Consider the following 62,083-nt stretch of genomic DNA (forward strand, 5'->3'; position numbering starts at 1 on the left):
CATGAGGACATGCTTAGTTTAAGTGTGGGAGGTTTGATAAACCCCAATTTTGTGGTTTATCTTGTGCTTAATTTAGGAGATTTTATCAACTTATCTCACATTTATTCAATAAAATAGCATGGTTTTGTAATTTTCCTTAAATTTGTGATTTAGTGTAAAAACATGCTTTTTAGACCCTAAAATTTTTACTATAATTCCATTCAATGCCTTGATGTGTATGTTGAGTGATTTCATGTTCATAAGTCAAGTATTGGATTGAAGGAGTGAAAAGAAAAGCATGCAAAATGGAGAATTCATGAAGAAATGAGGAGTTGTAGAAATCTGCCAAGTAACACGTATACGTGGCCCATGCTTACGCGTGGGAGGGACATCTGCCAAATGACGCGTATACGTGGCCCACGCGTGCGCATGGGAAGGAAATTTGCCAGGCGACGTGTACGCGTGACCCATGCGTACGCGTGACAAGATGCACGTGACCTCACTAAAGGCAAAATATTGGGGGCGATTTCTGAGCTCAAGGAGGCCTAAATCCAACTCATTTCTGATGCTTTTGACCCCAAGGAGTGCAAATGAATAGGGGAGGAGTCATAGTTTAGTTTTCATCATGTTGCAGGATAGAATTCTAGAGAGAGAAGCTCTCCTTTCTCTCTAGAATTTAGAGTAGTTTAGGTTTAATTTTCTTAGATCCAACTTTAAATTCTTGTTTTGATTTAGTTTTCCCTTTGAATTTCTTGTTGTTACATCTTTACTCTTCTAGTTTTACTTGTTATTTCTTTTATTTTGTTGCTTTTATGTTCATGCACTCTTGTTTATTCCAATTTTCTTTCAATGCAACTTTATGTTTTTATGTCTCTTTATGTTATTCTTAGTTGCTATTGTTGATTTCTTGCTTATGTTAGCTATGGGTTTTGTTAATTTTCGTATTTTATGATGTTTACTTTTCTTACACTCTAGGTGTTTGATAAAATATTTTCACTAGTTTTTTAGTAGTTCTCTTTACTCTTGTCCTAGGCTAAGGGAATTGGGTGACCTTGAGTCATTGGGTCTCATTGATTTGGTGATTTGAGAATCCTTATTGGTCAACTTGATAACCATTAACACTAGCCTACTACTAAGTCAATTAGTAGCTAGGTTAGGACTTATGGATTGATGTTGATCAAGCCTATTTGACATACTTCAAGCTTAGGAGTAGACTTTTGACGTACATAAAGCTTAGAAGTAGACATAATGGAGAAGGTGATGAGTGTCACGGATCATCACCTTCTCCATAATTAAGCGCGAATGAACATCTTAGATAGGAACACGCATGTTTGAAAGGAAAACAAAAATAATTGCATTAATTCATCGAGACGCTGCAGAGCTCCTCACCCCTAACAATGGAGTTTAGAGACTCATGCTGTCAAAGAGTATATAATTCAGATCTGAAAATGTCATGAGGTACAAAATAAGTCTCTAAAAGTTGTTTAAATAGTAAACTAGTAACCTAGGTTTACAGAAAATGAGTAAACTAAGATAATTGGTGCAGAAATCCACTTCTGGGGCCCACTTGGTGTGTGCTAGGGCTGAGACTTAAGCCTCTCACGTGCTTGGGCTGTTTCTGGAGTTGAACGCCAGGTTGTAACGTGTTTTGGGCGTTGAACTCCAACTTTAACCTGTTTCTGGCGCTAGACGCCAGACTGCAACATGGAACTGGCGTTGAACGCCAGTTTACGTCGTCTATCTTTGTGCAAAGTATGGACTATTATATATTGCTGGAAATCCCTGGATGTCTACTTTCCAACCCAATTGAGAGCGTGTCAATTGGACTTCTGTAGCTCCAAAAAATCCATTCTGAGTGCAGGGAGGTCAGGATCCAATAGCATCAGCAGTCCTTTTTCAGCCTAACTCAGATTTTTGCTCAGCTCCCTCAATTTCAGCCAGAAAATACCTGAAATCACAAAAAAATACACAAACTCATAGTAAATTCCAGAAATATGATTTTTTCCCAAAAACTAATAAAATTCTATTAAAAACTAATTAAAACATACTAAAATCTACATGAAATTACCCCCAAAAAGCGTATAAAATATCCGCTCATCACAACACCAAACTTAAACCGTTGCTTGTCCCCAAGCAACTAGATAAATAAAAGAGGATAAAAAGAAGTCAAGAAGCAATAATATCTCAGAGTTTTAAGTGAAGCCCATATTCTAATTAGATGAGCGGGACTAGTAGCTTTTTGCCTCTGAATAGTTTTGGCATCTCACTTTATCCTTTGAAATTCAGAATGGTTGGCATCCATAGGAACTTAGAATTCAGATAGTGTGATTGATTCTCCTAGTTTAGCATGTTGATTCTTGAACACAGCTACTTTTATGAGTCTTGGCCGTGACCCTAAGCATTTTGTTTTCCAGTATTATCACCGGATACATAAATGCCACAGACACATGACTGGGTGAACCTTTTCAGATTGTGACTCAGCTTTGCTAAAGTCCCCAGTTAGAGGTGTCCAGAGCTCTTAAGCACACTCTTTTTGCTTTGAATCACGACTTTAACCACTCAGTCTCAAGCTTTTCACTTGGACCTGCATGCCATAAGCACATGGTTAGGGACAGCTTGATTTAGCTGCTTAGGCATGGATTTATTTCCTTGGGCCCTCCTATCCATTGATGCTCAAAGCCTTGGATCTTTTTTACCCCTGCCTTTTAGTTTTAAGGGCTATTGGCTTTTTCTACTTGCTTTTTCTTTTTCTTTCTATTTTTTTCGCACAAGCTTTTGCTTTTTCACTGCTTTTTCTTACTTCAAGAATCAATTTTTTTTATTTTTCAGATCATCAATAACATTTCTTTTTTTCATCATTCTTTCAAGAGCCAACAATTTTAACATTCATAAGCAACAAGATCAAAAATATGCACTGTTCAAGCATTCATTCAGAAGACAAAAAGCATTGCCACCACATATAAATAATTAGAATTTTTCTTATTAAGAACTCGAAAAAAATATTGCCTCTTTATTCTAAAAATATACTATTTTATTCATGTTTGATGATGATGAGAAAAAATAAATTATAACTTAATTGGAATTAAAATCAAAGTAGAGATACTAATTACTACTACTAATATATAACTTCTAAGGTAAATTCCTAATAAGAACAGTTATCACAGAGTTAAGGCAAAGATTAGAACTCAACGACCTTTATTTTGGGAAGTGGATGTTCCTCTAGTCTGTGGGGTGCTTGGTCCTTCAAGAGATAATTTTTGACGCTTCAGTTCCTTAAAGTCACATCCTTGCTCTTCCTGTTCCCTTAGGTGCCATGATCTTGATGAGTTTTAGCTCAGTGATCATGGCGAATCACACCAAACTTAGAAGTTTGCTTGTCCTCAAGCAAAAGAAAGGAAAGGAGAGGAATACTAGGAGAGGCAAATTCGAAATTCAAAAGATATGATGAGTTGAAAAAGATATGAGAAGAAATTAAAAGGATTTGAAAATAGTTCAAAAAGATAGATGAGTTTTGAAAAAGATTTGAAAATAAATTAAAGAAAAATCAAGAAATATGTTTAGGATTAAAAAATTTTTGAAATTGAAGTTGAAAGATGAGAGTTTGTAACATGTTTATGCAAGAAATCACGAATTGAAATGTGAAAATTGGAAAAAATTTGAATTGAAAACGAAATTACCTCCTCCCCACAATCCTGGCGTTAAACGCCCAAACGCTGCATGTTTTGGGCGTTTAACGCCCAATTGCTGCTTCTCCTGGGTGTTCAACGCCAAAAAGAAGTCCTTTGTCACTGGGCATTTTTCTGAACGCCCAGGACGCTGTCAATCTGGCGTTAAACGCCCAAAAGGTGCTTCTTTCTGGCGTTTAACGCCTAGAAGATGCTCCTTTCTGGCGTTTAACGCCCATATGGCTACCCTCACTGGCGTTGAACGCCCAGTGGGTGCTTTTTTTGGGCGTTCAACGCCCAAAATGTTTCTTACTGGCTTTTTCACGCCAGTGAGCTTCCAAATTCCCTTGTAACTTTGTGAATTCAAGCAATTGCTATTTTACCTTGAAGATACCTGACATATACCTGTAAAAAAATCAATTAATTAACAAATACTTTGTAAATGGTTGGGTTGCCTCTCAGCAAGCGCTTCTTTATTGTCATTAGCTGGACTATTACTGAGCTTTAATCAAGCCTCAGGTTTGAGCATTCTTGCTCAAAATTGCCTTTAAGATAATGTTTGACTCTCTATCCATTAATAATGAACTTTTTATTAGAATCATTATCCTGAAGCTCTACGTATCCATATGGTGACACGCTTGTAATCACATATGGACCTCTCCACCGGGACTTCAATTTTCCGGGGAATAATCTGAGCCTAGAATTAAATAGCAGAACTTTCTGCCCTGGCTCAAAGACTCTGGATGACAAGTTCTTATCATGCCATCTTTTTGCTTTCTCTTTGTATATTTTTGCATTCTCGAAAGCATTGAGTCTAAATTCCTCTAGCTCATTTAACTGGAGCAATCGTTTTTCTCCAGCTAACTTGGCATCAAGGTTCAGGAATCTGGTTGCCCAGTAGGCCTTATGTTCCAGTTCCACTGGCAAGTGACATGCCTTTCTATACACAAGCTGGTATGGAGAGGTCCCTATAGGGGTCTTGAATGCTGTTCTGTATGCCCACAAAGCATCATCCAAGTTTCTTGCCCAATCCCTTCTACGGTTAATTACAATCCATTCTAGGATTCTTTTGAGTTCTCTATTTGAGACTTCTGCTTGCCCATTTGTCTGTGGGTGATATGGAGTGGCCACCCTGTGGCTAACTCCATAATAAACCAAAGCAGAGTAGAGCTGTTTATTGCAGAAATGAGTACCCCCATCACTGATTAGTACTCTATGGGTGCCAAATCTGCTGAAGATGTGTTTCTGGAGGAATTTTAACATTGTCTTAGTGTCATTAGTGGGTGTAGCAATAGCTTCCACCCATTTGGATACATAATCCACAGCCACCAGAATGTAAGTGTTTGAGTATGATAGTGGGAAAGGCCCCATGAAATCAATACCCCATACATCAAACAACTCAATCAACAAAATCCCTTGTTGAGGCATGGCATAACTGTGAGGCAGATTGCCAGATCTTTGGCAACTGTCACAATTAAGTACAAACACTCGGGAATCCTTATAGAGAGTAGGCCAGTAGAAGCCACATTGGAGAACTCTTGTGGCTGTTCGCTCACTTCCAAAATGTCCTCCATACTGTGATCCATGGCAGTGCCAGAGGATCTTCTGTGCTTCTTCTTTAGACACACATCTATGGATTACTCCGTCTGTACATCTCTTGAAGAGATATGGTTCATCCCAAAGATAGTACTTTGCATCCGTGATCAACTTCTTTGATTGCTGCCTACTGTACTCTTTGGGTATGAATCTTACTGCCTTGTAGTTTGCAATGTCTGCAAACCACGGCACTTCCTGGATGGCAAAGAGTTACTCATCCGGAAAGGTCTCAGAGATCTCAGTAAGAGGGAGGGACGCCCTTTCTACTGGTTCTATTCGGGACAGGTGATCTGCTACTTGGTTCTCTGTCCCTTTTCATTCTCTTATTTCTATGTCAAACTCTTGCAGAAGCAACACCGATCTGATGAGTCTGAGTTTTGAGTCCTGCTTTGTGAGTAGATATTTAAGAGCAGCATGATCAGTGTACACAATCACTTTTGATCCTACTAAATAGGATCTGAACTTGTCAATGGCATAAACCACTACAAGTAATTCTTTTTCTGTGGTTGTGTAGTTCTTCTGTGTGTCATTTAAAACACGGCTAGCATAGTAAATAACGTGCATGAGCTTGTCATGCCTCTGTCCCAACACTGCACCAATGGCATGATCACTGGCATCACACATCAATTCAAATGGTAATGTCCAGTCTGGTGCAGAGATGACTGGTGCTGTGACCAGCTTAGCTTTCAGGGTCTCAAACGCCTCCAGACACTCCTTATCAAAGAAAAATGGCGTGTCAGCAGCTAGCAGATTACTTAGAGGTTTGGCAATTTTTGAAAAATCTTTTATAAACCTCCTATAGAATCCTGCATGCCCCAAAAAGCTTCTGATTGCCTTAACATTGGCAGGTGGTGGTAATTTTTCAATTACCTCTACCTTAGCTTGATCCACTTCTATACCCTTGTTCGAGATTTTGTGCCCAAGGACAATTCCTTCAGTCACCATAAAGTGACATTTTTCCCAGTTTAAAACCAGGTTCGTCTCTTGGCATCTCTTTAGAACAAGTGCTAGATGGTCAAGACAGGAGCTGAATGAGTCTCCGAATACTGAAAAGTCATCCATGAAGACTTCCAGAAATTTTTTCACCATATCAGAGAAAATAGAGAGCATGCACCTTTGAAAGGTTGCAGGTGCATTGCACAGACCAAATGGCATCCTTCTGTACGCAAATACTCCGGATGGACATGTGAATGCTGTTTTCTCTTGATCCTGGGGATCTACTGCAATTTGATTATAACCTGAATATCCATCTAGGAAGCAGTAGTATTCATGACCTGCCAGTCTTTCTAGCATCTGGTCTATGAATGGTAAAGGAAAATGATCTTTTCTGGTGGCTATATTAAGCCTTATGTAATCAATACATATATGCCACCATGTAACTGTTCTTGTGGGAACCAGTTCATTTTTTTCATTATGGACCACTGTCATGCCATGTTTCTTAGGGACGACTTGGACAGGGCTTACCCAGGGGCTATCAGAAATAGGATAAATAATCCCAGCCTCTAGTAATTTAGTGACCTCTTTCTGCACCACCTCCTTCATGGCTGGATTCAGCTGCCTTTGTGGTTGAACCACTGGCTTGGCGTCACCCTTTAATAAGATCTTGTGCATGCATCTGGCTGGGCTAATGCCCTTAAGATCACTGATGGACCACCCAAGAGCTGTCTTATGTGTCCTTAGCACTTGAATTAGTGCTTCCTCTTCCTGTGGCTCTAAGGTAGAGCTTATGATTACAGGAAAGGTATCACCTTCTCCTAGAAATGCATATTTCAAAGATGGTGGTAATGGTTTGAGCTCGAGTTTAGGAGGTTTCTCCTCTTCCTAAGGGATTTTTAGAGGTTCTACTATTCTCTCTGGTTCCTCCAGATCAGGCTAAACATCTTTAAAGATATCCTCTAGCTCTGATTCGAGACTCTCAGCCATATTGACCTCTTTTATCAAAGATTCAATAATATCAACGCTCATGCAATCATTTTGGGTGTCTGGATGCTGCATGGCTTTGACAACATTCAACTTGAACTCATCCTCATTGACTCTCAGGGTTACTTCCCCTTTTTGAACATCAATGAGGGTTCGGCCAGTTGCTAGGAAAGGTCTTCCCAGAATGAGAGTTGCACTCTTGTGCTCCTCCATTTCCAGCACCACAAAGTCAATGGGAAAGGCAAATGGCCCAACCTTGACAATCATGTCTTCAATCACGCCTGATGGGTATTTAATGGAGCCATCAGCAAGTTGGAGACATATCCGAGTTGGTTTAACTTCATCAGTCAACCCAAGCTTTCTGATAGTAGCTGCAGGTATTAGATTAATACTTGTCCCAAGATCACATAGAGCTTGCTTGGTACAAGTACCTTCTAATGTGCATGGTATCATAAAGCTTCCCGGATCTTTAAGCTTTTCAAGTAAGCTTTTCAGAATGACTGCACTGCATTCTTCAGTGAGGTAAACTTTCTCAGTTTCCCTCCAATCCTTCTTATGACTTAAGATCTCTTTCATAAACTTTGCATAAGAGGGTATTTGCTCAAGTGCCTCTGCAAACGGAATCTTTATTTCAAGAGTCCTGAGATAGTCTGCAAAGCAGGCAAATTGCTTATCCTGTTCCGCTTGGCGGAGTTTCTGAGGATAAGGTATTTTGGCTTTATATTCCTCAACCTTAGTTGCTGTAGGTTTATTGTCTACAGGTGTGGGCTGAGAAGCCATTTTAGAGGGCTTGTTATCAGCACTTGTATGTGTCTGATCTCCCACTGGCGTTCGAATGCCAGGGGTGGAAGCTGGAGTGGCGTTAGACGCCAGCTCCTTACCTGTTTCTAGCGTTTGAACGCCAGAACTGTGCTTCCTTTGGGCGTTCAATGCCAATTCATTGCTTGTTGCTGGCGTTGAACGCTAGGACTGAGCATGGTCTGGGCGTTCAGCGCCAGCTTTCCCCCCATTTTCTGGCGTTTGGGCGCCAGAGTCATTCCTTTCTGGGCTCTGATTGTCCTCAGATAGATTTTGGGTGGTTTGCTCATTTCTTGGCTTCCTGCTACCTTGAAGTGAGGTATTTAATGTTTTTCCACTCCTTAATTGAACTGCTTGGCATTCTTCTGTTATTTGTTTTGATAACTGCTGTTCTGTCTGCTTCAACTGTATTTCCATATTCATATTAGCCATTCTTGTTTCTAGTAGTATCTCCTTGAATTCGGCTAACTGTTTTGTTAGAAAATCTAATTGCTGATTGAATTCAGCAGCTTGATCTGCAGGAGTGAGTTCAGCAGTTACTGTTTTAGCCTCTTTGTTGATGGAAGATTCCCTGCTTAGGTACAGATGCTGATTTCTGACAACTGTATCAATGAGCTCTTGAGCTTCTTCTATTGTCTTCCTCATGTGTATAGATCCACCAGCTGAGTGGTCTAGAGAAATCTGAGCTCTTTTTGTAAGCCCATAGTAGAAGATGTCTAATTGCACCCACTCTGAAAACATTTCAGAGGGGCATTTTCTTAGCATCTATCTGTATCTCTCCCAGGCATCATAAAGGGATTCATTATCTCCTTGTTTGAAGCCTTGGATGCTTAGCCTTAGCTGTGTCATCCGTTTTGGAGGAAAATAGTGATTCAGAAATTTTTCTGATAGCTGTTTCAATGTCTTTATGCTGTCCTTAGGTTGGTTATTTAACCACCTCTTAGTTTGGTCCTTTACAGCAAATGAAAATAGTAATAATCTGTAGACATCCTGATGTACTTCCTTATCATATACTGTGTCAACAATTTGTAAAAATTGTGCCAGAAACTCTGTAGGTTCTTCCTGTGGAAGACCAGAATACTGGCAACTTTGCTGCACCATGATAATGAGCTGAGGATTCAACTCAAAGCTACTGACTCCGATGGAGGGTATACAGATACTATTCCCATATGAAGCAGTAGTGGGATTAGCATATGACCCCAGAGTCCTTTTGGACTGTTCATTTCCACTTAGTTCCATGATGGAGCAAGGGAGATGATATGGATGTTGATATTATTTATTTTATTAAAAAAAATTTTTATATATATTTTCGAAATAATAAAATAAAATAAAATAAAATAAAATAAAATGAAATAAATAAAAAAACAAAATAAAAATAAAAATAAAAATAAAAATAAAAATTTGAAAATATTTTATGAAGATATTTGAAAAGAAATGAGGAGAGAGAAATTGGTTAGGATATTTTCGAAAATTTTGAGAAAAGATAAGATAGAAGATATGATTTGTAGAAGATAAATATGATAGGAAACAGATGTAATTGAAGATTGAAAAGATATAAAAGGTATTTGAAAAAGATAAATTTGTTTTGAAAAAGATATTGTGAAGATTTGAAAAAGATATTTATGAGTTGAAAAGATTTTAAGAAGGAAAATATAAATTTTTTTTAAATCTTAAAAGGATAAGATTTGAAAAATTTTGAAATTGAAATCTGAATTTTTATAAAAAAATTCGAAAATATGGCTTAAAAATAGTTAGAAAAGATATTTTTTTGAATTTTGAATTTTATGATGAAAGAGAAAAACACATAAAAGACATAAGACTTAAAATTTTTAGATCTAATGCTCCTTGTTTTCAAAAATTTTGGAGAAAAAATACCAAGGAACACCAAACTTAAAAATTTTAAGATTAAAACACAAAGAAGACTCAAGAACACTTTGAAGATTCACAAGAACACCAAGAACAAAAGAAAGAACACCAAACTTAAAATTTTTAGAAAACCACAACGAAATTTTTGAAAATTAAAGAGAGATTAAAAAGAAAACACCAAACTTAAAGTTTGGTATAAGATTTAATCAAAGAAAAAATTTTTTAAAAAAGGTTTTAAAAAGGGAAGATACCCAATTGCCAAGAACATAAGCCAACGCTCTAGCCAACTGATTTACAAATGTAACGTGTTTTAATATTGTATATAAAAAGATTTATTTTTGAAAACTAATAATTTGAAATTGCACCATAAAAACACGAAAAATACACAAAACAAAACAAACCAAAGATCAAACAAGAGAAATTGACAAGAACAATTTGAAGATCAAGGAAGAACAAGAACATGCAATTCGAAAAATTAAGAGACAAGGAAAAACTTGCAATTGATACCAAACTTAGAACAAGACACTAAACTCAAGAAAAAAAATTAGAAATTGATAAAGAAAAATAATATTTTTGAAAAATTTTTGAAAAGGGAATAAAGGACTCAGAATTTAATGACTCTATAGTAACAAAAATAAATTATTCCTAATCTAAGCAACAAAATAAACCTTTAGTTGTTCAAACTCGAATAATCCCCGGCAACGGCGCCAAAAACTTGGTGCACAAAATTCTAATCCTAATATCAAAATCAAGATTTCTTATGATCTCGTACCACTAACCAGCAAGTACACTGGGTCGTCCAAGTAATACCTTACGTGAGTAAGGATCGATCCCACGGGGATTATTGGTTTGAAGCAAGCTATGTCTATTTTATTTTTCTTAGTCAGGATATCAATTAAAATTATCAGTTTGAATTATTAGAAAAATAAAAGAGTGTGAAATAATTACTTGTTGTGCAGTAATGGAAAATATGTTGGAGTTTTGGAGATGCTTTGTCCTCTGAATTTGTGTAACATAATGCTTCCTCACTTTCAAAAGTGCAAAGTTCCTTCCATGGCAAGCTGTGTGTAGGGGGATCACCGTTGTCAATGGCTACCGTCCATCCTCTTAGTGAAAATGTTCCAAATACTCTGTCACAGCACGGCTAATCATCTGTCGGTTCTCAATCAGGTTGGAATAGAATCCAGTGATTCTTTTGCGTCTGTCACTAACGCCCAGCCTTCAGGAGTTTGAAGCTCGTCACAGTCATTCAATCCTCGAATCCTACTCGGAATACCACAGACAAGGTTTAGACTTTCCGGATTCTCTTGAATGCCGCCATCAGTCTAGCTTATACCACGAAGATTCTGATTAAGGAATCTAAGAGATACTCATTCAATCTAATGTAGAACGGAGGTGGTTTTCAGGCACACGTTCATGGATTGAGGAAGGTGATGAGTGTCACGGATCATCACCTTCTCCATAATTAAGCGCGAATGAACATCTTAGATAGGAACACACATGTTTGAAAGGAAAACAGAAATAATTGCATTAATTCATCGAGACGCTGCAGAGCTCCTCACCCCCAACAATGGAGTTTAGAGACTCATGCCATCAAAGAGTATATAATTCAGATCTGAAAATGTCATGAGGTACAAAATAAGTCTCTAAAAGTTGTTTAAATAGTAAACTAGTAACCTAGGTTTACAGAAAATGAGTAAACTAAGATAATTGGTGCAGAAATCCACTTCTGGGGCCCACTTGGTGTGTGCTGGGGCTGAAACTTAAGCCTCTCACGTGCTTGGGCTGTTTCTGGAGTTGAACGCCAGGTTGTAACGTGTTTTGGGCGTTGAACTCCAACTTGAAACCTATTTCTAGCGCTGGACGCCAGACTGCAACATGGAACTGGCGTTGAATGCCAGTTTACGTCGTCTATCTTTGCGCAAAGTATGGACTATTATATATTGCTGGAAAGCCCTGGATGTCTACTTTCCAACCCAATTAAGAGCGCGTCAATTGGACTCCTGTTGCTCCAAAAAATCCATTCCGAGTGCAGGGAGTTCAGGATCCAACAGCATCAGCAGTCCTTTTTCAGCCTAACTCAAATTTTTGCTCAGCTTCCTCAATTTCAGCCAGAAAATACCTGAAATCATAGAAAAATACACAAACTCATAGTAAAGTCTAGAAATATAATTTTTTCCTAAAAACTAATAAAATTCTATTAAAAACTAATTAAAACATACTAAAATCTACATGAAATTACCCCCAAAAAGCGTATAAAATATCCGCTCATCAACTTTCCACACGATCCTCCACAAATTGTCGCTGAGATCACTGCCACTGTCGTCGGATCAAAATCTCGCCATCACCGTCGCCACCCCAAGGACGCCATCGAACCCTTCCTTCTCGAGCCAGAACATTAGTGTAGCCCTAGTGCTCCTTTTCTTCCTATTGCGTTCATCTCACAACCACCACTCCTCCAGCCACCGCCACTGCCGCTTAAGGTTGCTGCAACTTCACCCTAACTCCATCCCACCACCACTCCCACCATGACCTCGTCACTTTCGAGCCCCTCATCACCAAGATTGAGCGCCATCGCGAGGACAAACAGTGGGAGATTTGGCACCTCTGTCACAACCACCCCGAACTTGTTCACGAAGACGACGATGATTCTGTCCCCAGCCACGAGTGCCAGCCAGGGTGGAAGGACTTCATGAATGCCAAGAACTACCTCAATGATGAGGACAAGTTCAATGTCACCAACAGGCTCCTCCTCCTCTTCTCCAAGATTGATGTGGACCACCGACGGGTTCGTTAGCAAGCACGAGCTGACTTAGTGAAACGTTCCCCAATCCAACAGAGAGGTTCTATAATACTCCCAGAGAGAGATGGATCTCAACGACAAAAACCACCGACGGTTTCGTCTTCTTCGCTGGGTATGATCCTCCCATACATGGGTTCACACTTTAGGTTCACCTTCTCTTTTCAATCTATGACCTTTTTGTTAGTTCACTATGAATAAATGCTCGTAAATTAAATGTAGCAATAATGCTTGTAGCAAATTTATGGTAGAAGCTAGTTTTTTATTCTGATTGGTTTGTTATTATTATTAGAGTGAAGCTTGCAATGCTTGGAGCATTCTCCAACCCAGTGTCGTCGCCGTACCTTCACTTTTTCCAGTTCAAGTCCTAAAAATTTACTATCTTACTATCTTGGTCTTTTTCTACATTCAAATTTTTGTTCGATCTGAAACTATTTTTGATTTTATTGGTGTTCTTGTTATTAAATCTGCTTTTAAATTTGAATATAGAACTATTTTTGTTTTTATTGTTGTTCTGAATTTGATGTTATATTTGATGGTGGTGGTGATAGTTTAGACTTAACGTAGTGAGTGAGAATAGAGAGAGGGGGAGAATGATGGTAGTAGTAGTGGAAAGAAGAGTAATTTGGAGTTTTTGAATAATTTTTAGAATTTCAAACGACGCCATTGAGATCTGTCACGTATCATGTCTACAAAGAGACTGTTTACATGTAGATCTCATTTGACCACCTCATGGATGATCTTCTTAGGTCTTCTTTACCCCTTGTCCATCTTCCATCTCATCCACCCTCCTGATTGGTGTTTTGTCGGTCTTCTTCTCACATGTCCAAAATCTTTTATGGGTACAATGTTAATTTTATTTTTTTTATGGGTAGATTTGTCAGAGCCCACATTTTTTATATTTAGAAATGACTATTTACTCAAAAGAAATAAATTGTTCTACTTTTTGTTCAATTTCTTGATGTAATAAATTTTTTTTGCTCAACTTAACATGAAGTCGATTTAATTGTGGTTATGAATTATGATTGATTTGATTTGGTTATTGGAATTTTAGATTACGTTGATTTTCTTGACTTAGTGTTGTTGTGATAATGGTTTAATGAAATAGTTTGATATTGAAAATTGATTGGTATTGGCAATGGTTAAGAAGAGTTGAGAGATATTGGTTTGGATGGAACCTTGATGAGTGAAAAAGTTTGAATTTTAAGAGAGATTCTGTCAAAATTTTTATGAGAATTAACTTATTTTAGTTTGAATAATTATGAAAAAGAGTTATATTTTTGGGACAGTTTAGCAAAATTTAAAGTAATGAAAATGATTATTTAGGAATAAATGATGTTTGTTTCAATTAAAACTATGATTAAAAAATTTGGATTGAAGAATTATGCTTTGAGAAGTTTTAGTGAATTTAAAAGCAATTGAATTTGATTGGTGAAACAAAATGACTTTTGAGCCTTTTAGAAAATATTTTCAATTTGAAAATGAAGTTAGAGTTAGTTTTAGGAAATTAGTTAAAAAAATTTTATTTGATTACTTCTAATTGAAGGATTATGTTTTTTAAAAGTTTTAGTAAAACTAAAGTATTTAGATTCGATTGGCGAAATGTAAAGATTTGTGAGACTTTGGGAAAGTCTTAAATTCAAAATTGAAGTTAAAATTATTTTGAAAACTTGGTTAAATAAAAAGAGGTTTATTTGATTGAATAACCATGGAAAGAATTACGATTTTGGAGCGTTCTAGCAATTTTAAAGTAATTGTTTAAGAACAAAATGATTATATTTTTAATTAAGATTTTGATTTGGAAAAATAAGGTGATTAATTAGTTTATATCTTTTGATTTGTATTGATGGTATGATTAATGATGATTATGAATGAAATGAGATAAAGACTTATTATGTTGGGGCAGATATGATGAATTTAATGAATCATTCTTCAATAGAAACTTGTTATGGTGGGGTAGATATAATGAATTGAATTGACTAATTCTTGGATAAATCCTTGGTTAGCCAGATAAAATTGTTGTGGGGATGGTGGTTCATCCTGCGCACAGTGAGAATGGTTGTAAGACCCAGAACTTTTGAAATATTTATTATAAACTAATTTTAAATTCAATTATTTATTTGTAGCTTTAGTTTCAAAATTACTTTATTAAAGAATATTTAAAGCAAGTTTTAATTAATTGAATTTGAAATAAATTAAGATTAATTCTATTTTACAATTATTGAATTATTTTCTATATTTAAATTATAAAGTTGGTAGTTATGAAATAATAAAAATTTTATATGATTTGGATTATATAATTAATATTTTAAAAATTTAATACTTATATTTTAGAAAATAAAGAAAATTAATTATATTATCTCTAACTCTCGGATTTGAGCTTTTAAATGAAGATAATTTGTAAAATTGATAAACAAATAATATTTTTATACATAATTATTGTTGAATTAAAATTTATTTCTAATTACTATATTTTTCCTATTTTTATTTGAAGTTACCAAAAATATCCTTATACCTAATTTCTATCCAAAACCCTAACTTTGGAACATACACATGCTTCCCTCACTATCCCCCACTCTCGCCGTCACTCACCCTACCTATTCCCCCTCATCTCACTTGCGCACGTTGAAGCAAAAGAAAAATAAAGAAAGAAAGAAAGGGAGAAGAGAGGACGGGGAAGAGCAGAGGGAAGAGAAGGAGAACGGGAAGGAAGGTGGAAGAAGAGAAGGGAGGGAACCACGCAGCTACCACTGCCCAGCCACGTCGCCACCGTCCCGTAGAGCTATTGTCGAACTGTCGCATGTGAGGATCCTGTGTCGTTGTTGCCATTCTCATCGCAGAGGAGAGAGCCTAGAGGAGAGAGAGAGAGATCGCGTGACGCTGAGTGTGGAGGATGCGGGCCAGTGACGCGAGGAGGAGTACGACCTGCTACGTGAAGCTGCACCACCGTGTGTTGTCGTCGTCGCCTCAAGCTGCTACCACTGTCAAGCTTCGAGGAGAGAGAAGGAGCTTGTGGAGAAGGTAAGATGCGATGGTGGTGGGTTGTTCCACCACCCCTGCTGCCGTCGCCGTCAGAACCTGCTGCCATGGCCGCCGCCCTCCTAGCTGCTGCAATGGTTATGGTCCACTGTGTATGGTCGCCGGGGAAGTCATGGTAGCCGCTGAAACCACCACCAAAGCTTCTGCAGTTTGGTTCAGTCATTACTCCTTGAGTAGGGTAAGCGTTTTCGTTTTGAAAAGTCCTTTAATCACTGTTCTGTTATCTTACGCTGAGGTTTTGCCGTTAATTGCTATAAGTTTGAGTTTCAGTTATTGTATGTTACGATTAGAGTTACTGTGGTTGCTGCGAAAGTGGTTTGGAGCTAAGGTTGCGGTTGCTGTTGATTTTGGGTTGAGAGAAAAGGTTCTGTTGGCGTGTTTGGGTTATAGTTTTGACATTCGAGGTAGGGTTTTTTCTAAAAAGCTATTTTATATTTTGGAATTGTTATAAATAGATATTGATGTGAGAATTATATACTTTTTAGTGATTGTATTAAGTCTTATGTATTGTTTGTCTGTTTTGAATGAATATAATTATATGTTTGATTGGATTACTATTTGGTTTCGATAAATGGACTGTTGCTGAATTGTTTCATTAAAGTTTTGAAAATGAGTTTGATCAGTTGATAATGATTTGATTTTGAATCGGTTTCCTTGAGATATGAAAATGAGATATGAATGGTTGAATTTAGCTTGCTTTTGAATTGATTTTGATTTTGGACCTGTTGAAAAGGGTTGCGAAATGGTTTGGTTGGGACTCGAAAAGGGTGGCAAAGTCTAAGTTTTAAGGGAGATACTGTCGAAATTTCTATAAAATCTGAGACTTCATTTGAAATGTTATCTAGAAAATTAAGAATTTAAGAATTATATTATTTTACTGAAATTTTTTAAGAACAAAATTAATTATGTTTTGAATTGAATTATTTAAAGTAAAATTGGACTTTGATTGAATAATTGCGTTTGTGACGTTTTGGAAGATGTGAGAATTAGTTTTTGAGAGGGAACCTGAAAGTGGTTTCGATTTAAATGGATTGGCTTCATTTTAAATGAATTGATTTTGAATTGGGTTTGGGACTTGTGACTTAAATGATTCGGTTTTATAATAAATTATGTTTCTATTTACTCAAACCAAGAAGCGATGATTTTAAGGGTTTTCAATAAATTTCTAAGGAATTGAGATAGGTTGTTCTCCCCTAAAGTTTTGAGACTCTGCTGTGAAATTTTATTACCAAATCCTGGCTTAAAATGAATGATTTTGATGACTTTTAGAAGAGATTTACAATTGATATGATTTTGAAGTTATTTGGAGTTTCAGAAAATATTACCAAGAAAATGGGTTTTTGGCTTTAAAGGAAATTAATTTGGGAAATTGAAAACTGATGATGAGCTTGAGTATGTGGTTGTGAAAAGCAATATTCACCGTCGTAGGGGTCGTGGCAGCCTCCCGCCTACGTTCGGATGTGAGGGCTGTGGGAATCTTCCGCTCACGTGACATGCATTGATTTGGAAAGTCGCTATGCGCCTTTGGCAAGGGCTGTGGCAGTCTCTTGCTTGTCGAAGTAGCGGTACTGGCGTAGGGGCCGAGGCAGTCTCCCACCTACGTTGAGATATGAGGGCTGTGACAGTCTCCCACTCACATAACCTTTCTGCTGCCAGGGTGAACTCGGGCACTATAACCCGAAAGAGTGTGTCAGGCACTATAACTCGCGGGGCACAAGATAAAGAAAGAGTGAGCAGGGCACTATATCCCTAGTCGTGGCAGAAAGGCAACATTCCGGGGATGTGTCGGGTTGGCTTTTTGAACCTACAAGTGATACACGAGCCAATAGGATAGACATTCATCATATACATCTATGTGACATTGTTTGGGTGTGCATATTGTAATTGGTTTGCCTATGTGAATAATTATGTTTAAATGCTAATTGCTATAATTAATGTAACTGCTTTGTTTGTGTTTGAACCTCTCTACTAGTGTTTATAACTAAAATTGGTTGGATTGTGGTGAATTGGATGTTGATTGTGTAGTTTGGGTTTGAGGTCGTGATTGGTTTGAGTTTATAGTATAGTAAAGTATGAAAAATTAAACTACTTCAGTATAGACTTAATGAACCTACACTTAGAACAGCTTGGTCATTCATACTGTCTAGGAAAACTTTTAATGTTTGATGCAAAAGGTTTTGAGTTTTGAAGAATAAACGGATTTCTCTTTTAAAAAGGATTTCGGATTTTTGAATGTAAACCTTTGGTTTTTGAAATGATACATAAGGCGGACAGTGGTCACTGTACTCTGAAAACGGTTTTTATTTTACATATCTTATTATAGAAATTCTGTAACCCTATAGTGAGAACCAACAAGGACGATATTCTCACTCCCCTACAGGTGTTTCCTTTTTAGGATATGGGCAAAGAAGTCACGAAGAGTTTACTTCGTATCTATTTATATGATGTATTGTATTGTTTTAGATATTATAGTTTTTCCTTGCCTTTATCTTTACATATTTTGTATTATGTAATGCTTGTAAGTCAATATTATATAAATATATATACATATTCTTGTTAAGTGTTGTATATGGTTTGTGAGCATGTACTTATGTTTTTAACTAAAAGTCTTTTGAAAGGTTATACAATTTTAAGTTTTAGCCAGGCTCCTATCTTAGTATTAAATACATTTACAGTTGTCGTAATATTCAAGCTATCAAAGTGACGTAGCCAGAAGCGTGACATTCTGGTAGCAATGGTGTTACAATGGTGGCTTGGTTTCACTCACAGGATGACGAGATTGATTAGTTGATAAACAAATGGGGTGACTATATATTATAACTTATGAAATTGACTGAGTTGGCAATTATGACAAAATGTTATATGAAAAACTGTATTGGTGATGAGTGAAAATCGAAGCTCACGGATACCGGCAAATACACCAGATCGCATAAGTAATACCGCGGTGAGTGGATATTGTTCCCACGAGGATTAAAGGATTGAACAAGCAAATTTCTAATTAAAAAGCCTAATTAGATTAATAAAACCTGATTGATGATTGGAGAGAAAGAGAGTATCTTGTTGGGAGCCTTGAGAATTTTGAATGATGATTTGAGAGAAGACAGTGATGATAAGAGTCAAGGACTTTGGAGATGTTTATGCCCTTAGGAAAACCAATCTTGTAATTTATCTTAAAGTTTGCAAAGATCTTTGATGACAATATCCTTAGTAATTGATTTTCAATTCCTTGGCTCATCAGTTTCTCAAGCATTAATTAGGCATCAATTAATTAATAAAGAGATTAAGCAAAAAACTGATTTTAAATTCAAATAAGATTTAAAAGTAGTCCTTAGGTCGAATTATATATCACGTATTTAAGCTAGTCTTGTCCAGTTAAATTTTAAAAGAAAACATAACTTTTAAAAGTTGTTCTAATCCGAATTATATGTCACTTATTCAAAATTAGAGTGATTGAAAAATCATGTATGTGTCGCACACTAATTGAACCACTATTTCTAGCCAAATTTAAATAGTCATGGGAAAGAGTTTTCAAGCTTTGATTTAAATATCAAAATTTCTAATTATAATAAAAGAATCCAAGAAGAATTAGCTTACCTTTCAATCCACTAATTTGAATGAAGAACAAATAATTCAATTATGAAATAGATCAATGCAAGACTTGGAAGTAGAATAAACGTAGATTAATTATCCATGAAAAATATAAATAGAGCTCCTAACCCTTTGACAGAGAATTAGTTACCCATGAAGAAGTAAGAAAACCAAGAAGAGAAGTAGTCCGAAGAATTGATGCATTCTCTGTGAGATATGCTCACTTATTCATAACCTAAATTAGAATTTAAATTCAAACTAAACTAATCTTATCCGTCGGACAGGAAGATAAGATAATAATCCTAATCTTATCTTTCGAAGAGAAAGATAAGGTACCGACTTTAATTTCAAATTCAGAAATGAAAATTCAAATAAAATCTAAAACGACCAAATCTCTTATGTTTCTAGAGATAATTAATAACTAATCTTCCAGATCTTCAAGTCTTGTGAATGTGATTAAGGCTTTTGATGGTATGGATAATTAAGTTTGGGCCTTAATTATTGAGTCTTGGGAGTTGAATTTATGTTTAATTCAGGCTTAAAATAGAGAATTTGAGCAAAGAGTCCAAAATCACACTTGCAGAGGGACATAGACGCCAGGCGTGGGCTTCATTCGATGGGCATGAGAGAGGGCGCAATGGGGCCGTTGGGCGTGAGGGACTTCCGCCAAGCGCAGGGGACTTCTGCCGGGCATGGAGCTGGAGCTTGAATGCTATGCTCTGTAGTTTCGTGTTCTTTGGGCCACGCTTCTTGGGCTACGCTTTTATTTTTTGTGCTTTTCTTGTGAAAAAAACCCTTGGTGTTTGCTACTTTTTGAGCCCAAAATTCCAGAAAGCATAAAAATACTATCCCAACACCAAATATTTGATTATTTAGTAAATATAAGAAAATAAATAAGAAAACAAATTTAAAAACATTAAAAGATAATATGTCATCAATTGGCAAGGATGTGGGTTTCATCCCGCTTGTATGGTTGACATTCCAAGCGAAGGTGTACAGAATACTCTCCTTGCAAGGTGAATAGGGCACTCTCCCTGCGAGGTGTACAAGGCACTCTCCTTGTGAGGCTATATATATATATATATATATATATATATATATATGCTTGTATAATTATTCTTGTAAATGTAATAGTATTGTAATAATCTGTATGTATTTACCTATAAAAGAAAAATATTTTCAGTTTTTCTTTTAAATGTAAAGTCAATAAGGTTTTTAGTTAAAGGCTCATATTTATGATCGTTATATATAAAAGTCGTCGTAAAATCCTCGTTATCAGAGTAGCGTAGTCGAAAGCGTGACATTCTAGTGGTGAGGGTGTTACATCACTAATGAGATACCTACACCTGGCAAGGATGGTAATTTTGTTCCGCATGCTTAGTGCTACGGTAGAGATGTGGGAACTTTGATTTTATCCTGTCTACATTCTTTCTGATTGTAAGGGTGGCTGGACACAAAATATTTGGATTAGCTAGCCTCCAAGAGAAGGTGTCAGTGCACTCTCCCTTGGAGACTGATTTATGATAAATATGAGTTTTTTCTCTTGGGATGCACGATAGAAAGACTATATCCGGGTTAGCTACCGAATATGTGGATCTGGAACTAATCGACACGTGAGCTCATGGCTAGTAGAATAGACATGTATCATATGCATTTGTTTAAATTGTTTGGGTGTGTATTTTATTGTTGTGGTTGCTTACGTGTTTTATTTGATTATGTGCTTTGTGTTATATTCTTTATATGTGCTTGTGTGTATTTTTTATTACTTTATTTGATTATGTTTACTGGTGTAGGGAGGTGATGGAGGTTGAGACAGATTGAACTTATGATTGTCCTTAAACTCTAATTTATTCATAGAAAAGAGAGATTGTAGTCTATTAAGTAAAAAATTTTTAGGTGTGTCATTGTCTCCTAAAAAATTATTTAAAGATTTATTTTGATTTTTCAAAATATATATGACTAAGAAGCATTTGGATGTGGAAGTGTATATAAGTGAAAATGATTTGAAAATAAAGTAATAAAAAACGCAAGCTTTTATAAAGGTAAATTTTTTTGAGATAGACGTTGACCACGTGTATTTGTTTTTATTACTTTTGTGGCATTCCTTTTTTTCTACTGAGGACCTCATAGTTTAGTTTTTACCCTCTTATATCTAATATTTTTTAGAAAGAAAACAAGAAAATTTTTAAAGAGTTTATTAAGCATTGGACGTTTGCTATTTATTTTTTTAGATGTTTCTCTCGCCTTTGTTATTATTATATCTTTTGAAAGAGGGGTAAGAATTATAATTATGTAATAATATATTTATATATTACTTGTATAAACTATTATTGTAAATAAAATAATATTATGAGGATTTGAATGTATTTATTTATATTTTTATGACGTATAAAAAAACATACCGGTTTTTCGAAGATAAATCATAAGAATTTTCAGGTAAAGACTTTTATTTTATATAAATATATATAGATAAGTCAACGTAATATCCTCACTAATAGAGTAGCGCAACTGGAAGCGTAACATTCAGGTAGTAAAAGTGTTACAAATCATGTATTTGTATTTTGAGTATTCGTTGATTCCGTTGTCTTTATTTTTTTAGCTATTTCTTAGAAATTTTATTTTCCATTTTATCTCTTCACAATTCTATTACCCATAGAATTAGTGTATTCCAACCTATTGGTATTATTAGTTTTGGAATAGTAGGGCTTTTTGAAGTTGACACCTAGATGTACTGTAAAGTCACTTGATGATAACAATAGAGTGGGAACTATGTTAATCTTTTTTTTCTCTTTAGTCTTTGATAATTTTTTTGTTTTATTTTTTTATATTATTTTAATTTTATTTTGCAAATATTGTTGTGTTTGGTAATAATGTGGTTCCTTTGTACTTTTTATAAATTTTTTAGGGTGAAATTTTTGATGTGTTTGCAAAAATTACTGAAATAGTTGAGGATGGTCCTTGTTGGTACTCTACCTATGTGTGTGGTAGAGGTATTCAGACAGAATCTAGGATTTACTTATGTCAATTTTGTAACATTCATATTGTCAATGTTACACTCAAGCATATTTATTCACAACGTATCCTTTGTTCTTTGTTAATTTTTAGATTTTCTTTGTATATTTATTAGTTTTTAGCAGTATTTTTCTGCCTTAAAAAAATTACAGATTTAGAATGAATGTGTTAGTTAAGAATTTACTGATGTGTCCATTTTTGTACTCTTTGATTGTGAGGTAAATTATCTATTGAAGAAGACTTACGGTTAACTGTTTGAACATCTTAAAGATATGGATGTAAGATCTATGAACTATATCATTTTTATATATGTTTGAGTTTAGTATTATGGTATTTTTATATCTTTCGATTTGTTATATTTCGTTAATTTTTTTTGTAGGTTGTGTTTGGTACACAATTTTTTTCTATATTCCAAGAGATAGTTGAGAATACTATGCTTTTCAAAATTTTTAGTAGGTCTTAGTGGAGAAGTTCAAAGGTGTTTATCCTGGAATTAGCTATGGTGGAAAAAGTTGAAGAAAGTGTTGTAAGATCTTTCCTAAAAGATGCCTATTATGTGGTGAGGATGAGAGTTATACAATAGAAGGTCCAATTTTCATTGTACCTTTTTTTTTTAATAATTAATAACATGTCCAAGAGATGAAGTATAAGTATGCTGAGCTGGATGGTATTAGTGTGTAGAATGAAGATATTGGGCTTTGATTAAAAAGATAGATTGGGTCGAAAATGTCTTTATAACGTCAGTTTCCATGAAATGAAGTGAATGAGAAAAAAAGTTAACCCTATTGGAGCTTTAATTTAAGTTGGTAGACCGACAAAAAAAAATAGGTTGGTAGGATTGGGCCCAGTTGGGTGGGGTTTGATTGATTTTTCATCGAAAAAAAAAGAAAACAAGAGTTTAATTAGTTTAGAGTGTTGGGATGCATGTGGTATGTCACACCCTTAAAGGTTAAAAAATATTGGGAAGTGAAGTAATTGAATTCAATTAAGGATTAATGCACGTCCCAAAAAAAATAAAAAATAAGAATTAATATGTGCGTATGGTATGAATACTGAAGATGTTTATATTTTTTAGGAATATCAGGTTAACTTTTTATTTTTTTAATTGAAATTTATTATGTTATCCAAAATTTGGAAGTCTAAATTTCACCAGATCACTCAAATTTAAATGCTAATTATAGTTTCATTTTTTTAAATCAAGAACCTAATTATTTACTAACTTCCATGATATGAACTTCATTTGGTTTAATTATTAGTCATTTTGTAAACATTAAAATTATAATTTTTTATTTATGTGTTTATATTGATTTGTATAATATTATATGTTTATCTATGTATTTGTAAGTTTAATATTATTAATTTAAGTTAGTTACACACATAATAAAATGTCCGAAGTTTTATTTGTACAAAATTGCATGATACATATAAAAAAAATAATGATAAAATATCCATATACTGGAGTTTTAAACTCCAAACTAATTACCATATAGTATTTTGTACGTTTGTCGTGCTCGTGCTGTTAATAAGAAATAAATAATAATAATTTTATATATTTATAAGTAGGTTTATATGTTAACTAAGTTTCTTTAGTGGCATATAATAATTCAGTAAGATGTTCATCTTCCTATAATAAAATAGGTGATAACCTCTTTAATTTGTATATTGTATATTAATTTTGTTATATATTAAATTATTATAATAATAATAACATAGTTATATTAAAATCAGGTAGCATGTTATGATTCATTCTTAGATTTAACAAAATATATTTTTAGTAAATTATATATGATGAAAAATATTTTGTGACATTTTTACACTAATAATATCTTTAGTATATATATAAAAGTGTAGTCGGGTTAAAGAATAAAAAATTTGACTAACAAAATAAAAAATATTTAAGAATAATAGAAAACAAAATATGATCTGATTTTATACATTTTAATTATTACTGAAATAATTAGATAATATTAAATATAATAAGTATTTAATTATAAATATTATATATATAAAACTATAAATATTAAATTTTAAACATATTTTTAATAAAGTAGTTAGTTAATAAATTTTGAATATAATAATCTAATTATTTGCCAAATAATATAAAATAAAAGGCAACTTACCTAAATAGAATAATTGAAACTCATGTTTACCAGATTATAACTTCGTAGACACAGCATATGCGTATGGAATATTTCTTATTCTGTATAAATCGCTACATGGTATAGATCTTTCCAAACTTAACATAATCCACTAGAAGCACCGTTACGTGGAATAGCGAGCTGGGCAGAAACTGCCAGAGATAGAAGGAGATGTCAAACTACATAAATCATTACTGACTATAGCGGTTTATGAAGAAATAACAATGGGTAGCATAATCTTGGAACCTTGTAGCAGATTATGTATACGTGAAGATTATCTATATTTCTGTAATAATTATACGTGAAGATTATCTTTATTATCTGTTTATTTTAAGTTAGAATTCAAGAAGTTTTAATACTATTTTAGTATTTAAAACCTCTTTGGATGCTACTTTGAGTTGCTTTGGTGGTTTAATAATTTCAGGTAAAGTTTGGATCAGTTTCGCAGAGTTCGTGTGCCAGTTAAGAAGAGAAATTTGAATCTACCAAGCTGGCGCTAAACGCGGACTTAGGCGTATAGTGCCAGCAAGTCATCAACGTGGGGATGCCTTCTGCACACTGGGGCGCTAAACACGAAACCGGGCGTTTAGCGCCAGTAAGCCAGTATTAGGTGGTAGCTTTCTGCCCCCTAGGCCGCTAAATGCCGAATCTGACGTTTAGCGCTAGCAATACGGATCACCCTTCCCTCAAAGGGGAATCTTTAGTGGATTTCGCTTTTAATTATTGTATTTTTTTGTTTTAGTTATTTTCATTTACAAACAAAATCTTTTAGGTCTAGATTTCATTGTTTTTATTTTAGTTTCAAATCAAGTTAGGATTAGATATAAAAGGGAAAAGATGCAGCCGTTCGAGTTCTCTTCACTCTTACACACTTCATTCTATAGTTTACATTTTTTAGAGCCTTAGTCTTCTATTTGAGTCATGACCAAGTAAACCTCCCATGTAAAGGTTAGGAGTTATGTTTATTCTATGGATAAGAACTATTGCCAGGGTATTTTGATTAATGAATTGGTTTCAATTTCAAGAATTTACTTACGTTCTTCATACTGGAGATTCGGATATATTCGAAGATAATCGTTTTTCTACTTGCGTTCTTGTTAAACTCTAGAAAAGTAATTCACGTGGACAAAGGTTTGAAATCAATTTCTCCTAAATGACTATTTATCTGAACTTAACGGGATACGTGACATATAATCGCCTTATGTTTGTATACTTAGAATTTTTGTGGGTAAATAACTAGTATAGGACTTAAACCTCTAATCAAAATTAAGTGACCAAGGAATTGACAGTTAACTAAGTAAGAGGAGACTAAATCAATAAGGAATTAGGGTTTAGTCAGTTACAGTTTGCCATGAATTGAATCTTTCATGATTAAAATAATTAGTAAGAAATAGAAATCCGGAAGATAAACAACTATGAAATCTTAACTGTTTTCTCATATATTTTTCACACCAATTTATTGTTTGCTTTCAACTCTCTGAGTTTACTGTTTATTGCAATTCAAGCCTCAAAACACCATTTTTTGCATGCCTGACTAAGTAAATCACTCAATCATTGTTGCTTACTCCATCAATCCTCATGGGATCGACCCTCACTCACTTGAGGTATCACTTGGTACGACCCAGTGCACTTGCCGGTACATCAAATTTGGGCCCAGAGACACACAGGATACAAAAGGACTAGATGAGTTCCAAGTTAGTCGAAAACTTTAGGCTAAAGAGGAGACTGTGTTAACGTGAATCTATCATTTCATAATTCAAACTTTAAAATAAATTAAATTATTTTATAGTCTAGGCCAATCTTCTGCTGCTTACATAATCAAAACTATCCTTATACGTAATTTTTTTTGCCATTGATTTATACCCGTGATTTGTCCTTTTGTTTAGGTAAGCTGCCCTAATATAGAATTCATGTTTATATGTCAATGTTGCAATTTAAAATATTTTTAATGTAATTTTTAATGTTTCAAAAATTTTGTGCATAATAATTAATTTTAATAAATAAAAAATATTTATATCTTTGAAATTTATATATGTTATATTTATTTATCTAAAAATAAAAGATTATGTTGTTATTTACAGTATTATATATTAAAAGTAGTTTATTTTAGATAATAAAATATTTTGTATATATTAAAATGCCTACAAAATTTTTCTTTCATATTAACGTTTAATTTTTATTCAATAAAAAAATGGTGTATATAAATATAATAAAAGTAATATAAGCAAGTCCTACATATTTGTGCCCCGTTATCAGAATTAAGTTTACAACATAATTATATAAAAATATAGTGATTTTATGTTTATATTTATAATCAAAATTATATATAGAAGCATATAAAACAACTTTACATTTGTAATTAAATATTTAAGTTTTTTAGTATAAAAGGAATCGACAGCTTTCATTTAATAAATATGAAATATCATTTCTAAATTATATTCACATGATCAAAATTTTAAGTGTAACCGTGTAACGTAAGTTCATCTTTTTTATTTTTCTGTTGATCCTTTGTTCTCTAAACTATTTATTATTTTCTGCACACGTACCAACCATTAATTAAAGTTTTAGTTATACTTTTTTGGGATGCTGACGTGTGGTTTTTCAAGGATGAAATGGACGGTGACGGTGTAATAAGTGAGTGAGACAAGACATTTCATCTACTAAAACTCCAGTCGTTGTCACTTGGATTCGTTTCTTAAATCTGAAAGTATTTCATACACCAAGAGGAAGAGGGTTTCAAATAGCCGCATGTCTCTTCGTGCAGAGGGTGAGTGTTACATTGTATTTAGGGGACAGACACCTGGAATATACAACACATGGGAGGTGGAAAAGCCACAGGTGAGCGGCTATCCGAGAAATCTGCATCGCTGGTATCGGAGCTTTGAAGCGGGTTGGAGAGCATGGGTTGATTACATGCACAGGTAGTGTGTGGGTGTTTCAAACAACAGCCAAGGAAGTCAGCAGTTACCTGTTGGGGTTCCTATTGGTGCTGTCTCTGGTTCGGCCAGTGCAAGCGACCCCATCTTCATGCTGTATACTTCACAGTAGACACAGTGAGTGGTGGACACAACCCCTCTTCGAATGGCAAAATTTAAGTACTTGACTGCACATTTTGCATTATGATTGGCAATAGTGTGGTTGCATCTGCTGCACCTAGTTGTAATGTTATTGGAATGTCACCTAATGAAAGTACTTTAGTCTAATGGGCTTCATCAACATATACATGTTTGTGCATCTCATAATCAATGATGTAAACCAAAGATTACATGGCCTTATAGTTAATGCTTCCTGATTTTAAATGTGTATTTCAAATGTATTAGATATTCAATTTGACATTAATAATTACACATAAATTGCTTCCATATTATAAAATTTATTCTTTTAAAGTTGATGTTGCCAAAGAACCTCATAAATTAAATAACCTCCACAATTTTTCCAATGCAAACCCAACCCCACCCATTCGGCACCACTCCATTCTACATATATAAATTAGGATGGATCCTACTTTCGATAATACAGATCAACAACTTATGTGTAATCACTCTTGAAGGTATATTATTTTCCATTCTTCATCAAAACCAGTATTTACAAATTTAACGTTGTAAACTAACACGGTTTGATAAACATTAAAGAAGTTTGATGCATACAAATAATTAATTAGTTGTGTATAAAATCGACATGTTGTTATATACTTATATATATATTCCTGTCATGCAATTATTAAAAATATAATTAATTATCACAATGATGATATTCAATTTGGTAGATGACTTTGAATTACAAATTGTCGTTAGTAACCCAAACCTAAAAATTAATGATCGCAACTAAGTAGCCTACGATGTCAAACAAAGAAACAAGGTGGTGTGACATGAAAATATGCATGAATTCATATGTAAAATGGAAGTGATGACACAAGTCCATATAATACCACCATTTTATATTGACAGCCCTGTTTGAATTTTCTAAACAAATATGATTTTTGAAACTTGATACAAATCACATCTGCATACCGTTGATTATAATGCAGTTGAAAATATATAGCAAAAGTTTCCTCAGTTACAACATGCAATCATGTCATTGCAAAGAGAGTGGCTGCTAAAATCTAAACACCAAAACGAAATGCCAAACCAAATAATGAATTACATATAAAAAAATTGAACTAAGCATTGAAATTTTCATTCCACATCATGGATTTGCAAAAACCAAATCTTCAAATGGGATACTCATCTTCATCAACCTGAAATGCCAAACGGCACCAGTAAATAGTGGGATTAATACCTAATGCAACAAGCTAGCAGCCATACAATAACAAAGAAACCCTTGCTGATCAAACTGGTACATGGTATCATGTCATACCAAAATAAGAAGCAACACACAAATGCAGATAACTTTCTTGTAAAATATAAATGCCACTCACATTCATTTCATTCGTGTAGTTACCCTCCTTGGCTACCGACGTGTTCTCCCAACCCTCCATCGCTACGGTCATTCCCCTGCACCTTTCGTTTCCAAACTCTACACACTTCCTGGAGTTATGGCCAGCTTTGCCGCACTTACTGCAACGTTGCACACGCCGAGTATTTCTCCTAGCGATTAACCCTCGTCGGTCGCATCCCTTATGTCTCGCCCGCAACGGATCGCGAACGGATACCTTTTCTTCGCAATCAGGTATGCCAACCCTTAACTGATGCTTCTCTCTCAACGCATTACTTTGGTTTCGTATCATGGATTTCAGTTTAGAGTAGTCTTCAAAGTACTGGCAAGCCAACTTGATTAACTCTCTACAATCATTTAGCAAAGCTGCGTGCATGCTCAGGTACGCAGCATCACGAATCTCGCCTACGTGTCCAGATGGGTCCACTGCCGATTGCTTGGCCTTCTTCGTCCATCGCTGGCATATGGTCTTCACCGGAAGTTGAGTAATGTTCAGATAAACAAACATCCCACCATATGCACACAAGGAATGCCAAATGATTCCATATGCAAGCATGAGCAAGTAAATTCGTCATCTACCTCGTCCCAAGCCACACTCCAAGACCGATCCCAGCAGTACATGGCGACCTCAAACAGGGAACACATGCTAGTTTTCTTGCAAGATACAACTCTTACATTGCTGGATAAAAAGAGGACCTCCCGGAATAGTTCAAAAACCTCTTTTGTGTATAATGTTGCTGCGTAGCTTTCTAAGGCCTCCAACTTTGACTTAACAATGGGTTGCCCATACACAGATCTATAATCGGTGACTAGCTCTCTTCTTCTCATGAACTCGAGATAGTGTTGAAAATGCTCAATAAATTTACGTAAATTGTATCTGTTCCCAATAAATTTCCCAATATGCATGTTCAATGCCTCACATCGAGACGTCGTCTTCAGCCCAGCAAAAAATTTGCCTCTAATATACGTATTAGCCCACATATGCTTGCGTTCATACATATCTAGTATCTACGGGTTTTGTTGCAACCCAAACTCTTCCACAATATCGCTCCATAGGTGCTCAAACTCATCTACCTCTAAGTTACCCATCAGGTAAACTCAGAACTTGCGAAGAAACATGGGTCGGCCAATGCGGGCAGTCACATTTCATAACAGGTGCCAGCTGCACAGCCTGTGATGTGCATTTGGAAAGACCGCATTCATTGCACTCTTCATTGTCAAATCTCCATTGGTCAAAACAGAATTCGGTTCTTGTCCTTTCATTGCCTCAAGAAATGCTCGCAACAACCAAACATAACTTTTTTCTACTTCGTTGCTGAGAATTGCACAATCGAATACCACAGTCCGCATGTAATGATCCAAACCTGAAACTATTACAAGCGGACACTTGTACCTATTCCTCCCATAAGTTGCGTCAAACCCCAGAACATCCCTAAACACACTATAGTCATGTCTGCTAGTACCATCACACCAAAATATATTATGCAGCCTCCTCTCCTCGTCCAATGAGAATTTCGAAAACATGTTTGTGTCATTCCTCTTTAGGAAACACAAATACTTTAAGGCACACTCCGCATAACTCGCTCCCACTCTTCTTTGCTTCTCTATTGCATTGTAGATGTCTTTAATTTCAAATCCAACTGTCTCAAATTCCCCACATTGGGTGGAAAATGCACGAAATATGGTTGGCACACACATCCCAGCTTTTCTCATCGAGTTAATTTGATGCATGTCCCCTTCCTTGATTACTCTATGAGAATACAACAACCCCCGAAATCTTGCATCTAGCATCTCATGGTTGTGTTCGTCACAAAACTTCTCTACAAACCAACGGCCAGTGCTTTGGTCAACGTGAACCTTTATTTGTGCACCACACCCACATCATGTAATTGGTCGAGGATCCATTTTCCTTTCTACCCGATGAATATGTTTGGCATCTCTATCACCTTGTCTCGAGCAAACAAAAATTTGCCATAAAATTTCTCCCTCTGATCCAATCTTTGTGCTTCTTCCAACCTTTGACCTCCAAATAGAAAACCCTTGAATCCGCTGATACTCATTGTAAAAGTCATAAGCTATCTGCAAGTCCACAAACTCAAAGCTCCGCATCTCCTCATACGTCAAAGAAGAAAAATCTATTCTATTAAATGACCCAATTCCGTCGACAATCATCCCGGGCTTGTGTTGCTGCTCGTAATCCTCCCCATATTTAGTATCTTCTTCAGCCACACCAACTGTCTCCCCTATCACAACCTGCCCAGCCAAAATAAGAACAATCCTGAGTCCAAATCTTACTAAGCATGCTCTTCACAGCAACTCGTTTATCCACTATAGCAAAAGAAAGAAACTGACACACGTTCACATGTACTTGGGGTCATTGTCGAATGTTCGAAGAGACTGTGTTGCTTCCTTCCATCCCCCTAGCCTAATCCTGTAACAACTACAACATTTCAATATCCTGCAACACAGGTCACTAGCAACACCTCCAGGAATACCCAAAAAAAGGGTATCCAAATCGGTCAACAATGAGGACCCTAAACCCAAAAATAAAATCTAGATTGTCGACAACAGCGACTTCAACCACAAAAAAGGTCTCAAACATAAACCGGTGCTAGAAGACCTACCTCATCAACGAGTTCTTCCATGGAGTAATTGTTGATGACCGAAATGTATTTGAATGGAAAAATTCTCCGTTGCTTCGTTCGCCTTCAAGAAACGTGCTTAGCACTTTTTGTGGCAACTGTGTTTCTCTTCAGATAAAAACACCTTACCTAACTCAATTTTTAATTAAATTTGAGTTGCATTTTCCAAATTACAATTAACATTATAATCTCTATGCCAAATCACCACCAGATAGAACCTAATGCTCAATTACAAAATTTCAAATGAGACCCAAAATTTTTTATAATTCAAATTTTTAACCTGGTCCTTGAAGGATTAGAAAATACTTTTCGCACCATAGAAGTTTCCGCTTATCCTATGAGACGTGATTGTGATGATGCTACAATAGTTGGAGTGTTTGAGCCTTCAGGATCATATTTGAGGCCCAAAAGGTATAACATATAATTCTATATTATTTTTATATTTTATTAAATTGGTATTTAATTTATCTCTTTTTGGTTTATTTACTGTTAATGATCTGCTATATTGGATGTGTTCTGTACTATCCAAGACTGAGTTTATTCCAAAAAAGAAAAGATCTTTTAAGGGTCCTTCTAAAGTCACCAAAACACCCAATGTAGGGTTGACTCCTTCTAATTATTCCGAACTTTTTGTGTTGTTTCACCTCAGTGTGCACAAAATGAATAAGTATTGTTAATTTAGAAGCTGATGAAGATACCAAGGTTCTATATTTTCCATTTTTTCTTTTACTATTCTATTTGATATTTTCTCCTTTTTTTTATTTTGTGTAAATTCAAACTATTGTGTTGTTGTCCTATAATAGTATCCTCCTTTAAGAGAAAGTCTGTTGATGCTATGAGAAATATGTCAAATGAAGTTAATTATTCTGATAATTCATGTGATGAAATTAATGAAAGTTTGGAGGTGACTATTGTTAAATTATTTCTCTGATAGTGTGTTCATTTTTATTTTGGGATTATTTTGGCTATAACTATTTGTATTAATCTGTCTAAATTGGTTTCAATTTTCATACAATTATTAAAATTAGGAGTATGTTGTTGGGCTTAGAAAAGGTCATGTTGAGGTTGAGAAAGAGGAGAAATCTCCCTTAAAGATGTTGAGAAAATCCTTAAGGCTGGAGTTTGATGAATCTGATCTGGATATGAGTGTGCATCTGGACAGGGGGTTAAGTAACATGATTGTCCATGTCAGTTTTCTAGAGCTACTAATTAGAACTTATAGGACATTAGATATGAAAAGTGCAAATAGTATGCAATTTTTCTATGAAGAATATGAAATTTTTTATTGTGCTCATTTTTATTTTTTTTTGTACGACAATGCTTTGTGCTTTTTTATTAGACTTATTTCTCATCTAATTGATCAATTGTTAGAGTGTGGACACAATATTATTAGTCACTAGGCAAAGTTAATTATGTATCTCTTATTAATCCTGTCTCTCAACCGCCTATTGTTTTATTCCAATCTGTCAAGGTCAAGGTTTATGAAGGTATGTTATATTTTTTCCAACTCAAATTCATTGTTGCATATAGTATTAAATTTGCAACTTGGAATGCAAGTCCGTCACCAATTTGATAATGATACCATGAAAATAAATACGCATAATACATGTTTAAGATAAATAAGGAAAATGAGATTTAAATATACTATCTTGAATTAAAAAAATTGGTCTTTAGAATAATTTGAAAATCTTAAGGGTAATTTATTCATTTAATTTTTCATTGTAGCAAGTCTCTCTCTTAGTAGTAGTAATGTGTTTACTTAACTGATTAAAATTATGGTATCTCATATTTGATGGTTTTTATATATAAATTATGATTTTTGTCCACGAAATTTATTTCTTATTATTGGGTGATTATATCATTCTATTAATGATATCAGGGGTTAAAAATATATTTTTTGACTTTTTTTAGTCAAATATAAAAAAGATTGCAATGCAAAATATCATAAATTGTAGCAACATCATCATCAATTCTGATATAGCAGAAATTATATCTTTTGTTAATAGGTTAGTATTAGTTTTTGTTCTAAGTTGATATCGCATACCTTTAATATATATGGATATTTAGTTTAATATATAATTACTTTTTTTTATAATTAAACATGCAGACTAAAAAAGGAATTCATTGTTGCTGATATTGATGATGATTTTCTCAATCTCTTTATCAATAGAAATATTAAGGAACTGAAAGAAAATGATGAGATTAGTGGTACTGAATTTTATATCGTTGTAATTGTTGTAAATGATTTGTAGCTTCACTTATTATACTATTTTTTGTTTGAATTTTTTCTTTGTTAGCTATAATGTTGTTGAGAAGGTCATCAAAATTATTTGCAATAATTTTAATTAGTGGCACTACTAATGTACCTGTGAAAATTCTTTTCAACTTTTTAGACACCATCTCAGTTGTTCTGAATGTAGAAAGAAAGTAAATAATGCTGTGTAAAAATATGTGCAAATTATATTTAAAAATATTTTTTTTCTTTTTCATCATTTACATGTCGATTTAATTTATTGTTAAGAAATCTTATAAGTATTTGTCTTACTGTAGATTTAAGGTTGTTGTAGATGTTGAGGATGGGATTGGAAGTGCTATCTTTTTTCTTTATGATCGTTCTGCGGTATTGTTATTAAAAAAAACTTTTCGATGTTCTTGAAGTAGAGTTTGATTCTGAATACCATTAAGCTAAAATAAAAAATGTATTTGTTGGTCTCTTTGACAATATTTGGTTTTTTAAATAACAATTTAACAGTATTATTTTTAATTGATTTTATTTTTAGTTTTTTATTTAATTGTAGGTTGTATATAGACCTGTTTATTCACCATTATTTGATGATGTTATTGGGAAGTAGGTTCTTTTGAAAATAAACCACAAAAAAGTTGGTCATGCATTGTATATCGAGACATTCAGAGTAGTTAATTCTTGTGATGGCCATGTGATTTTGACCAAGTTTAAGACAAATTCTATTTTCAATGTTAGTTATTCTATTAAGTATTTTCAGTTTATATTTTGTTATATATGCATTGTTTTTTGGTTCCTTAAGATACCTATACTTATCAATTTTTTTAATTTTTTTTGTTATTGTGGTCAATTATTATTTTGTAAAGAGACTTATTAAGTTAGCTACATTTTCACCTATATACGAGGATATCATCCAAAATTCTCAGCCGATCAAATATCGTCTCTTAGCAATAGAATTTCTATTAATCCTAATAACATGGAATCTGTTGAAATTGATCTCCAAACTTTAACTGCTGCTATCATGACCTTCCAAAGTCGTTAATTTTTTTTTTGCGTTGTTTCTCTTTATGTTTAGATTGTCTCTTTAGATATATTTGCGTATTACTTAACTAATGAAATGTTCTTTGGAGTAAATTGCATAGTTCGCTTTTAAACTAATCTTAAAATTTTAACTCTTTTTCAATCTTAATCTTAAAAATATAATATAGAAAATTTTGTGTGGTCAATTCTAATCTCCCCGCATTAAGACTTACAGTGAAAAATAATTGTAAATTAGAAAGGAATTTTTTTAATTTAATTTAATTAGGAGAAATAAACACTTGACTCGACTCATTTAATTAAGTTCAAATAATACTAAAGTAAAATAGACCTAATGCAACGTAATAATTGTCCGAACATGCTATTTAACTCCAACATCATTATTCTCCCTATAATTCTTTTGTTTTTTTTTTTTTTTGCCATAAAATTCTATAAATTGTAGGATCTTTGTGTGATGTTAGTTGATACAATTTATTGTATCTCTAATAATAGAAATTGGTGGTATTCAGTTTATTTGTGTGGTAAAAAAATAGAGACAGACCAAGTTAAGCTTTTTTTTATCACTTATGTTTGATATATTGTTCTGATGTACTTTTTAGGTTATATTTCAGACTCTATTGGTTCTTATTTATATATTTTTTATTAGTCAATTTTGTGTGTGTAGTTTTTCGTTATTTATGAAATATTTCTGTCATTGTGTTTCTGTAGATATAAAGTTAAAATTTTTTGTTAATCATATTGGTGGTTGCAATGTATTTCTTCTCTATAATGAAGATGTTAAATATTTAATGAAAAGGAAATGTTCTGATTGCTAAGAGATGGTGACTCTTTTACCTTGGTTAATTTCTTGACAAATATCTTCTAAATTAAATCAATTTATTATTAAGAATTTGTTTACATTGTCAAATTTATGCTTAATAGAGATTGAGTAGAAGAATTGTTGTAAAGAATATAAGATTTTTTATTCTATTCCATTGTTATTGTAAAATAATTTTATCGTACAAATTGATTTTTATCTGTTTGATGTGGAATCATGATTTTGTTATTTTTCTTTTAATAAAGTGATCATTTTTACTTGGATGGATTCAATTTTTTGTCCAAATTGATTGAAAAAATGTTAGTATTCATGATTAATTTGTAACTCGTTGAAAGTGATGCAATATGCACTGCGTATAATATTTATAAAGTTTCTATGCATAAGTCTATGATCAAATTGATTGAACTTGTCGAAGATCGTGTTGATACTATAGTTAGTTTAGTTTCTGCTATTGTTTTGCATTTTTTTTTACAACTATAAGTTTTTTTGTAATATAATAAGCAATGATGTGATGTATTTCTAACAAAACATGAATAATTAGCGTGTTGTATGTTGATTCGTCTTTAAATTTGGCTTCTATTACGAATCATATTTCAACTTTCTCTGATTCAGTGTTGTCTAATGTAAGTTTTTATCTTTACATTATATTTCTGACTTTTTTTTTCTGATATTTCATATTTTATAGAAACAATTCTTTATTCTTTAAGGATTTATCTTTTAAAAAATTCAGGTGAATCTGACCAATACCTTTTTTTCTCTATTTTATGTGGTAGGATATCTCTGTTCGTGTTTTCAATAAAATTATTTGTAATAAGAGATTGATAATTTTATATCATTGTGTACTAAGATCAACCAAGCAAAAACTAGAAGATGCTTTTTATAGGTGTATAAAAGCAATTCAAAATAATAATGATGAGATAGCTACATCTACCAATAGTTTAGGATCAAATTGAATAATTACTAATGTCACTTGCTTTGAAGGTCCAATTACAATATATTATTTCTTGTTAAGATATTATCTGTTGAATTTCTTTTTGCAATTGTGGAGAATTAAGAAATTATAGATATTTTATGTATTTTAAGTATTGTGTTTGCTAATAAACAATTAATAAATACTTTTATTAAGGAATAAAAGATTTGATGAATGAAATTTCTATTATATGGTTAGTGTAAATATATTAATTAATCTAAATAGTTTTTGTTTTAGAGTATGAATAGTTGTCATAAAGAATGTGAACTCTTTTGGTAATAGATGTGATGAAAAATAATTTAGTAAATAATCTATGTACATTCCTTTTATCTTTTTGTTATTTGATGTGAATTTAAGATATAAAAATTAGAAATAGATATATAAAACGTTTATTGGTATGTGATAGATTAGATGTATGCAATAATAAAATAAATAAATTTTTTATCTTTAAATAATAAATTGAACAACAAATATATTTTGTTGACTTAGAAAGGAATAATAATTCGATGGAACTAAAAATTTTTTTATATATATTTTACTTTTGGTCTATATATATGGTCCACTGTTTCAATAGAAACATGAACTAAGTGTGTATGTCGATTATGTTGAGATTTTTTTAGATTTCTTTCTTAAAAAAAAATCTAATCATACTTTAAAACTAACACAAATATAAATATTTGTCATCTTCTTTTGATAAATGTGTCAAATCTGGTGATCTTCAACTTCTTTACAACTGATAAGAACACCCTACAGGAACAAATAATATATTTATTAATACCAACATTTTTTATTATTTGTATTTATTTGATAAGAAATTTAGGGGATCACATTTTTTCTGGAGTGTATTATACTATTATATTTAACTTATGAGTAATGTTATATAACTAAAAATCATAAATAATAAATAAAAATATATACTTATTTTTATTTATAAGAGAATATAAATCATTTTTAATTAATTAACACAATTATTTTTTTATAGATATCTTTTTATTTAATTATATCAAAAATCAATTCAATTTTTACAAGAATAAAATCCTAAAAGTCTTTATCTCATTATTAGTTTATTACATCTATAATTATAAATTTTTATTTTTAATAAAAATCTTAAATCCTTATATCATTAACTCTAAAAAATATTTTCAAATCATCACAATACATTTTATAAAAAAAATTCAAAATCTCAAATTCGATTAGTCTCAGTTTAAAAATAAAAAACATAAAAAAACTACTAGTTTATGATTTGTAAATAAATAAATAAATAATAAATTATAACAAATCAATTTTAATTTGTGGATTATGAATATTATATTTTTGAAATTATGGATGTTATATATATAAAATTATGGATGTTAAATTAGAGATATTTTAATAACTTCTACTATATATAACTCATATTTTTATATACAGATTATATATTATAAAATAAAAAATAAAATATGAAATAAATTATTAAATATAATTATTAAATGATCAGAAAATCAATAAATAAACATACATATGAACACTACTAGAAAACTAGTTATTACAGATGGATATTTCCGACGGATTTTATCCCACTGAAATACAGACGGAATTTCAGAGGGATTTTTTTGTCGGAAAACAAAAAAAATAGATCAGCATAAATTACAAACGGAAAAAAGAATCCATCTATAATTCCGTCGAAAAAATTAATTTTTTTTCGCGGAATGATTACAGACGGATTTTTCGTCTGTAATTAAGCAGACAAAATACGCGTTTTATTAAATTATTACAGACGGAAAATCTGTCTGTAATTTAAAATTTCCGTCGGAAATATTAGAATAAAGATTTGAAGATCACGGTTATCTCTTCATTTCACACTACACTCTCGCGAATTCGCGATTCCTCACTCATCCCTCTGAAGTCTGAATGCTTCATCGGCGGCGCTATCAGCCGTGCACCGCCGTCTCACGGAACCTCCATTGCACTCTATTTCCATCGGCCTTGCTCGCATCACTCCCTTCCGTCGCACCCCTTCCCAGTTCTTCTTCGTCGCACCCCTTCCGTCGGCCTTGCTCGCATCGCTCCCTTTCGAACCCTAATGTGCGTTTCTCTCTTCGATCTCGCCACGTTTGCTCTTTTCCACTGTGTTTCTCTCTTCGATCTTGCCTCAGCTATGCAGTTAACCCTAATCTCCTTTCTCCTTCATCGCTGTTTTCTTTCTTTCAATACCATCGCTAACTCTAACTATATTATCCTATGTTCCATCGCTAACTATGATTCTATTTCCTATTCTATGATAAGAACTTGTAACGGTTATAGTTTTTTATTTTGTGTTCTTATAAACTTGTTCGTGAAATCAAGGTTCCTGAATGCATTGACTAGTTTCATTTTTATTGCTGAGGAAGAGGAGGAGGTATGCATCTGCATTTTCTGTTGTCATATATGTTTCATGCAAAACTGTTTGAATTTTACTTGAACAATATGTTGCCTTGTATTTAATTTCTTTTTTCGTTTTTTGGTTATTAAACAGGAAGTAGAGATAGAGTATGTGGAAGGTTATGATGAACTTGAAGAGGAAGATGACATGGAGGATTTTGTTAATTTTAGATACATTTCAATTCTATTTTTATGTATTAGTCTATTATTTTTCTTATATCATCCATTACATATTTGCATCGCGTAATCTTAACATATTTATTTATAACAAATGAAAATACTGCAACATGACAGAGTAAGAAGAGTCCTCAAGAGTTTGCAGAGCAAATTGTTGAAGAGGCACATGTATATAATGGCTTTAATCTAGTTTGTGTTGATATTTGCAGCTTCAATCTAGGCTGCTCAGAAAGGTATAATGAGTGTATGGGACAAAGCTGATATCATAAAGGTATTATGATATATAACACTTTGCAATTTGTATCTATTTTGATTTCTTTTTTCATTTTCTTTTGATTTCTTTTTTCATTTTCAATTTGTATCATATTTCGTGCTTACCTTGCAAAGGAATAAAGTGTATAGGACTCAATTGGAGGATTAGTCTTAGCATGAGTGATCCAGATCTTGTTCCACTTCTTATCCAGGTTCTTTAATCCATTTTCTTTCACTTTATTTTTATTCTTTTTAATTATATTAATTATAGACCAAGCTTAGCTGGTAAGGATGACCAGAGGGTAAAACGCATGAACCTGATTGCTTGTGCTGCTGAGTTAATTGCTGATGGGGATCTAGTGAATGTACAGATTCGAAGATATCGACAGTGGCAGCTCTCTCAAACTAGCTCTGTGGCCTCGTGTATTATTCCGTATGTAGCCTTGTGTCTGATCTGGACAAGATTTTCTTAAATCAGATGTTCTCCATCAAGTTATTCATTTTTTATCCATGTCTTTGTTTCAGTGCTTCATTGTTGCATGGGCAGAGAGAAATACTTGAACAGGTGAAAGTAGTTTGTCTTGTTCAAGCTATTGTAATTTGTCTTGCATCTCCTTATTCTTTTTGTGCTTTTTTATCACCCCAAAATAATTGGGCTCAATGTTTGGGGAAATGGCATTTATTCTCAACTCTTAATCAATTGTCCATATATTATTTTTATTCTTCTGCCTCTTATGATCAACATGAGTTGCAAGAGTTTCTTGTTTCCTCTGAGTTTTGACTTTGTTACCAGCTTCTCGGTGGAAAGTTATTGGTGAGTTACATATCTAATAGTACTAGTTATGTATGCTGGTCTCTTTCATTAAACTCATCTATTTTTCCCCCAATCCTTGTAAAACATGCTAATATATACAGGGAGAGCATAATTTTAACAGGTTTGGCGGGTGGCTTGGAAAGAACTCAATGACAGGCAAAAACCTTAGGCTTATGGAAGATCTGCATGTCCACATGCTTGCTTCACGTGAATCTAGTTCAGGAAGGTAGATATCGATTCAGTATTTATTTTGTGTTAACTTTATCCCTTATGCACATAACTCTCGGAGGTTTTCTTCTGTTGAAATGAATGCTTCTTTCAATTCTCGAGTATCTGCAGTTAGACTACGAGGATTTGTTTGGCTGTGAATTTCAATCATTCACTGAACTTAGCATTAATATTAGGCACTTCCATACAAAGTAATGTTAAGCAGACTTATGGAGTGTGTCCCATAGACTTGTTATAATAATGTTTCGTTTAACGTTGCAGGGATACTATCCGATTGGAATACCTTACCCTTCTCCTTAAACAATTAACAGAACCGCTACGATCTCTGCCCAAGGTTGGAAGCACATCTGTTCTTGTATCTTAAACATGTGAAAGATTTAGTCTATGTGCTGAATTTTAGTTGAAGGACTGAATCACATCTAATCTGTTGTAAATTATCAGGCTGAAGCTGTTGAGAAAGTTGTGGAATTTATATAGTTGGACAACATTTGCTTGTACTTTTGGTTATGCTGCTCCAGGTTATACCTTTTCCCTTATAACTTTGAAACGATAGTGATCACATCATTTTTCACTTGTTTTGTTGATTTAGTTTATATTTTATTTTTCGCTATTAAGATAATAAGATCTTTATATGGTAAATCTTTAAAATGGATTAAGCTTATGCAATATCTACTGTCTATTTTATATCAATGCTCTACACAGTGGAATAAAACTTGATTGTGCTTGTTCATATTGCATCAAATCAATAATTTTTAAATATATTGCCTTTGTCATTAGGACATTATGCGTGACTGAAACTTAATGCTCTATGATCACTGACGGAAATGCAACATCATTTTCAGCTATCAAGAAGAGGATGGAGAAGGATATTGATAAAGTTGGAAAGATTGCACATGGTGTCAAAACAAAAATAGAAGCTATAAACAGAGATGTAATGAGACAAAGATAATGACTTGATGTTTTAGTAGATTTTAGTCCTGAAATTTCAAACATGAGGAATTTTTTATATGGTCTTTTTATTTGCATAACTTAGTATAGTTGAACAATACATTGAGTTTGTGTTTTGAATTATAGTTGATGTATGGTTGTTACTTATTATTATAGTTGATGATCAATACATTTTGTTTATGTTTTGAATTATATAGACTTGCTTGTTTATAGTACTTTTTTTTAGTTTGATAATATGATGAATTTGTTTATTTTTTGAAATATTATAAATATTCGAATACAAATTAGATAAAAATTTGTATTAAATTTATATTTATATTGTATGAAAACAAGCTTATTTTGTAATTAGAAAAAAAATTCTATTTTACTTTACTGATGGATTTACAGATAGATTTTCTGTCTGTAATCAGAGTGTGAGATGATTTTCCAAAGTTTAAATTACAGACAGAAAATCTGTTGGAAAATCTGTCTGTAATTACAGACGGAAAATCCGTCTGAAAATCCGTCTGTAATTACAGACGGAAAATCTGTCTGAAAATCTGTCTATAATTACAGACGGAAAATCCGTCGGAAAGTTCGTCGCCTTTGGGAAATGGGTGGAGAATTTACAGAGGAAAAATCCATCGGTAACTAGTAAAAATCCGTCGGTAATTTTTCGACGGAAAAAAATTCGTCGGTAAATAATTTCCAACGGGGCTTTTACAGAGGGACAAAATCCGTCGGTAATTTCGTCGATAACCAAAAATCCGTCTGTAATAAAGACTAAATCTGTCTGTATTTATCCATTTTCTAGTTGTAGAATATCAACTAAAAAATATTAAAATAATTTAAAATCGTGATCTATTGACTTACATTTGAGATAATTTAAAAGATACATGTTGTAAAAGTGGATATATTAATCATAAAAATTCATTAATTATAGACATTATATGTATAAAAGTATAGATATTATTATGAATATGAAATTATGGATGTTATTTGTGTGAAATTTAAATATTATGTCTAGGGGTGTAAGATACCGAACTAGACCGAAAATTACCGCAAAACCGAACCGAATTTGCAACAACCGAATTGAAAACCGAAAAATCGGTTTTTTTGGTTTTTTTCTTTAAACCGATCGGTTCGGTTTGGTTTTCGGTTGAATTGATAAAAACCGAACCGAACCGAACCAAACCGAACGCTAGCCTATAGTAATGCTTCTTTTACCAGTTTGCCCTTTAACCTAGTAATAATTAACAAAATCCCTAACCCTATTGCCGTCACGCAGTACGCCTCCCTCCCTCAAGTCATTTGTTTTGATTGTGTTGCCCTATGCCCATCCTCCTCCTTGATCACTCAGAGAGTGAGAGCCTGAGCTCGCTGAGCCTACACCTTCTAATTCTTTGTTCCTTACTTCCTTAGCCTCCATTGTAACTAGATCGTCTTCTCTCCGCGGTTCAAGTCACTCAGTCATCATCGCACTCAAACGCACCTCGAGCAGTCGGAGCCGTCATCGTTCCTCTCAAGCACGCCATCGCAAGTCGCAACTGCAGCAGTCTTCATCGCAGGAGTAGCAGAGATAGAGATCCAAAGAGCGCCATCGTCCAGTCCTCTTTGTCGCCGAGAATCCCTCTCCATCGTCGAGCAACCGCATCATTCAGAGTCATCGTAGTAGTCCGCGACGTCGTAGCAACCGTCACCGAGCAGCCCTCTCCTCCCCGAGCAACAGCATCACGAGCCCTCTCCTGCCACTCAACACTGTCGTCTTCGGAGGTTAGTATATTCACAATTTTTTGAATAAAATTTGTTGTTGTTGCTGGTCTGTTCTTGATTAGGTTGATGAGGTTGCTTAGAGTCATCATTATATTGTGTGTTATGAGTTTTTTGAATTATTGATTTTTTACAGAGAAGAGTTAATGGTCTTAATTTTTGTTTTCAGTAAAATTTATTGTTACTGGCCCTAATTTGTTGTTGTTGCTGGTCCTAATTTCTTGTTGAATACAATTTTTTGTTGCTAGTCCTAGTTGTTTATTTGAGAATAATTTCTTGTTGGTCATAATTTTTGGTTTTGATTGCTTGTATACTGAAATTTTTTTAGTATGATTTATTGTTGTCTGAGAACAAATTTGGATTAGAGCACTGATAAGGTATTAGTTGTATTTGAATTTTTGTTTATTTATTGTATTTGCATCTAAGATTTTGGCTTGATAATTGTTAACTTGTTATGTACTGTATTATTGTTAATTTGTTGTTTGATCTTGATGTATCTTTGTTGTTTATTTATGTTTGTATATATGCAAATAGCAAGCTATGAACAATCCAATAACCCAGACTTGAAGTTGAAGCTAAAAATGTTAGACTTGACAAATGTGTTTGTTTTATGTTTAATTGTTGAAATGAGTTGAAATTGTATTGAATTTGAATGTAATGGTGTTATTTCAGTTTATTGATCATAATTAACTTTCTATTAGTTAAGATTTAAAAACCGAAAAACCGACCGAACCAAACCGTTTTTGGTTCGGTTCGGTTCGGTTCGATTGTTACACAGACAGCAAACCGATTGGTTGGTGTTCTGTATAAACCGAACAGATCGGTTCGGTTGATTTTTGGTTCAAAACCGAACCGAACCGAACCGATAACACCCCTCATTATGTCTGTAAAATTATGGATGTTAATTTAAAGATATTTTTACAAATTTTACTGTAGAACTCATATTTTTATATATCGATAGTTATAAAAAAATAAAAATATATATAAAAAATTACTAAACAAGTTTTTAAATAAAATTTTTAACTTATCATATTAGAATCAATAAGGATTGAACAATTAAAAATATGAAAAAAAATTTGAGGGCAATGCTTATACCAAAAAAATATATATATTAAATCGTAAATAAGAATTAAACATTTACAAAACAGATATGAGGAGTAATTTTTCTATAAAAATAGCATATGACCTTCAGGAATTTAAATGTTGCAAGACAAATTGTCTATCACAAAGTTGCATATGATTTTTAGAAATACAAATTTTATATTTTGATAAAATGATCTTATTTATAGAATATGTATTGATTGCTAATAAATTGATACATTATATACTACTAATATCTACTTCTAATAGAATCAAATATTTTAATATTAAATGTAATTATTAAAATCAATTCTAATATAAAATATCAAAAGAGGTGTAAGAGAGTGGAAACTAAATATAGTTAATTACATTAACTAATGTAAAAAAAGAAATGTTTTGGCTTCTTTTGATTCTCTAAATTTTGGTTCCAAACTTTTCCTTTAACTTATTTACAACTACTCATTTAATTTCAATTTATAATATTAGTGATTGTGAATCTTTTTAAAATACGAATTAAATATTTTTGAAAAATATAGAATAAGATTTTATCATACATCAAACTTACACATTTCTCTATCTTTAAAAAGGTGTAAGGTTTATTTTTATGTGAAATTTACATTTCATACAATAATAAATAAATGTGTATCTACTTAAGTGTACAAAATATCTTTTAGGAAATAGAAATTATCACTCTTATTTTGATGGTGCTATTTTTTTTAAATAATTCATGTAAATTTACAATGCAAAATGATCATGTGTGGAGTGATATCTTAAAAAATAAAAGTGGGAATATAATTTTTCTATTTTTAAAAGTTTGCTTAATAATAATAGTTAATATAAAATATTTTACTAAAAATATAAGTATTTTAATTTTTTATCTATTAAATAGACGTAAAAGAACAACACACTTTTACTTATTTTATGTAACAAATGTTATATATACATAAAAAATTAGTCACCAAATAAATTTATATAAATAACTGATTTAGTAACTAATTATTTGTGTATATCTAATTTAGTTGTTTATGTAATACCTTAAAACACTCTTACCTATCTCCTATTATTCATAAAAAAAGTTAAAGAAAAATTAGTTGAGAGAAAGTTAATATAATGGGTTAATAGTCAAATTAGACATGTGAGGTATTATATATAAAAAAATTAATATAATTAAAAAAATAACTAAATTAATATAAATTTTTATAAACATATTTATTTGATGTTCAATTAGACATGTCATGTATTATATATATTGTTGATTAATGTAAGACTTTAAATTTTTATAAAATTTTATTATAAGTTAATTTTAATTTATTTATTTATTAAAGACTTTAATTTCAAAAATTAATTTATTAAAGACAATTAAAATAAGTTTTGATAAATTTAGTTTAAAATAAATTAAGGTTTTATCTGATTTTACAAATTATTGTGTATTTTTTTATTTATAATTTAAAGTTTTAAAAATTTAAAAATAAAAAAGTTTTGACTCTTTAGATTAGAATTTTTATCTAATTTTATAATTATCAAATTATTTTCTATATTTAAATTATAAAGTTTAGTAGTTGTAAAATAATAAAAATTTTATATGATTTGATTTAAATAATTGAGGTTTTATAATTTTATGCTTTAAGTTTTATGAATAAAAAAAATTAATTATATTATCTTATATTTTAAAGTAAAGTATTTGATTAAAAGCCAATTAGTAAATTGATACAACAATTAATATTTTTAAAGTAGTTTTAAAGGATTAAATTAGATTTCAAATCAATACAATATACGCTAATTTGATTAAAATTTACTAATCCCTAATTAACTCAAATATCCCCAACTTAAACCCTAACCTAATCTAGCCACTGCCTCACCGCCACTCCCTAACCCAGCCCCGTCCCTCCAGAAAGAAAGAAACAAAAGGGAGAAAGAATAGGGAAAAATGGAAAAAGAAAAGAGAAGTGAGGGGGAACGGAGAAGAAGCAGAGGGAAGAGAGGAAGGAGTCGGCCATCGTAGAGCCTACTGCCCCCATCATCATCGCCGTCTAGCCTCGTAGGAGAGTGGGGCATCGTTATCAAGCATGATGGGGAGGGAGAGAGAGGGAGCTCGCGAAGGATCTGCCGTTGTCGAAGCTGGGTCCGTCGCTGCCGTTGGAACCGCGTCACCATCGAACCTGGCGCTGTCACCGAGAGGAAGCCTGTCGCCGTCGCCATTCGTGCCCTCATCACTGCCAAATCCGTTGACACTGCTAATGCCGAATAGAGAGAGAGAGAGAGAGATAGAGAGAGAGAGAGAGAGAAAGAGAGAGACGCGCAAGTTGAAGGAAGAGGAGGAGTATCGCCGCCATTTGTGCTTCGCTGTTGCCGCCACTGCTGTTGGAAGCTGCACCGCTGTGGTTGCCAAAAACTACAGCCAAAGCCTCTGCCTTCTTGGGTTTTGATTATCGCGAGTTACTTTGCTGTTAGTAAAGGTCCCTGGAGCTATTGTCGCTTCCTTGCCTCATTTTTCTTTAGCTGCAATAAGTTATTCTAGCCTTGATATCCTTACCGCTATTATTCTGCTATAGATTATTGAGAATTTTGTGATGTCAATATTTTAGGATCGAGTATTGCTTGGTTGAAATAAAAGTCATTTTTGTTGTTACAGAAGTAAACAGAGCTGTGGATGCAGTTGCCACTGAGTGCGGGTCGAGAGAAAAGGGTTTCCTTGACGCGTTTGGTTTATGGGTTTCGATTATTCAAGGTAGGAGAGCTATTCTTAAACTTATTTTACTTTCGAGAGTTGTTACAAGTTGATATTAATATGAAAAGTATATTTTTGTGATTTTGTAAGTCTTATTGACTGAATTGAGTTACTCTGGATGATTGTGATTATTTTTCTGGTGAAATTATTGACTGTTTGAAAAGGTTGAATATTTTGGATTATTGATTTTGTTAAATTGGCAGTTGTTGAATTGATTTTCTTTAGGTTTGGTAATATGTTGTTATTGAAAATGAGTTGATTTTAGAAAAGATTTAATATTAGAATTGGTTTGAAACGGAAGAGATTTAATATTGAAATTTGGTTTGATAATGAATCTGATTTGATTTTGGAGTTTGATTTGAAACAAATGTGAAAAAGGATTTGATATTTGGAAATGGTCTGATTATGAAAATGATTTGCTATTTGGAAATGATTGAGAAGGGTTTAAGGAATGTTTGGTTGGGACCCTTGAAGGGTGAGAAAAGTCCGAGTTTTAGAAGAGATGCTGTCGAAATTTTTATAAAAATTGGAGGCTTCGTTTGAAGTTTAGAAAAGAATGAATTGATGATGATAATCACATTGATAAGTAAAGAATTAAAAAGTATATGTGACTTATAAAATTGAGACAAATTTTTTACCCTTTGTACGTAAGATGTGACCAGACACTTTAACTCCCTGAGTTCTCCTATGGGCATATATGTATATATAAATTTAAGCTTGGGGTAGTTTTTCCATGAATAAATTTGAGCTTGGGATTTTGTCTTTCCTATGGATGAGCTTGGAATTTTTTCCATAGTTATTTTTTAGCTTAGGGATGCACGTACAGAGGGAGTGTCCACAATTAGCTACCAGGACATGTCGGGCGGGATATGTAACAAACAGATGATATCATCAGTCATAGGACAGGCATGCATCATATGCATTTGTATGTTTTTCTTGGGTGTGCATCGTTTTAGTTTGCCTATTTGTTTAACTATGCTTATCTGCTTTTTACTATATTAGCTGTATTTGCATTCTATCTGTGTTTTCTTTGTTTGTTTTGTATATGTGTGTAACTGAAATATCCCTCATGCTGGTGGTGGTAAAGTCGATGGTTGTTTTCTTGATGTGATAATTGATGCGTGAGCATCTTTTCTATCTTTTGTTAGTGAATTTGCATCTAAATTGTTGAGTTTAATAAAGAATTAATTATCTTTTAGCCAATATGGATGCTACTTTGAGTCTTTTACAATTTTGTTTATTTTAGGTAGCATTCGTCGGAATTTGATGGAGTTTCTCCAGCACAAGAATCAAAGGAGATGGCAGCGAGGAACGACGCATACGCGTGACTGACGCGTACGCGTGATTTGGAGCTTTCCACGGCGATGCATGCGCGGGACTGACGCGTACGCGTGATTTGAAGATTTGCTCAGCGACGCGTGCGCGTGACCGACGTGTGCGAGTGACCGACGCGTGCGCGTGACCGACGCGTCCGCGTGACTTGCGAAGAAGACCATCGACGCGTACACGTGACTGATGCGTACGCGTGACATGCGCCACGTGCAGAAAATGCAGAAACTGCTGGGGGTGATTTCTGGGCCCCATTTTAGCACCCAAGTTAGGTGTGGATCCAGTGAAACCAAGTGGTTCCCACGTTACAAGATGCGGAGTAGTTAATTAATTCTGATTTAAATTCAAATTTGAATTTGAAAATATGAAAAGATATTATCTTAATTTTAGATATTAGATTTTAAATTAATTATGATTAGTTATAAAAAGGAGAGACTTCTCTTCTATACGTTCCATTAGGGGGATTCCATTAGAGAATTCTATACAAATTTACATTCCACATTTCATGAGCAACTAATCCTTCATTGTTAAGGTTAGGAGCTCTGTCTATTTGTATGGATTGATTTTATTGCTTTTTCTATTTTAATTTATGCATGGATTTATAATTTAAGAATTGTTTTCGCTCTTTATTTTGTGAATTTGGGTGGAACGAAAGTATGACCCTCTTTCTACTTGAGTTCTTGTAAAACTTGGAAAAGCTCTTTACTTGAACAACAGCTTGAAAACATTTTCTCCTAAATTTTAATTATTTGGATTTAACGGGATACGTGACATATAATCCCCTTATTTTTGGGTAATTAGAATTTTTGTGGCATATAAACTGGAATTTGAACTTCACCTTCTAATTGGAATTAACTGACCAAGAAATTGGCAGTTAATGAATTTTAGAGGAGACTAGAAAGGTCTAAGGAATTAGGAACTAGTCACATATAGTTTGCCATAAATTAAATCCTACATAATTAAATTAGTTAGTAAGAAAAGTTAATCCGAAAAAATAGATAACTCTGAAACCTTAACTATCTTTTCCATATTTTATTCCCAATTTATTCACTTATTCACCTGTCTCTTCAAACTCTTCTTTACTCTTTAATGCTTTTTGAACATCTAAATACTATTTTCTGCTTGTCTAACTAAGCCTATCAAACAATCATTGTTGCTTGATCCATCAATTCTCGTGGAATCGACCCTTACTCACGTAAGGTATTACTTGGTACGACTCGGTGCACATGCCAGTTAGTCTGTGGGTTGTAAAATACCGTATCAAATTTTTGACGCCATTGTCGGGGATTGACTGTGATTGACAACTAATAGTTGTTTGATTTCTTAGATTATGTATTTTAATTTTAATTTTATTTAAATATTATTTTATTATTTTTCAAAAAAAAATTAAAAATTTTCCTTATTTTCTTCCTTTTCGTTCATAACCCCCCCCCTCCTTTGTCTTCGTTTGGTTTGATTTTATTATTTTCTTTCTTGCTTTCCGTGCATTCCTTTTCTTTTCTTTTTATTAATTTTTAATTTTTATTTTCTTGTTTTCAAAACTTTCGTTCATTCTTCATTTATTATTTTTTTAACTTTATTTTCTTTTATTTTCATTTTATTTCTTTTCATTAATTTTTATCTTTTTATATTTTTTTAGTTTTATTTTATTTTTTTCTTTAAAAAAATTTAATAATAATTTAATACTAATAATTTTTTTTTATTTTTGAAATTAAGTTTGGTGTTTCCTAGTTAGTTTTATTTTAATTTTTCTTATTTTAATTTTTAGAATTCTGTTCTTTCTTCTTTACTTTTCTGTTTGCCACATGGTGCGTTTAATTCTGTTTGGTGTTTTGTGCTAAGGAAAAATAACGGAGAGAGATCATATGGGTTACTACTCACATCCGAGTAGTGATTCATATTATTGTGGATGGGAGAACTACCCAATTTTGGTTGGAAAAGTCAAAATCAAAGAAACTTCAGTACTCCATGTTCCAACTATCAAGAACCACCATCTCCATATCCATACTAAGAACCACCATCTCTCTATCCATATCAAGAACCATCATCTTTCTACCCATATCAAGAGCCACCATCTCCCTATTCATACCAAGAGCCATCCTCTTTTTACACTTATCAAGAACCATCATCTCCTTCTTATTCATATCAAGAGCCATCATTACCTTATTCATCTCAAATACCATCAGATCTTGAGCTTCTCATGAAAGAATTCTTACATGATATAAAGACAAGTGTCAAAAATGTAGAGAAACATGTGCAGTAAATTATCAAGTCACAGGAAGAGGAGCAAGCAAATTCCTTTCCAAGAGATATAATGCAAGATCCTATGGAAGAAAGTGAGGAAACCAATCAAAGGAGTTTATACTCCAGTGAATTAGAGAATTTTCTACCCTCACATATGGAAAAAGAGGAAGATGCACAACCTCTCATGTCCTTGGTAAGCAATAAAAAAGAGATTGAATTAGAAGAAAGCTACCAAGAGGAAGAGGTTGAAATTGAGGAAACTTGCAAAGAGGTAGAAGAATTCAAAGAAGAACACAAGGGAGTGGAGCTTGCAAGACCTCTGCCAAAGCCATCACCATCCAATACAACATTCAAGTGGGTAAAATTCTTATCCTTAACCCTTACTTTCCCACTTGAATATGGGCTACTGGAGACGGATGATCAACTTAGAGCTTTTTGTGGCATTAAGAGTAAGAAAGATGGTTAGTGGTAAGAGTTGTCAAGCAAGGTTCAATATGGTTGCATACTTCAAATTGAAGTGTAAGGATTGGTGTATAGTTAAATTGAATGGGTCTAGAAGGTTGTTTGGATGTCTCTGTGAGAATTCAGATCACTTGCCACCCGGTGGGAACAATGGTGATCCACAAGAAGACGAGTGTAAAAGCAAGGTTTGGGACCCTGAAATTCATTTCCACAATCAACACTATTGGGGCCTTGTCACTTGCTTCAACTTGCTCGAAGGCATTATGTGCCTAGATTGGGATCCTGGTGGCCATTGGAATTACAAACATTGGTGGAGATTCCTGGATCAGTACAACCACAAGCCACCATGACAAGGAGCTCACCACATGTCCAACTTAAGGACTTTAACTAAAAGTGCTTGGTCGGAGACAATCCACCGTGGTATGATTGTTCCTTTTCATTCTTAGTTATTTTTCGTAGTATTAGTTTTCTTACTTATTTGATTTTTATTGAATTCTTACTAATTTTCTGATCATGCAGCTATTTTAGAACAGGAAACGGAAAAAAAAGGGCACACGATGCGCAAGAGTCACTGACGCGAAAGCGTCAATCATGTGTGCGTGAAAAACAAAATTTGACAGAGGGTTGCGCGGGAGTGGCACTGGACCCATGCTTGGCGCACAAACATGACCGCGCGTACGCGTACCCCACGCGTGAGCGTCGTTTGCACTTATCACCATCAACACGTGTGCGTCATTGACGCGTACGCGTGACCTGCAAAATCGACGTAAAGGAGTATTTGGGCAGAGAATTATGCTGGCTTGGGGCAGGAAGTATGATAGAAGCACAAATTTACTCACGCGTACGCATCCCTAACATGTGCGCGTCATTTTCAAAAATGGTCCGCGCGCACGCGTCGTATGAAATTATTGGTTCCCAAGCCATGCGAACAGAGAGTTGTGCGTGCGCGCGGCTACCTTCGCGCGAATCGCACAAAACCAAGGGCACGCGGACGCGTGATTGACGCTTACGCGTCATTAAGAAAATTTTGCGCCCCACGCGTACGTGTGTCGTACGCGTCGCCTGCGTAGCACAGCTACACCAGTTCGCCGCCCAGTTTTAATTTTCTTTCCCCCTCTCCCAATCCTAATTCTCTCTTGTTCTTTTATCCTTTTCTTTTTCTTTCATCATAATATTTGTTTCTTTCTATTTCAGTTCTTCTTTGCTTGAGGACAAGCAAACCTTTAAGTTTGGTGTTGACGCTTCGCTTAAGGGTTTTCTGTTATTCCTATGGCATTAAAAGGGAGGCAAATCATCTTCATGGAGGAGCACAACCTGAAAAATAAAGCGACCGCTAGGATAACTAAGGTGGTTGAGTTCCTTTCATATTTTTTTATTCCTCCCCTCTTTTTCTATGTTATGTTCCGGTTTTCTACTATTTTGCTTTGTCTGTTGCATGATCCTTCATTAGTAAGAATCTTAGGTCTAGTTTAGTTTTCCCTTAAATGCTTTAATTCTGAAAAGATGTCTCATGTATTACTCACCGAGCTTGAATTCAAATAAAAAAATACAAGAGTGATATATTGCATGAGAAAGTGGGTCTATATTGAAGAATAGTCTTATTTACTTAAATGTGGTGGTATTTTCTGTGATTCTGAATGCATGACATGAACAATGCATATTTTTTATAGTAAAGTTTATGAATGTTAAAATTGTTGGCTCTTGAAAGAATGATGCAAAAAGAGAAATGTTATTGATAATCTGAAAAATCATAAAATTGATTCTTGAATCAAGAAAAAGCAGTGAAAAATACAAAGCTTGCGAAAAAAATAAAAAATAAAGAGAAAGAAAAAAAAGAAAAGCAAGCAGAAAAAGCCAATAACCCTTTAAACTAAAAGGCAAAGGGTAAAAAGGATCCAATACTTTGAGCATTAATGGATAAGAGGGCCCAAAGGAATAAAACCCTGGCCTAAGTGGCTAAATTAAGCTGTCCTTAACCATGTGCTTGTGGCGTGAAGGTGTCAAGTGAAAAGCTTGAGACTGAGCGGTTAAAGTCGTGATCCAAAGCAAAAAGAGTGTGCTTAAGAACTATGGGCACCTCTAACTGGGGACTCTAGCAAAGCTAAGTCACAATCTAAAAAGGTTCACCTAGTTATGTGTCTGTGGCATTTATGTATCTGGTGGTAATACTGAAAAACAAAATGCTTAGGGTCACGGCCAAGACTCACAAAGTAGCTGTGTTCAAGAATCAACATACTGAATAAGGAGAATTAATAACACTATCTGAATTCTGAGTTCCTATGGATTTCAATCATTCTTAACTTCAAAGGATAAAGTGAAATGCTAAAACTAATCAGGATTGCCGTTGTAAACCCCACTATAAGAAGAGACATGAGTTTAATCGAACTCTCATTCTCATGCAAATTCACATCCTAAGCTTATGTTAGTTTTGGTTGCTTGAGGACAAGCAATAGTTTAAGTTTGGTGTTGTGATGCGTGAGCATCTTTTCTATCTTTTCTAGTGAATTTGCATCTAAATTGTTGAGTTTAATAAAGAATTAATTATCTTTTAGCCAATATGGATACTACTTTGAGTCTTTTGCAATTTTGTTTATTTTAGGTAGCATTCGGAGGAATTTGATGGAGTTTCTGCAGCACAAGAATCAAAGGAGATGGCAGCGAGGAGCGACGCGTACGCGTGATTTGGAGCTTTCTACGGCGACGCGTGCGCGTGACTGACGCGTACGCGTGATTTGAAGATTTGCTCAGCGACGCGTGCGCGTGACCGATGCATCCGCGTGACTTGCTAAGAAGACCATCGACGCGTACGCGTGACATGCGCCATGTGCAGAAAATGCAGAAACCGCAAGGGGTGATTTCTGGGCCCCAGTTTAGCACCCAAGTTAGGCGCGGATCCAGTGAAGCCAAGTGGTCCTCACGTTACAAGACACGGAGTAGTTAATTAATTCTGATTTAAATTCAAATTTGAATTTGAAAATATGAAAAGATATTATCTTAATTTTAGATATTAGATTTTAAATTAATTAGTATTAGTTATAAAAAAGAGAGACTTTTCTTCTATATGTTCCATTAGGGGGATTCCATTAGGGAATTCTATACAAATTTAAATTCCACATTCCATGAGCAACTAATCCTTCATTGTTAACGTTAGGAGCTCTGTCTATTTGTATGGATTGATTTTATTGCTTTTTCTATTTTAATTTATGCATGGATTTATAATTTAACAATTGTTTTCACTCTTTATTTTATGAATTTGGGTGGAACGAAAGTATGACCCTCTTTCCATTTGAGTTCTTGTAAAACCTAGAAAAGCTCTTTACTCAAACAACAGCTTGAAAATAATTTCTCCTAAATTTTAATTATTTGGATTTAACGAGATACATGACATATAATTCCCTTATTTTTGGGTAATTAGAATTTTTGTGGCATATAAACTGGAAGTTGAACTTCACCTTCTAATTGGAATTAATTGACCAAGGAATTGGCAGTTAATGAATTTTAGAGGAAACTAGAAAGGTCTAAGGAATTAGAGTCTAGTCACATATAGTTTTTCATAAATTAAATCCTACAAAATTAAATTAGTTAGTAAGAAAAGTTAATCCGAAAAAATAGATAACTCTGAAACATTAACTATCTTCTCCATATTTTATTCCCAATTTATGCACTTATTCACCTGTCTCTTCAAACTCTTCTTTACTCTTTAATGATTTTTGAATATCTAAACACTATTTTTTGCTTGTCTAACTAAGCCTATCAAACAATCATTGTTGCTTGATCCATCAATCCTCGTGGGATCGACCCTTACTCACGTAAGGTATTACTTGGTACGACCCAGTGCACTTGCCGGTTAGTCTGTGGGTTGTAAAATACCGCATCAATGATTTGATTGAGTTTCTTGTGCTGGGGGCCGTGATTGGTTTTTGATTGAGTTGCTTGAGTTGTGGGCTATCATTGGTTTTTTATTGAGGGTTTAGAAAAGTATGAAAAATCAAGCTGGTTCAGCATAGATTTAATGAACCTATGCTTGGAACAAGTTGGTCATTCATACAGTCTAGGAAACTGATTAAGAATTTTTTATAAGAAATGACAGGTTTTGGATTTTCTGGATAATTAAATATTGGTTTTCGAAAAGGTTTTGGATGATTAGTCGTTAATTTTTTTTAAAAGATTCATAGGACAAACGATAATCATTGCTTTGAAATCAATTTTTCTCTTTATACGTATCTTCTTATGACAATTCTTAAACCCTCTACTGAGAACCCTTTCGAGAATGATGTTCTCACCCCCCTACAGTTTTATCTTTTTAGAACGGACGAGGAAGCTTGCGAAGTTTTTGTTAAGTTTTTAGATATGTTATTTTTATTTGTATACATATGATATAGGCTTTTCTTTGCTTTTATTATTATATTCTTGTAAGAGAGATAGAAGTCGTGACTATAATAACATGTATGTATACAATATTTGTAAATTACTTGAATAAGAAGTTTGTATATATATATATGTATATATATATATACATATATATATATATACATATATATATGCTTATTTATTTTCAATTAAAATGTATTTCCGTTTTTCTTAAAAAAACAGTGATATAATTTCTGGTCAAATGCTCCTATTTTATTTTAAATATATGGAGTCGTCGTAATACTCCTCGCTATCAGAGTGGCGCAGCAGGAAGCATGACATTATGATAGTAAATGTGTTACATTATGATATCAGAGTGGTTCATCCTTATTAGAGCCTTGGGAATGAACTGAATATGCTTAACTGCATACTTTGAGTGGTTGTCATGGCTTATAACTTGTTCTGATAACAAGAGTTTAAATTAAATATGCATGACTGTCTATCGATTAACGTTGTTAGTCTACCATTGCATACCTCATGGTGTTAAGTTTGGCCAACTTAACACCAATGGTTTATGTATATAGAAATACTAATGAGTTATCATAGATGAAATAGAAGTAATAGATTATGCAAATCACGAGATTTGGGGAATGTTAGAGGTTACGTTTCACGAGTTAACTCCATTTCAAAGAGTAATTTTTATTTGTGTCACATGATTTGGTATGTAGTTTTTCCTTTTATTATTCACATTGGAATTCTCTACTTCGAATTTCTTCCTTAAGACATGATTTAATTTGATCATCTTTCAATCATTCTCCATTATTCATATAATATCCTTGTTTGATTGTGAATAATCATCCTTGCAATTCCTTATATTTCTCTTTATGAATCTTATACCTTTTGATTCAAGCATGAACTTGTTTCAGTATAAAGAATGATCTTTAAATTTTTGAAAATATTGTCATTGATCCGGAACTTGCTTCGATCAATATATCATCTTTTTTCTCTTATTCTTTCTATCAAAATTTTTTGAATTGGATTCTTTTCTTTAAGGTACGATTTGACTCTTTAGTTTCATATTCTACATCTTATGCGTATTCTGCTTTGACCATACTCTTAGCTATCTCATAGATTCTTGACATTGCGGCTTTCAATTTTGTGTTTCTCTACGTGGAAAACATAATCCCTTGATAAACTCCGAACTCGTTTTGCTACACCATATCTTATGGCATTCTTTCGAAATTATGTTTGGATCCTTTTGAAGAAGTTTTGACTGATCTGTCCTTTGCCTGATTTTGTCCACAACCAATTTTTAAATTTTTTATAAGATTCATCTTTACTTTTACATGCACTTTCTTATATGAACTTCGAATCTTCTTTATATGGTTTAAATCTATATGTTTGCAATGTACTCATACTCTTTTACTGATTTATAAAAAAATTTACTTTCGATTCTTTATTTAAAAGCAATTTAATTCTTACCAACTTTATTGTCATTTTTATGCATATCTTTATTTGGTTATGTACCTGAATATCCTCCAAGATTCTTGAAGGAAGATTTTTGTCCTTGTTCCAAATAACCTTCATTTTACAAATCTCACATAACTTATTTAACTTGAATATGTTTTGATGTAACGCAAACATTTATACTCTTCTTGATTCTTCTAAAAAATGTTGAATTCATACCTTTTCTTTTTCAAAGGTAAAATAACTCCTCCTTATATTTTTCCATTCCATGTGGACATGTTATTTGGTTGTATTCCTAAACATTCTCTTGAATTTAGTAAATGACGCCATTGACTTTGACCATTCTCCTCTTGTGAATCTTGTACTTTAATTCATCTTGACTTCAATTCTAACAAATGCAACATTTTTCTCTCATTGTCTCCATTGAAGTTCTTTAAACTCTCAATATGTCTGCTTCTTATTTGTAAACTACTGCTTGAATTTTTAGGAGCGTCTATTCTTATCCTTATACCTCTCTTCATGAATACTATACTCTTTAACATGACATTGAAATTGCTTTGGTACGACACCGTTTCTTAAATTTTTTAAAATGTTAAATTTTTTAGGAGCGTCTATTCTTATCCTTATACGCAGTATTGGCTTATGCGTTCTAATCGTGCCATATAATTTGATGTGTCATTTATCCTTTCCTCTTTTCTTGAGATGTAATTTAAATTTCTTTGTTTCACAATCTGTACTTTAAGTATATCTTGATTTGCTTACATTTCTGACTATGTTAAGACTCTTGCAACACGATTTTTGATCTCATATTTCTCCACGAGCTAAGAAACTCTTGTAGTAATCTGAAGTTGTTCTGCTACGATGTGTTACTATTGGTTTTGATAATTCCTCTTCTGTAAAATCTCATACTTCTTCGACTCAACTTGAACCTGTTTCAAACTAATGCACTATTTTTCTTCTTATTGATACTATCGACTTTCTTTGATTCAAGATTTATCCTTGAAGTTGCTAATTGATTCCTTTCCAGCAAACTCCATTATTTGTGCATCATTGTTTACCTGCAATTTCATTCATTCTTTTAAATCCGTATGAGTATTGTCCTGGTTACTTGCCGTTCCTTTCTAAAGTCTTGTGTCCTTCTAAGTAAACTCGAGATTTGTATTAGTGTCACATGCGACCTTTAGATATAGCAAGCAATACGTTAGTTCTTAGGATATGGTTGGTGGATGCGAAAGGTGAAGCTTGTAAGTGTATGATGCTACAGGATGTTGTGGAGCTATGTTTTATGTGAAAGAGTTTTGTTGATATTAGGCTTGTGGTCGGTTGTGGGTTGGCGAAATGATTGATGAGGTTGAGAACTTTCGGATGAATCGTGTAATAAAGTATAGTTGGGAGTTGTGATGGTGAGCTATGTTAAAGCGTGGAAAGTTGAAACCTTAAGGCTTGATGTGAAAACTAGTTAGTACCACGGATGTATCATATATGCACAACAAAATGGAATCATGATATTATGGAGTAACAACGCTTTTTGGGGAGTTATAAACGAGTCAGAAAGTGCCTAGTGAATGATTAGTTAAGGGAACAAGAGCGTTGGCCTGTCGACCACATTGCTTTTGTAAACACCTATCTTGAAAATTGCACCTTATTATGTTTCTTCAATGTTTGGTAAATTGTTGACACCATGTAACCACGAAGAAGAAGGAGAAGGAAGAGACGAAGGAGCCGGCCGTCGCGGAGCCTGCCGCCACCATCGTCATCACTGTCCAGCCGCGTAGGAGAAGACCATCGTTATCAAGCATGAGGGGAGGAGAGAGAGGGAGCTCGTGAGGGAGTTGCCACCGTCGAAGTTGGGTCCGTCGCTGTTGTTGGAGCTGCGTCACCGTCGAACCTGCTGCTATCACCGAGAGGAAGCTCTTTGCTGTTCGTGCCTCCATCACCTCCAGGTCCGTTGATGCCACTGATGGTGAAGAAAGAGAAGGAGACGCGCAAGCTGAGAGGAGAGGAGGAGTGTTGCCGCCGTTTGTACTTCGCCCTTGCCGCCACTGTTGTTGGAAGCTGTGCTGCCACAGTTGTGGTTGCCGGAAACTACAGCTGAAGCCTCTATCTTCTTGGGTTTTGATTATTGCGATTTACTTTTCCATCAGTAAAAGTCCCTGTAGCTATTGTCGCTTCCTTGCCTCATTTCTCTTTAGCTACAGTAAGTTATTCTAACCTTGATATCCTTACCACTATTATTCTGCTATGAATTATTGAGAATTTTTCGATGTTAACATTTTAGGGTCGAGTTTTGGTAATTACATGGTTGAAATAAAAGACGTTTCTGTTGTTGCGGAAGTAAACAGAGCTGTGGATGTAGTTGTCGCTCAGTGCGGGCTGAGAGAAAAGGGTTTCTTTGTCTCATTTAGTTTATGGGTTTCGATTATTCAAGGTAGGGGTACTTTTCTTAAACTTATTTTACTTTTAAGAGTTGTTACAAGTCGATATTAATGCGAAAAGTATACTTTTGTGATTTTGTAAGTCTTATAGATTGAATTGAATTACTCTGGATGATTGTGATTGTTTGTCTAGTAAAATTATTGACTATTTGAGAAGGTTGAGTATTTTGAGTTATTGATTTTATTAAATTGGCAGTTGTTGAATTCGTTTTTTTTAGGTTTGTAAATGTTTTGTTATTGAAAATGATTTGTTATTTGTAAACGACTAAGAAGGTTTTGAGGAATGTATGGTTGGGACCTTAGGGTGACAAAAGTCTGAGTTTTAAAAGTGATGCTGCCAAAATTTTTATAAAATTTGGAGGCTTCGTTTGAAGTTTAGAAAGGAATGAATTGATGATGATAATGACATTGATAAGTAAAGAATTAAAAAAGTATGTGTAACTTGCAAAATTGAGACAAATTGTTAATGCTCTATACATAAGATGTGATTGGACACTTTAATTCCCCGGATTCCCCATGAGCATATATGTGTGTGTGTGTGAATTTGAGCTTGGGGTAGTTTTTCCATGTATAAATTTGAGCTTGAGATTTTGTCTCCTTCATGGATGAGCTTATTAGGATTTTTTTTCCATGGTTATTTTTTAGCTTAGGGATGCGCGTACAGAGGAACTATCCAGTATCCACGGTTAGCTACCAAGACATGTCGGGCTGGTTATATAACCGATAGATGATATCATCAGTCATAGGACAAGCATGCATCATATGCATTTGTATGTTTTTCTTGGATGTGCATTGTTTTGGTATGCCTATTTGTTTAACTATGCTTATCTGTTATTCCCTACTTATTGTATTTGTATCCTATCTGTGTTTTCCTTGTTTGTGTTGTATATGTGTGCAACTGAGAGATTCCTCGTGTTGGTGGTTGTGAAGTTGAGAGTTGTTTTTCTGATGTGATGATTTGATTAAGTTGCTTGAGTTGGGGGTCGTGATTGGTTTCTGATTGAGGTTTTAGGAAAGTATGAAAAATCAAGCTGGTTCAGCATAGACTTAATGAACTTATACTTAAAACAGGTTGGTCATTCATACAGTCTAGGAAACTGATTAAGATTTTCTTATAAGAAAAAACAGGTTTTGAATTTTCTAGATAATTAAATATTAGTTTTTGAAAAGGTTTTGGATGATTAGCCGTTATTTTTTTTCAAAGATTCATAAGACGAATGATAATCACTGTCTCTACTGAGAACTCTTTCGAGGACGATGTTCTCACCTCCCTACAGTTTTATCTTTTCAGGACGGACGAGGAAGCTTGTGAAGTTTTTGTTAAGTTCTTAGATATGTTGTTTTTGTTTGTATACATATAATATAGACTTTTTTTCACCTTTATTATTATATTCTTGTAAGAGGGATAGGAGCAGTGACTGTAATAACATGTATGTTTATAATATTTGTAAGTTGCTTGAGTTAGAAGTTATATATATATATATATATATATATATATATATAAAATTTCATTTTCCTTAAAAAGAAAACAGTAATACAGTTTCGAGTCAAAGGCTCTTATTTGATTATTAAATATATGAAGTCGTCATAACACTTCTCATTATCAGAGCAGTGCAGACGAAAATGTGACATTCTAATAATAAGGGTGTTACAATTAACGTTTTACAACATTAATTTTAAAAAAAATTAGTAATAAAATGACTAGAAGAAAAATATGATTAAATTTTAATTTTTGATAAAATAATTTAATTAAAAAAATCTTTCAAAAATAAATTTAAAAAATGCATTATCTTTTATAAATTAATTTTACTATTAACCCCCTAATATTAATAATATAATGTTAACTTACTCCCAAGACACATCCCCAACCATAATCAAATCCCGTTTTCCATCCTCATAAGTTAGCACATGGCACCTCTCTGCTTGTACTGCATCTAACTCAGTTCTCACTATTAAAACAAACAAAACATTATACCATTGTTATTTTTAATTAGGAAAAAATGTTAATTACAAAGATAGAGGCATAGGAATAGAGTTGATTACAAAATATGGTAGTTTCAAACATTTGTTCAAGAGCCTTAACCAATCTTTGGTAGCTATCATGAGCTAGAAGGTTGAGTTTTCTGCCAATTAGATTGCCTTCCATGTACACTTTCACATAGAATTTGTCGCTTTTTGAAGAAGCAGTTGAGAATGAAGGGTTGATAGGTGAAGAGGAAGAGGAAGAGGAATAGGCTTCTTCATCCATTGTATGTGTTTATTTGTGTGAAATAAGAATGATGACTAGTAAATGTGGCATTGGCAATAACACTTAGCCGCCACCTTTTATATAAGGCCTTGAAAAATTTTGTAATCTATTATCTAGTATATATTATTAAAATGAATTTTTTCAATCAATAACATAGTTAATGTGATATATTTTTAAAGATATTTTTTAATTTATTTTATTTGATTCACTTAAATATGTTAATTAATTAATTATTTATTTAATTTGATTGAGATAAATATCAAATTATTTAATATTTTATTTTACTATATTAATTATAATTAATCAAATATATTATTTATTTAATTTGACTTGAATAAATAAATTAATTTTGTTTTAATTTGTATTAATTTTTTGTTTAATGTATCTTGATTAATAATTTTTAAAATATTAAAATTAATTATTTATTTGATTTGATTGAGACAAACATTAAATTATTTAATATTTTTTATCACATTAACTATAAATAATCAATTATATTGATCTAACTAGAATAAATCAATTAATTTTATTTTAATTCATATTAATTTTTTTATCTTATGTATTTTAATTAATAATTTTTAAAAATATTATAATTTTTATAAAGCATATCTATAAGATATTTTTATTT

The 62,083-nt window shown here is 33.3% G+C and overlaps 1 protein-coding gene and 1 long non-coding RNA gene across 23 annotated transcripts; both read left to right on the forward strand.

Annotated features, from left to right (window-relative positions):
* The first annotated feature begins 38,356 nt into the window (after positions 1-38,356).
* LOC112710624 (replication factor C subunit 1) lies at positions 38,357-41,555 on the forward strand. Of its 22 annotated transcripts, none has more exons than XM_025762918.3 (11): positions 38,370-38,608; positions 38,870-38,921; positions 39,039-39,392; positions 39,517-39,585; positions 39,673-39,806; positions 39,899-39,938; positions 40,167-40,187; positions 40,289-40,413; positions 40,677-40,749; positions 40,857-40,933; positions 41,258-41,555. In XM_025762918.3, the coding sequence occupies exons 3-10, from the start codon at positions 39,360-39,362 to the stop codon at positions 40,890-40,892; spliced, it is 531 nt and encodes a 176-aa protein (XP_025618703.1). In that variant the 5' UTR covers positions 38,370-38,608; positions 38,870-38,921; positions 39,039-39,359; the 3' UTR covers positions 40,893-40,933; positions 41,258-41,555. The 22 variants fall into 22 exon arrangements, with proteins under 22 accessions (XP_025618702.1, XP_025618700.1, XP_025618714.1 ...); XM_025762916.3 differs by having other exon boundaries at positions 38,377-38,686; XM_025762917.3 differs by having other exon boundaries at positions 38,357-38,921; positions 41,193-41,555.
* Positions 41,556-42,582: 1,027 nt separating this feature from the next.
* On the forward strand, positions 42,583-48,859 carry LOC112710627 (uncharacterized). The gene is made up of 3 exons (XR_003156933.3): positions 42,583-43,115; positions 46,825-46,920; positions 48,167-48,859. It is a non-coding gene; the product is annotated as an uncharacterized lncRNA (long non-coding RNA).
* The last annotated feature ends 13,224 nt before the right edge of the window (positions 48,860-62,083 follow it).

Source organism: Arachis hypogaea, chromosome 9 (genome assembly GCF_003086295.3).
Source record: "Arachis hypogaea cultivar Tifrunner chromosome 9, arahy.Tifrunner.gnm2.J5K5, whole genome shotgun sequence".
Classification (NCBI taxonomy): domain Eukaryota; kingdom Viridiplantae; phylum Streptophyta; class Magnoliopsida; order Fabales; family Fabaceae; genus Arachis; species Arachis hypogaea.

Coding starts and splice junctions, on each gene's coding strand:
- LOC112710624 (XM_025762917.3), top strand. CDS start 39,360: ATGAGTGTATGGGACAAAGCTGATATCATAAAG. Junction 39,393..39,516: donor ACAAAGCTGATATCATAAAG/GTATTATGATAT, acceptor AAAGGAATAAAG/TGTATAGGACTCAATTGGAG. Junction 40,750..40,856: donor CGCTACGATCTCTGCCCAAG/GTTGGAAGCACA, acceptor GTAAATTATCAG/GCTGAAGCTGTTGAGAAAGT.